This window comes from Varanus komodoensis, unplaced genomic scaffold (genome assembly GCF_004798865.1).
Source record: "Varanus komodoensis strain SLA01 unplaced genomic scaffold, ASM479886v1 scaffold32, whole genome shotgun sequence".
In the NCBI taxonomy this organism is placed as follows: domain Eukaryota; kingdom Metazoa; phylum Chordata; class Lepidosauria; order Squamata; family Varanidae; genus Varanus; species Varanus komodoensis.
The window spans coordinates 3,309,040-3,369,987 of record NW_025335798.1 but is presented as its reverse complement, the minus strand read 5'-3'; the positions used below and the strand labels follow the sequence as shown (position 1 = coordinate 3,369,987).

The following is a 60,948-nucleotide window of genomic DNA, read 5'->3' as shown; positions in this document are numbered from 1 at the left end:
TAACTTTAGTATGCAGATATGTGGATTCTTTAAAAGTTGACAGGACGAAGCCTCTGCACCACGTGGTTTGAAGCTTTTGCAAGTTGCAGACTGGTGCACAGGACACTGCAGGAAAGCTGTTTGAACTTGAAAGACATGGGCATAGTTTAGATAAGTAAAGTTTTGGAGGGAAGCTTGTAGGCCAAAGATGCTGATGATCCATTAAGCACAGCTCTGAGGCCCTACAGCCTTGAGCAGCTTCAGCCTAATAAGCACTCCTTGCTTTCAAGTGGCTTTATCAAATGCTCCAATCATTTAAGAGCTGGAACAAATGGATTTCTTCAAAGCCTGTACAACGGACATGCTTCCCAGTTCTTCCCAGGTAGGAGGGAGGGCCAGCTTCTTCCTCCAATCCCATTTCTTACCAGTGCATCAATCATTTTAAAATCCCTATCAACAGAAGCAGGTCATTTTGAAATCCCTATCAACAGAAAGTGGGCCAAAGAAATTCGTGTTTTCTGATTCACCAATCTTTTCCACACACTAACACATTAAGGAGCTGCTCTGCTTAAAATACACCAAGCAGAAGGATGATGCTAGGAAATTTCATTCTGTGTGTACAGAGCTCAATCCAGAGATCTCTGGGCACAGCAGTCATTGTTCAGAAAGTTTCCTGATATTACAGGCTGACCAGAACTGTCCTGAAGGAAAGGCAGGTAGAATTGTCCCCTTGGGCAAAACCCACCATCAGCCCCAGCAACCTCCCAGGTTATATGATTCACTCCTCCTCCACTGTTGCCCTACTATGCAGACCACTGGATCTGATCTCATCAAAATCACAAACAAGCCTGGAGACCCTTTTCATACAGTCAGATATTTTACATCACATATACAGATATCATTACAAACACAAGCAAATGCATTCACTCAACTTGGAGCGGGCTGCATTTCCCCCGTGGGCTTGAAACAGGGTGAACAGGACCTCCATGTGGTGCCAGGTCTAAGCCTTCAATCCATCACAGAAGCCAAAGTAAAGTAGCCTCAGGTCTTAAGTCCATTTCCCCCCACTTTGCTTTAGCCATGCGGTGACACCTGAGTCTCACCTTCCCCTGGGTGTTTGGAGGAGGAATTCTCAAGCTGAACATCATGCAGGTGGACAGTCAGGGTACAAGGGTCCTTGCCCACCCCTTTGCTGAGGTCCCCCTCTGTTCCCCCCTGCTCAGGGTGGTGCCTCTGCAAATGCTTGATCACTTGGAACTTCTGCTTGGCCTTGTAGCTGCAGTAGCGGCAGAAGAAGGGGTGCTCGTTGGTGTGGGTCAGATAGTGATGCCGCAAGCCGGCTGCCCACCGGAAGCCTCGGAAGCACACATTGCAAACATAAGGCTTCTCTTCGCTGTGCTTCTTCAGATGCGTCTTGAGGAGGAAGCGGGTCTTAAAGGCCTTTCCACACTGCTCGCAGATGAAAGAGCGGGCCTCACGATGCCGCGTCTCCTTGTGGATGCGCAAGGCGTCGGCACGGTTGGTGCAGTAGTCGCACTCATCACACTGGTATGGTTTGAGCCCTGGGTGAAGTGTGATACAACAGAAATGGCCATGAGTGGCATATCACCAGATAATCAAAGCCATGCTGCCCTTCCACATGAGTTGTGTGCTTCTCCGAGTGGCCGCAACATTGCTGCTTCGCGTACTGTGGGATGTTCACACGCCTCAGGGAAAGGAATTCTCTCCACACACCACGCCCCTGCCCTGAGCTTCGGCTTCACATATTAACCACGAATCTCAGCCCCAACAAGCCAATGAAACACATCCAGGAACCCAACCCCACCTTTAGGAACGTTCTCTGACAGAAAGAAAAGTAACTGGCCCTTAATTCTCATCAGTATAGATTTCAGTGCATTACTACTAACCAGAAGTGTGGAAAGGGGGACACCTTTCCCGTTGCCACGACAGAAGTGTTGTTCAGGTGCTGTTCACCAGCCCAAGCGCAGCTCCCAAGCATATGCAAAAAACCGGTACAGGCTAAAAATACTGGCCTGCTTAGAAAGTCAAGTGTCAGATGCACACTTCAACATGGTTTTCTACCAGCATTGCCAGAAGTGCCGTGTGGCTCTTCACATCATCTGCCTCTGCACGCAGCCTTTGAAAGGTCCCGAGGGACCCTCTTCTTGACCTCACATCAATAAGAGGCATAGCCCGGCAAGGTTACCCCGCACGAGAGGCCAAGGCCGCATCCCCTAGCCCAGGTACCATGCGCTCCTCATGATGGTGAAGCACCATACCTGTATGCTTCGTCATGTGGTACTTCAGCTGGTTCACCCACTTGCACTTGTAGCCGCATTCTGGGCAAAGGTACTTCCTTTCCTCCTTGTGGATACGCATGTGATACTGGGCAGAAAGACAAAAGGACAGGCTGGGTCACACATGAGATGGTCCCCTCACAAATGGCTTTCGCAATTGCACAGTTTATGAGCAATGTGATTCAAGCTTAGGGATTGAGCAGGCTGGCCTACTAAACAAGAGCCCACTCATCCAATTGATCCGCAATCACTTTCTAGAAACCAACAGGAAAGATGGTCCTTTTGCATGAGATCCAAGAAATGAATACAAGGCAAGCAGGGCATTTGGAAGTCACAGTAGCAAAGCCAAGACTTATACACAGCACCTGGGGTACCCCTTAGCTTTGCTGGGTCAGGACTTGTCTATTGCATCTGAAATGTTTGTTCCTGGGCATAGACCAACACAGCAATTACTCCAGAGGTCACCTTTTAAAATGTACTCAGGAAATGCACTCAGGAAAGGGGGAAATTTGCTGGTGTATAAAGGAAAGGTGTAAGATTTTAAGAGCAGCATTTCATGCTGAAAAAGATATGCATCTGGGTCTTCATAATTGTTTGCCACTGTAAGGGACTACACTAGATTATGTTTTGAAACCCTCTGCTTCCTCAAAAGTCAGTTCAACCCTAAAGAAGTCAGAAGCAGGTCAGATATTTTGGAGGTTAAAGTCAAAGCCCCTGCAAAAAGAAAAACAAATCTTTAACCAAGTATTAAACCACAAAGGCTGTCCAAATATGTATTGAGCAATGAGTGGTGGTGGGGAGCGGCTGAGGGAGGGGACAGGCCATAGTATCCTTCATCCAGAGCTTTCAGATCACAGAAACATGATCTGACAATAAGTGAAGTGTCATGGATACAATAATGGAGGAACAGATTCCAGATCACAGAACTTTTAGATCACACAAGGTGGGTGCTGCCTCATAAACCATGTTCAAATCAAGGCAGGACACCACATGGCAAAAGGCCATTTTAATCAGACAGCTGGACTTAAGAGGAAATCATTCCTTAACCCAAGTGAGACACCAGGGAGAAGTTCTCCTTGCCACAGAATCTCAGTGTTACCTTCTGGCCTAAAAGGCATTTGCCCCTTTAGACCTGGCAACTGACAGCAGAGCTGAAGCTCTCCAGAAGTTGTGGACTTCAGCTCCCATCAGCCACCACAACCACGGCCCATCCCCAGGAATGTTGGGAGGCATCATTTAGACCATTTGGAGGGCACCAGGCTGGGGAATGCTGTATAGCCTTTCAGGCAGAAAAGGCAAATATCCTGGAACATCTGAAATGTCCCCTAGAGATGTTCTCCCACCAACCCAGCAACAAAGCGGCAAAACACTCACCTTGAGGCGGGAAGGGTCAGCACAGGCGTACTGGCACTGGTGGCATTTGTAAGGCTTCTCGCCCGTGTGGATACGGCTGTGCCACGTGATCTTCTGCTTGTTCTTGGTGGTGTACTTGCAGTCGGAGCACTTGTAGATGCGGGTGCCGCCATGGCCCTTCATGTGGTGGTCAAACACCAGCTGGTGATGGCAGCCAAAGTCACAGAAGGAGCACCTGAGAGGGCGTTCATCTGCCACGGAGGGCTCGTGGGCCTCCACGTAGTGGCTCACCAGCTGCTGCCGCTCCTTGGCTGCGAAGCTGCAGATGTGGCAGCGATGGCTGAAGTGCAGCTTCTTATGCTCCTCCAGTTCCTCCCGAGTCGCCAGCGTCTCCTTGCAGGCAGCGCACTCCAGGTGAGGATGCTGCTTCTGGGCATGGCATCTGAGGGTGGCCTCGCTGTGGCAGACGAAGGCACAGCGGGGGCAGCAGTAGGAGACCTTCTCCTCATGCTGCCGCAGCGCGTGCTGCTTGAGGGCCGTTTCGGAGCTGAAGCGGGCCTCACAGTGGGAGCAGGTGAAGTTCAGCTCCCCTTGGTGGCAACTGTTGACATGGCGGGTGATGTCATTCTGGATGTAGCCACTGTAGTCGCAAAGTGGGCAGAAGTGGGTGGGCTTCTTCTCGTGGGCCCGCAAGCGGTGAATGCGCAACTTGGAGTTGGTGCCAAAGGTTTGGCCACAGGTGGGGCAGGCAATGCGCCCCACGCCCGTGTGCAAGGACTGGTGGGCATCCAGCCGGTAGCGCCGGGTAGTGCTAAACTCACAATAAGGGCACTTGTGGGGCTTCACACCCTCGTGCTTGATGCGGATGTGCTGGTGCAGGCAACGCACCTGCTTGCAGGTGAAGTCGCACTGGTGGCAGGCCAGCTGGGGCCGGGCACCGTAGTACTTGCGGTGCAGCTTGCGGTGGAGCCGGAGGGCCACGGCAGCCTTGGATGTGAAGGAGCAGAGCGTGCAGCGAAACTCACCCAGCTTCAAGCAGCCCCGCTTCTTGTGCGTCTTCAGGGCACGTTCCTGGTGGCAGGTGAAAGGGCAGGTGGGGCAGGAGAAGTGCCGCCTCTTGCGTGGGGGGAGGGACACTTCGCTTGCGGGCTCATCGGATGGGCCCACGTCCTCGAGACTGACGCGCCCCTCCCTCTCCTCTGGAGCTGGGCTGAGGCTGGACCCTTCAAGCAGCCTAATGGGAGGGCCTTCCGCATGCCCCTCCAGCTGGTGGATCTTGAGGGCCCTCTTAGAGCGGAAGGGCCTTGAGCACCTGGGGCACCAGAGCTGTTCCAGGCCTCGGCAGCCGTCTTCCACGTGGGACTGGATGGTGGACACACGTGAGCAGACAAAGGAGCAGGATTTACAGTGGAACTTGTCCTGTTCCCGATAGTATCGCTCCGAGTGGTGGGCGGCAGGACCTGCAGCTACTTCCGGCAACTGTTCTCCCATCACAGTTGTGGCGGCATCCTGAGATGGCTTATTGTTTAGATGGATGGCCAAGCATGGTGTCAGTTCTGCCCCCCAAGAAGTCTCTTGCATCGTGCCTGCCTCTGCCTCGTTTAAGGCTCCGTTCTTCTCCACCTCCACCATTTCCAGGCTCGTGTGTCTGGGTGGCACAGCAGCCACCTGGTCTACACAGGCTGCTTTTGCACCATTCTTCTTCATGAGAACGGGACACTTCTTCAGGAGATGGGTATTCAGGCCTCTCTGCTGCTTGAAGACGGCCCCACACTCCTGGCACACTAAGGGGCACTTCTTAGTCTGGCAGCCCACTTTGCAGTGCATCACCATTGACTTCTCCTTCCTTGTGATGTAGGAGCACTTCTCACACTTGAAGACCCGGCTCTCAGACTGAACTACTAACATCTGCACCCTCCCTTCCAGAACGAGGGTTTCTGCTTGCTCCTTGTCCTGCCTCCTGAGAGCTTTAAGCACCGATTCAGATTGGGACCCCTCCTCAGAGGGGAGCAGTGCATCTTCTGGGGCAAAGGAAGCCTCATGGCTAGGATCAGGCTGGAAGGAACTGGGCTTTACCACATCTGGCCAAGCTTCCTGTACATTTGGCTCTCTGCAACCCTCTCCTTGCTCCAGGCTGGGTGGCACCTGCAAAATCTCCAAGTCCTCCCCATCAGCCTTCCTATCCCCTCCATCCTGCAGGGCATCTTTTTCGCTGCCTGCACCAGTACCAGAATCAGTGTCTTTTCCCAGCTCCAGCTCCCCATCCCCAGCAACCTCAGCCTCCTCCTCAAAGTCAGGGATATCCTCAAGGGCAGGCTCACTCTCTTCAACAATGGAATCTCTGGAGCTGGACCCTTCACAGGCTGCCTCCACCTCCCCATCTTCTGGCAGAGCTGTGGACATGTCCTTGGCCAGCTGCTCCAGAGCTGGCTCTGGGTCACACAGAGGCTCTAAGAGGAGGGTGCAAGTCTGAACCGGCTTGCTGGCACCACCGGGTTCCCCCAAGCTCTCTGAAGTTGTTTTCATAGTGAGCTCTTCTGAAGGGGCCCTGTCTGCCTTGCTGGGATCATGCCCTCCCACAACTTCCCCACCCACCCTGGCAATGTGGCCTTCATCCCCAAAAAGAGGCACGATGACGGCCTCCTGGCGGCAGCCATCCTCCTGGGCCTCGGAAGGAAGGGCCTTCACTTTGTCACGCCAGGACTCCCTCCCTGGGAGGGAAGAGCCCGGCTCGGCGTGCAGAGCCATGGCAAGGTTATAGCTGAGCAGCATCTCGGTAGAGCTGACCTCCAGCTCCCTGGTGGCATAGTTCTCCTGCCAGCCCTTGTCACCAGGGACGTAGCCATGGACCTTGCGCTTGTGGAAGAAGAGGCTGGTATTGCTAAAGGTGCGGTATGGGCACAGGGCACAGCGGAACTCCCTCTGCTTGGTGTGCTTGCAGTTCTCATGGTTGACCAGGGCTTGCTTGTATTTGGTTTGGTAGCTGCAGTACTGACACTGGAAAATGGGTGTCTGGTAGTCCTGGGAATGCTTGGCCTGCATGTGCTTCTGCAGCTCATACTTGCGCTTGCAGGCAAAGCCGCACACCTCACAGATCAGGGACTTGCCCTGGTGGCGCAGCTTGTGGCTACTCAGTTGGTCAGCCCGATGGCAGCGGTAGGGACACTGGTTGCACTGGTACCTGGCACAAGGACGAAAATGGGTCAGAACAAGGCTGGAGAAGAGCATCAGCACAGGACTGCTTTCCACACCTCTTTGGGCAAACAGAGCATCTCTTTGTAATCACCACCACCCAATAGCCCTGAAAAGTCCATTATCAAATCTCATTTTGCAAAGTGGGGGAAAGAAGGTTGAACGAAAACACTTATGCAAGACTGCCAACAGAAGACACAGCTGAGGTGGACCTGAATCGGGGTCTCTCCAGGTCTATACCTTGTAGCTTCCACATCAGTTTGTAGGCTCTAGCAGAGCCCAGTTCTATACCCAGGGATGGGCATCCATGTCTAAGCTGGAAAGTGAGGGCTTAGAGAGACAGTCTTTTTTGCTGCTGAATAATAGGACTGGCCTCTCCATTAGCTCTACTCTTGCACTGTTGCAAAACAGGAAGACTATTCACTCATCTTTAAAAAAACAAACACACACTTGATTTGCATTCCAGTACAGCAGATGGGAAGTGCACAATTTTAAAGAAAACAGATCTTAAAGAAAAATGAAGGATTTTGAAGTGATAGGGAATTGATACAGGAAAATATAGCCTGGCACTGTTTCTAGAGTGCCACATTAATATCTTCACCAAACCAAAAGGAGTGGTTGGGAGAGGGAGTCAGAGGGACAGCAACTTAGACCATTTCCATGTTCCCGGAAATCTGGCACCAGATGAGACCTAAAACTAGATCAACAAAATCTGAACAACATATTGCTCCCTTCACCATTTTTGGCATTCTTTCACTTTTAACTTTTAACTCCTAGTGATTCAGTCCACCAAATGGCAAATGCATCTTTCTAAATTGGGTCCTTCATCAGTCCTGGACCTCTGGGAGATAATCCATGTTGCCCCAGTACTTAAAATTTGCTTAGGTTATTCCTTACTAATCCTGCTTTCATCTAGTCTGAACAGATGCCTCAGCTATTAGCTTCTGATACTAATTCACACAGATTGCCTATTTCAGCTGCCACATGGCAAACCAAAATAGATCACAGGGTTAATATCATTCACAGGGCTAGGTTCTCATCTTGCAGTACTCAAGAGTTAATGAGCTGCAGTGATTGTGGTAGATCTGGTTATACAGACTGACATGGAAATCTGTGCCTTGGTAACTTATGAAACCTGGGTTGAACCATAATATTACCATATGCTTAATATCATTAAGTACCACAGATGTGTCAACTGATCAATGCCCATCCCCAAATAATTATGCATTAATTATTACATTTATATACTGCCTTTCTTTTCCTCCAGCAAGGAGGGAGTTTAAGGTACTTTTTTTTTTTAAAGGAGCTTTCTCCTGCTTTTCATTTTGCCCGGCTAACATTATCCAATTTACCCCTGTGAGGCAAGTTAAGCTGAGAGTCAGTGCCTGGCCCAAAGTCACCCAGTGAGCTCAATGGCCAAGTGGGGACTAGAACCCAGGTTTCTCAAGTCCAAGTCCAGCACTCTTACCATTATACTATACTCTTAGCATTTGAAGGCTTTGGGTCAGTCAAGTCTATCCAGATGCCAGCAGCTTTACACAATCATGTTTATGAATCAATAAATGCAGTTCATCATCCATTCATGAAATGCAGGTGTGGGTTACACTTAGTTGCCCCCATGGGCTACATTTCTGCTGCCACAGCAGCAATAAACACAGCAGGACAAATATTGGATTGTTGTCAAGTCAAATGTGTCCCTTTTAAGCTTCGGTTGAGGTTTGCTGGCAAAGTACCACTTATTTATTGATTTATTTATTTTGCTGCCGCACCACCAAATTTTGTCAGTGCAGGATCCACACGAGAAGTCAGGAGGCTGTGTGCAAGTCACATGTTTATCCAGCCTTCATGTAATATATCAACTTAACTAGTTCTTTTGCCCAGCCCTTGAAACTGCCATTAGATGGGACACCTAGTGTGCATCAGCAGCCATGGCCATTTCCACGGACCAGACAACCCCAGCTTGGATGGAACAACCAGGTTGTCCCACTCTGTTCCAGCACAATTCAGGTGAGGAAATCAACTAGGAAGGACGATGGTGGTCTCTCTGTACCTGAGATCTCCTGTGTGCTTCCGCATATGAACGTTCAGGTAATGCTTCCACTTTGTCACATAGCCACACTCCGTGCACATGTAGTTCTTATCGTCAGAGTGGGTCAGCATATGTTTAGAAAGGTAGCTCACATCTCGGCATGTGAAGTCGCACAGCTGGCATTTGTGAGGCTTCTCTCCTAAAGTCACAGAGCAAGCCAGAAGCTGTGGATCGGCGGCCCCAACCATCACTCCCCGAGGTCAGCAGATGACATTTAAAATGAGGCCCTACTCGGTCCCACCCCCAAACAAAACAAGTGGCAACGTTTCCACACACAGCATCCTGCTGTACTGCACAATGCTCCGCCACGAAGTATGGATGACAGCCGGGCTTCCACCATTATGCTCGCCTGCCCTCTCTCAAGTGTGGCAGACGCTCAGCCAGTCTTCCTCCCAGCTCTGAAGCACAGGGACGGTGAGCAATGCCCCCTGCGCTCCTGCAGAGGAGCCTTGCCTTCTTGTTTTAAAGCTGGAAGGGAGGCTGGACATTGTTTGTTCATGACACGGCCAAGGCATCAGGGTGCCTTCACCAGGCAGGGCTTACCTGGAACGTCCCGCCCCTCCTGCTTTGGCCCAAGCCAGCATGCTCCCTCCTCCCTGAGCAGCACTGCCAGAGGCAGGGGCAGTCATTTCTGCATCATTGCCCAAAGGGTGTTTGGGGCACCTGCGTTAGACCCCTGAGGAGATGGGCCTGGGCAGCAAGCCTGTCTGCAAGCTAAAGGATGCCAACCTTTATAAGTGAAATTCTGCTGTCAGCATACGCTTTGAAAATCTGACCCATTCGGCTATGTTTTAGGGAGGTTCCTCCACTCTTTTCCTGTGCAAAATCTAAATGGAAGAGGCTAGCGCCAGTATCAAAAAATGCTCATACCACCTTGTTGGGTGGGGGCAGAACAGACATCCTGGCCTCTGGGCATCCAAACTACCTCTAGTTTTTACTTTTCCCTCTCAGCAAAGCCCCGAATAGCTCTGAATGAATGAGAAAAGTCCCATTTCCACCCCCTCCTCTAAAAGTATGCAAAGAAGAATACAAAGCTGTATACAAATGAAATGGCTGACTGATCAACCCTGTAATGGGAAAGGGCTGAAGGATCTCTCCAAGCTCCACCCCATTCACAGGGTATAAAAAAGAAGGAAATGGACTGGACTGGACTGGCAGCTTCAGTTGTCTGCTCAAAACTACAGATTTACCTTTCAGAATAATGGGAGAAAATAAATCCAAGGCACAAGATACACTTGCAAGCGTTTCTCTAGAGATCACCAGGAGGAGGCAAACACTGACCTGTGTGGAGCAGCATGTGGCGGATAAGGACTCTTTTGTGCGCAGTGGCAAAGTTGCATTCAGTGCACTTGTGAATCTTCTCACTGGCGTGCATCTTGCCAACATGGTCATGAAATTCTACTGAGTTGAACGTGGTGAACGGGCAGAAGCTGCACTGAAGCTGTTCACTTCCTGGGTGGCCTTGCTTCTTATGCTTACGGAAGATGTGCTTGTTGGAGCAGACAAAGTCACACTGCTGGCAGTGGAAGGCATAGTGCGTTTTGCGATGTGCCTCCATCACCTCAGTGCTAGGGAAGAGCAGGGAGCAGGCATAGTATTTGCACTCTACGGCTTTAATGCCATGTGCCTCTCTGACATGCCGCAGGAACTCCTTGCGGTCCTCAGTGCAGAAGCCACAGCCCTCCTGGAAACAGCTCAGCTGCTTGGGCTCCTCTTTGTGACTCTTCAGATGATCCTTGAGGGCATGACTGAGCTTAAACTTCTCCTTGCACACAGGACAGGAGTAAATATCTGAATAGAAGTTGGAGATGTCCTCATGCATGCTGGCCATGTGCCTGTTGAGCGCGTTCTTTTCAACAGAACTGTAGTGGCAGAGCGGACAGCGATGGGTCTTCTCCCCAGTTTCGCGCATCATGTGGATCTTCAGCTTGCTCTTGCTGGTGAAGAATTTCTGACAGTTTGGGCACTGCAGCCTGGGGTCTGGGAAGTGTAGGTGAAGGTGTTCCACCAGGTGAGTCCGCTTCTTGAAGCAACGCTTGCACTCTGGACACATGTGGGTCTTGAACAGGTATTTGGAGTCCTCAGCCACATCTACAATGAGAAAAAGAAACCTGCAGTTCAGTGTGGAGGAATGAACACAGGAGAGCCTTGGAAATGCTTCACGAATCTGCCTGTCTCCCATCTCCAGGAACAAAGAAAGGAGAGCAGAGGAAGGCATCACTAGCTAGATTCTGAGCAGCGGCAGGAGCTATTGTGTGAACTCGTGTCTAAGGCAGACTGGTTCAGGCATCTTTCCTTCAGCTTCAGGGCACTCTGCCAAATGCCCAGATGCTCTGGCTACATGGCATAGCTTCCTTCAAAGAAAAGTCAGAAACTGTACACTCCCCAGTGAATTCAAATCTTTACCTTTGAGTGCCTGGGCCTTTGTTGGTTTGGCAGAGACTTCCTTGCCATTGCTCTCCTCCTCTTCCTCCTCCTCTTCCTCCTCCAATAATTCATCCTCTTCATTGGCAGGGTTGTCATCTTTGACCAATGTGCCTGGGTCTTCTGTAAGCACAGCGCTGCTACCAGTGTGTATTTCCAGGCCAGGCCCTATTTCTGTCACCTTCCAGCCACTCTGAACTTTGTGAGAGCTCTCTGCTTTGCTCAGCACTTCCGTCCCTCCTTGGAACAAAAATGAAACATACACTAGAGTCTTGGCTTGTTCTGAGCCAGTGCTAACATGCAAATAACTCTGTTTTGTGACTAAGGGTGTTTCCAGGCAAGGCTTTTATCATGCAGCCAACAAGCCTTATTTACAGGGAATGCAGATGATGATGATTTCCATTTGTAACACTCCCATGTTTCCCCACTGCTTCTTCCATCTTTCTCTTTTACCACAGAAAATCTGTTGCAAAGGAAAAGATAGAATAGTTCCACAATGTTTTTATTTATTTATTTTTCAATTTATATCCTGCCTTTTTCCTACAAAGGGCTCAAGGCAGCTTACATCTGCTTCTCCATCTTATCCCCACAACAACAACCCTGTGAGGTAGGTTGGGCTGAGAGTCTGGGACTGGCCCAAAGTCACCCAGTTGGCTCCATGGCTGAGTGGGGACTAGAACCCAGATCGTCTGAGTCCCAGTCCCATGCTCTTAACCACTACACCAGGAGTGATCTGACTCAAAGCATCCCATGAGTGACTCCTCAGTCAGTCACAGAACTAACACCAAAAGGGGGGTTAAAATGGAACAAAGTGGACATTAGACCCCTGTTTTTCTACGGGAGGAAAGGTACAGAAATCCACTGGGGGGGGGGGGGATGAAACTGCCTCCCACCAGGCTTTCTGTGGGTCAGAAGCCACCATTTTCTCCCACCCATTTCGCCTCTCTTCATGCTGGGAGAGTTCTGTGGAAAGACTTCTCCCAACATCAACTGAGTTCCTAGCTTTGCACAATGTGTGCCATTCTAATGGACATGCACTGCCCCCATAGAGGTGGCAACTGGTGCATAGAAAGATGTGACAGGCACTGGTTAAAACTGACAATCCTCACCACACTGCCCACATCCCTGCAGTTATCTGTGAACTCCAAAAATGAGAATTCCTTTGGAGCAGGCCGAGCTGCACCCAATGCAGAAACCCAAGGAGGCTGCATGGGCTGGGTGCACAACCTGCACAGGCAGGATTTGGCCAGCAGGAAAGAGGTTCCACAGGGGTTGCTGGGATACAGCTGTGCTGTTCCATACAGCACTGCTCTGGCCTTGCTCACAATTGCCCCAGCTGGTTCAGATCACATTCCCCAGCACTGGCTTCCATTCATAACGTCCTGCCACTTTTCTGAGTTACATTTTTGCCTTCGTGCCACAAGAGGCTACATTCTGTCAAGCCTACTGGCCAATACAGCATTGTCTTAAACGCAGCTGACAGAAAACACGTATTTTAAAATATTTCTGGGCTCCCTTTAAAGGAACAAGAAAGTGACCTCCATATTAACCCCCCCCCCCCAATAAATCCAAGAATTCCAGGATCCAAAACTATGGGACATTAGGTGACTTGTGCCACTTCACAGCATTCTTTACCACTCAGCACAATCTCTCTCTCAGCCCTAAAGCATCATGTCTTGAGTACCTGTTTTCAGAAGGGGGTGCTCAGTGCTTCCAGCAACTGCTCCTGCCTGCAGTGCTGCCTGCTGCTGCGCAGCCTCCTGCGCATGGCTGCGCCTGTGCTGCCCAAACTGCTTGGTGTTGGCACTGACGAAGTCGCAATGGCCACAGTGGAAGGGAAAGTGGCTCCTGTGGTGAAGCTCCATGTCCTCTCGGCTTCGGAACAAGACTGGGCAGCCACGATAGGTACAGCCTACCGGAGACACCTGGTGGACACGACGCAAATGGCCCCGGAGCTGCTTGCAATCCCCTGAGCTGAAATGACAGCCCTCCTCAGGGCAGACCTGGGCGCCCTGGGGTCTGTGGTGGTCCTTAAAGTGCTCCTTCAGCTCAGTGGGCAGTGCGAACTCTACCTGGCAAATGGGGCACAGGAGCAGCTCAGTGCCCAATTCGGGGACCTGCCTGCTTCCATCCGGCAAGTTCTGCACTGGTGCCTCCTGGACAATTGGTTGCTCTCCTGAGACAGCCAAGTCCTGGCTAGTAAGGCCGAGTGATAACTCTTGGAGCTGAGGGAGGCTTGCAAGCTGTCCTCTGGAAAGTTCCACACAATGATGCTCAGAAAGCAGGCTGGAGTCAGAGAAGCTCTGCCCACATCGTTCACAGAAATACAGTTCCACAACTTTGACCAAGACCTCTGCAAGCAAGAATGAGAGCATTTTGTTTCTCTTAAATCTACTTATTAATCCAAAACATCCACCACACACAAGTGCCTCATTTCTCCAGATCACAGGTTCAAATCTAGTGCATGGTATAAATTACTAGAGAGAAATTACAGACAGCAACATCTCAATGCAGCAGTGACCACAGACAGTCCCCAATAAGAACTGTACCAGTAAATGATACTTGAGGCCTTATCATCTCCATAATGAGTTGGAGAAACAAATTCCCTGTGCAACAGATGATCCAACTCACCCAGAGATGGTCACAGAAATACTGGAAGGAAAGCAGTGGCAGGACCTGCAGTTAATTGTTAAAAGTGCCCTTTGCTATGTAGTCCCACTGTACACTATTGTTCTATATTTCACTTCTCAAATTCCTTCACCTGCCCATTGCCATCGATCACCACCATCTAGCCCCATGTCTGAAACTTCTTTGCCCCCTTCTCATATGCCACCACCAAAACAACCTCTCAAGGCCACTCCATTCTCAACCTACCATCTTTGGCTGCGATCTGCAAATTCTAGGCGCTGCGTCAGCTCCAGTGCACTAGATCACACTGAGTATTGGCTACTGCTGAATCAGATCCTTTGCGCCAATTGCTTTGCAGCCCTAGAGGAAACTTCATGATTTGTGTGGGTCTGGTAGAGGCAATGGGGTCCAAATTATCACGACCCAAAGAACCTCTGACTCTCACTGTGGCAAAGAGTTGCTCCTGCAGACAGTCACAGGAAGATGCAACAAGCAGATCCACACGGAGCTTTATGTCTATTCAAAGCTATACTATTTCTGATTGGGTACAATGAAAGAAAAACCAAATCAGATGCACACACTTGGCCAGTTTCCTGCTGCAGCCACCTAAATACCTTCAGCAGGCTTTGCCACAGGCGTAGCTCTTGGCCTCTTGCTGGACAACTGAAAGCAATGGGGCCACTGCACAGTCAGCATGCGGTTTCCATGCCCGCCTCTCAAAAAGCTGAAACTGGCCAAGATTCCTGTTCCCAACTAACTGATGAAAAGGTCTCAGGTGCAGAAACTCCAGGCTGCTCTTTGGGAAATTCCTCTGTGTCCTGCCCAAAAACCCCAAGGCTGCCCTTTACTGCTCCTGATTTAGAATATGATTGCTACAGGACACAATCCACTCACATTTTACAAGAGTGAATAGCTCTATGGGTAGTCTTTTGTGCCAGAGTGCGATGACATGTCAGAACACAACCTACCTGCAGTGTTGCCAGGATTGCCAAGGGACATGCTGCTAGCCATGGTTCCTACAAATATTTCAACGCCGGCTGTTTCTGTTCCTACCACAGATGCCTCTGTTAAGAGCAAGCTCTGCCCCACTGCTAGGTTATTGCTGGGGACGCTGTGGTTGTCCTCATGCCCCGCAACTGCTGCACTCGGCAGCAACAGCTCCTGGCAAAGAGCATTCATCTTGTCTTCTCCTGCAGGCTCTGTTGCTACTGCTCCTCTGCTCATTGCCTCTTGCGCCTCAGCATGGCTTTACACCATGACACAAAGCAGGTACAGCTCCTGTTAAAAGAATGCATCAAGAAAAATGTACCGTTGTCTTCTGAAAGAAAGCAAGCAACGATTAAACCTATTATTCTTCAGAAGGAATGAGTGTGGTGAAATGGAAATAGCCTGATATTCACTGTTCAGTTTTAATAAGCAGCAGGAACCACAGCTCCACTGATTGTGAGGTGTGCTCAGCAAAAAGTACAACAAGAGAATGTCCAGTACCGGATGGAAACTTCAAAACCTTCACTATTTTATTCTCTGTAAGCACAGAAGAAAGAGGAATGCTTTGTGATCATAACACTGGTGTTTTTTTTAATAATTAAGGCATAATTTATAGGTTGTGCCATGGATGATCATAAGCCCCCAAATTCCGAGGCTTAAAAGTATCTTACACAGGGCAGAAGAAGCAATAGAGGCAACCAGAGGAAAGGGCCTCCTACCCTTGGTGGACATTTTTCCTGTCTAGCTGAGGCACATCAGAGGGAAGAAAGGGACCCAGAATGGCCTCAGGCTAGTCTCTTTCCTGGCCTCTCTAGTCTCTTTCTTTCCCTACCTACCAAAATGCCCCCTTCTCTAAGATTGAGTTGCTGAACTCAGAGTAGCCAGTGCCATTCTTTCCATGCCAACTGAGAGGGAGATGTGTTAAAGCAGAATAAATAGGCTCTTTGGAAGGGTTAGAGTGGAAAAAGCACGGAATAACAAGAATGTAAGATTTTACAGAAGAGGTTTTGATCACATTTACCAAGCTGGTGAAAAACTGAAAGGATCAAAACCTCCCCCTTAAAAATAGGTTCAAATTAGGAATGGAATATACTGGCATATTGATAGAGACTCTTGATGGATACAGACAGCCATACACAACACATAATGTGAAGTATGGTAACATTTACTTAATTGCATTGCAGGATGATACAGGAAAATGAGCTAACCTAAGCTGAGAAAGCTCACCTCAGAATAGCCTGGACATCAGTTTGGGTTAAATGTTAAAGAAAGATCTACACATGATGACATGTTATCTAGTAAAAGTACAGGCTTACTATATAGAATATTCTCAGCAATATTGGAATAGCCAACTGACTGTTAGATACATTAACGGTTGGATTACAAATAGGAATAATTAAACCCCAATAAGACCCAGAAAGTACATTTGGATAAAAAAACCATGAAGTTATTCTCTTGAATAACATCAGAAAAGAAAAATGAATGCAAGTTGGCACTTAAGTTATAGGAGCTCAAAGGAGATGCATGGGTTAAAATATGCAGTTCCTGGAGAATGAGAGTTGAAGACATTGTGTTAGGCTGAGTTTATCAGATTCCAGTTTGTTATTATTATTCATTAGTATTAGTAGTTTGTTAGATCAATTCTTACTGGGTTTTAATAAACTATCATTACATTCTTTGGTGCTTTCTTGGGATATTCACATACCATTGCTAGACACATTTATACAGAAATTCTACTTAATTCAGTGTGCCTTATCCACAGGTTAAGTGTGCATAAGATCACTTTGGGTACAATCCAATCAAGAAGCCCATAAGCCCAAATTTGGAGGTTTATAGGCATCTAATGCAGAGCAGGACAAGCAGCAGAAACAATTCTCACCTCCACACTCCTCACCATCTCCATTTTTGCTAGACAGACAATTTTGGCCTTCTAACTAGAAAGCTTCACGGGAGGAACAAAGGAGGCAGTCAGGATGCCTTGTACCTTAGCTGCTCCAGTCTCCTGCCACCTCCACCTCACAAGCCTATCCATTTAAGGTTTTTCAATCTGAGAGAGAAGCAAGTATGATTTGAATGATCCTGTGCCCTCCCCAATAATATCTATAGGCCACGGGGTCATTCCTTTAAAAGGTTTTACCAATCACTGGCTTATTTGACTGGCTACAAATAACAGTCTATTAATCTTCTATCAACTCAGAAGCATTTCTATTGCTGCAGAAGGCTTCTGCGCCTAAGAGCTAACTGGCAGAGTTCTGATGTAGCAACATAACACATGCTGACACCATACACCATGCAGGCTTCTCTCTGCACTTGAGATTACACAGAGCATCTCAAACTTGCCCAACCCCCACTGTGGTAGAGAGCACACTGATACCCTCTTCTAATTCCTCCTATATATATGCATCACAATCCTACTGAAACCTAGTCCTTGCATTAGCTGAGCTCACACTTTCCAGAATTGCTAATGGTATCTTATACAGTGGAACTTTTATTCCACTATATTCATTCTAGATAAGCCTGGCTCACAGAATATCAGTCATATTGAAAGTAAAACACTGAAGTGCATACACTTCATAGATCTGAATTAGCTGCTCATAAGAACACCTGCCCAGCTGCCTACAGACACACAGTAAAGCCCAACAGATCTTATCTAATAATTAATTTGCATCCAGATCAAATTAATATAAGTAACTACAGGCAAGGCATGCAACTATTGCATTAATGATGATGCATTATTATGTCCACTATTACTATAATAAGGAAAGGATCAGCCCATTTACAGTTAGGGTGTTTCCAGCAGAGGCTTTTATCACTGTATTGCCCTGAATATTTATGAGGTTCAGAAGTAATTGGAAAAGATTGGAAAAGATTCAGAGGAGGGTGACAAAGATGATCAATGGCCTGGAAACAAAGCATTGTTAGAACAGACTGAAAGAATTGGGCATTTTTAGTCTTCAGATGAGAAGAATGAAAGGAGATATGATAACATTCTTCAAGTACTTGAACATTGTCACACAAAGGAGGGCCAGGATAAGCCCAGTGTGCACAACACAAAATAACTGGCTTAGGTTACAGGAAGGTGGATTCTGACTGGACATCAGGAAAAAATTCCTATTAGAGCAATAGGACAATTGAACCAATTACCTAGGGAGGCCATGGGTTCTCCCACACTGGAGGCATTCAAGATACAGCTGGACAACTATATATCTGTTAGGGATGCTTTACTTGGAGTTTACCAGGGGTTGGACCTAATGCTCTTATTGGCCCCTTCCAACTCTACTACTCTATGATAAGTCACAGTTTTTCACATACAGCTTTCCTGTATTTTCCCAGACCTGCTTTTAGAAACATAGAAACAGAGCGAGTCAGAAGGGGCCTCTCGGGCCATCTAGTCTGACCTCCGGAACCAGCCGGCTCCGCTTTTGTCTTACAACAGAAAACCTGTTAAGAAGAAAAAGATGTAAATGCTGCACAATACCTTCAGATTCATAGCATTAGGAGCCCTCCATGTGGAACCACCCTTACAGTTTCTGCCAAGAGAATATTTCATTGTATATTCACCCCTTCTTAAAATTTCCCTTCCTGGACATAGGTTTCCACCATAGAGCCTCTCCTGCATGCTTTTAAATAACAGCTGGCATGTAATCCAAAATAGTTGAGGCTAGCTCTCTGCAGAATCCAGCCACCTAACAAGGTGGCAAGGTGGTTTTAAAAGGTCCAAGTTGAACTTACATTCCAAGCTTCCTCTTCTTTTCCTGGTGGGCTTCTTCTATGCTTTGAGGACCAGGCATGAGCCATCATCATTGGCTTCTGAAGTACAAAAGAAGAGAAAGAGACCCACCAAATTAAAACGGAGCACAAAGCCTGTCAGGAACCAACTCCCACGATGCCGGCCGGGCTCAGTGTGGCCCTGGAGCACTTCCTCGTGCAGCCATGGCCCAGATCCCTCCCCTCAAAGCGCGCACATACAAGACCCTTAAATCCATAAGAGGCCCCGAGTCTCTGAAGCAGCACAGCTCTCCTACCCTCTGCCTCTGTAGCCTTCCTCCTGGAAGCCCCAAGTCTTCCCAAGCCTCTTACCTTTTCCTCTCCAGCTACCAATATCTAAGGAAGAGGCCCACTGCCCATCCCCAAACAAAGGTCTTGCTTCCGCGCGTCTCCATCCTACCTTACATCTTCTCACGCTCTGCACATCCTCTCGATGATTCCCTTTCGGCCCAGACTGCCAAGGAACATCTCTCACTTTCTCGGCCGTTCTCTCCCTTCCTCTTTGTGCTGCTCAGTCCACTCTCTCCCCCAAGCAACTCTATGATAGATGCAGGCCGACGGCTTCGGCCGTCTGGGACGATAGAGGAAAGTTTCTAGAGCGCCTTCCCCTTATTTCCACCAGAAACTTTAAAGTAGAGCGTGGCTGAAGGACTGATCTCACAAGCCTGGAGAACCCAACGTTAAAAGTTGGGGGGCGGGCGGGAAAAAGGTTGTGTTGGTGTTACAGCCGAGAAGGGCTCTAGAGACACTTCCGACTCCTTCAGTTGCCATAGAGCGCAGGAAGTAGAGTTAAGAGGTCACGCTCACGTAATGAGCATAGGAAAATTCAGCCTCAGTGTCTGAGGGTAGGAATGATAATAGAGATACGAAAAATAGAACCGCGTGGATCACAGTATTTCTCTCTTCCGACTTAAAAGTTGAGATTGTTTTCTACGGTAATTCCAGCAACCTAGCCATATAGGGTTGTTATTATATTAGAATCCCGGAGGGACATGAGAGTGATGCCTCCCTGCTCCTATGCTGACGATTGGAAGCTTTCATTCCAGTTCAGGTCTAAGTTATGGGTAAGGGCAGATTTCCTATCTCTAGGGGAATGATAGAGTTGTAGAAACATGTTCCGGTCTGGTTCACAAGCATAGAGTGAAATAAAGTTAGAGCGCGGCTTCTTGGAGGTGAGGGTGAGATGTAAAGCTCGTAGAGCACGGAGCTTAGCAAAATTATTTGTCTGTGTCGATCTATTAGAAGGGAAGGGTATGCTGGCGATGATACGCTGTGAGACGTGTCTCCTAACTTCGCGTTTTCCAGATAGGTTAGCTGCCCGGTGGTAGTTAGGCGTCTTGGCTGGGAATGATAAGAATGGTAGTCTAACATATTTGAAGAATGGTAAGTTGTGGGAGAGTAGTGTTGGACGGGGGGCAACATTTGGTCCTCCCAAAATTGTTGGACTACAGCTCCCATCATTTTTCGCAATTGGCTGGGCTAGCTGGAGCTGATGGGAGGTGCCGCCCAACTATACCTGGAGATCCATGTTTTCCTTACTGAAGGAGGAAAGGAAGGCAAGACCAGATCGGCTTCCTTTTGGATTGGGAAACTAAGGTGGTTTCTTCCTTCCCCCATTAGTTTTAGGCGGGGAAAAAAACTTTAGAGATCTGTAAAAACCTAGTTGCTGACAAGTAATCCATATTTAGCATGTGTATGATTCTCTTCCTGCTGCCCCTCCCCTACTTCCAAATGCATTGAAGATATTTGGAGATCATCTTTCAGAAATATTGGACATTAATATCATGCTAATATATTTGATGGATGGCCAGTCTTAGAAGTTCCATAGTTATAGGATTTGCATGTATGTATACTTTGTAGCATGATAGTGTAGTAATTTTACAATGTGAAAGAAAAATCTGACCTCTCTCTCTCTTTAAAGTAGTAGATGGATAGAAGGTGAGAGCAACAGCTTATGAATATTCTATCAAATGTAAGTTCCAGTTTGTTCATTGGAGCTTGCTTGTAAATAATTTGCCATATATTTGTATATCAGGATTTTTGTTGTTGCTTATTTAAAGATATGGCAAGTCTTATATCTAACTCAAATTTGAAAGAATTCTTACAGCTGATAATATGAATTTACTGGATATTATAGGGAAGTGGCATAGTCTTAGTAGTAGCTGTTGTAATTAGATTTTGTCCACTGTATTCAAAGCAGTTTGGAGCATCTCTTATTTTCTTCATGCAAGCAAGCTAAAAGAGTCTCAGTCCTTCACATTATTACAGAAATGGAAAACCACCTAATGTGTAAGACTATATCTTGTATCTATATCAATAATTACTTGTGCTTTAGCTTTCTAGTGGGAAGGGCTATGCATTTATCCTATTTTGCTTAAATCAGTGAGTGGAGGAGTCACTAATGGGAAGTGGATTAATATATCACCTCTAGATGAAATTAAGCAGTCATGCAACTAAGACATTTGCTGAGTTTATTAGAGAGTGTTCATAGTTTGTTTGCTTTTTCTTTTGCTGCTCAGGGTTTGGTATGGTATTCAACACAAAAGCCGCTGGGAACAGTTGTTTAATGCTGGAGTTCTTGCCTTACACCACTCACAAACATGCCCTTTTCGGACTTTCTATTGACCCTCAAAGACAATCCATACTTTGGGGCAGGCTTTGGCTTAGTAGGTGTAGGTACAGCACTGGCTCTGGCCCGTAAGGGGGCCCAGGTTGGCATGGTAGCTTTCAGGCGGCATTGCATGATCACTTTGGAAGTGCCAAGCAAGGACAAGAGCTACCACTGGCTGCTGAGCTGGATTTCTCATCATGCAAAGCACACCCAGCACCTGAGTGTGGAGACGTCATACCTGCAGCATGAGAGTGGCCGTGTCAGCACCAAGTTTGACTTTATCCCCAGCCCTGGGAACCACTTCATTTGGTAAGAGAGGCCATGTGATGTCTTTAGAAGGCTATTGTGGTGCAGGAAGGAATAAGATATGCAGGGCACTTCTTATATTAGCTCACAAATGCTTCTGCTGGTCCAGTGAGGAAGATCAGCAGAATAAAAGGAATGGCTACTTATGTGTCACTGTGAAATGTTTTATTTTGTACAATGTACAATTTCTACATTGATAAATATGCAAAGATCAAGTATGAGCTCAATAATAAATCATATATGTAAGAAAAATCACAAATATGCTTATGAACATGGACCCAGAATAAGTTGCCTATTATACAAAAAGATATTGGTTATGCTGGCTGGGAATGAGGGGAGTCATATGTAGCCAGACATATCTGGAAGGCACTGGGGTGGGAAAAGCTGCCTTAACTAAATAAGCAAATTCTGTGCAGGGTCAGTTTAGATGGCCTTTGTCTATCCCCTAATCCTTATAATAATGTGGATTGGATTTCTGAACAGAAGGAAGTTCACACAACTAATTTTCCCTTTCCTCTCTTCCTGTAAAACTCCTTTTATCTCCTAACAAATCTGTTCATACAGTTGGATGGATATATGGGACTGTATGGGCTGTGGTGGTAAATATGAAAGAGGCTTGCTTCCATTACGACATGTGACTTGATTGTGCTCTACTGGCCACCACGAAGCCTGATTAAGTACTTGCCCCAGCCTTTGTGGACTCATGTCCATCCACTAGCATAGAGGAGGTTTTTTCAAGAAGTGTAACCTTGTCAAATAGCTTAATAAGATCCAGGTGGCTGGTATGTTGCTGAAAGAGTTCTAGTAGGTTGAGTGCTGTTTATTATTTTCTTGTGCTTTTACTTTTTGCTTTTCCTTTATTGGTTTTTATGATGGGTTTAATTACATTTTTAAGCTTGGTTTTATTACTTTCATTGCCTTGAGTGCCTTTTTTTGCTGGAAAAGTGGAATAAAAAATAAATAAAGTTGCATCTGAGGTTGTGCAAATGTCTTTCCTCCTCTAGTTTATGTTCAGGTGCTCCTTGTTTTGCTTCTCAGGTATCAAAGAAAGTGGATCCGCATAGAACGGAACCGGGAGAAACAAATGATTGACCTGCACACAGGGACCCCCTGGGAATCTGTCACCTTCACAGCCTTTGGCAACAAACGAGAAATTTTCTTCAACATCTTGCAGGAAGGTACAATAGCACCCCCTGGCTGTAAATCTTCTTAGAGTACAATCAGAAACCCAGGAGCTTTGGGTACCTGTGTCCAAGCGGTCACACTCTATTCTGTACCATTTCTCCTTTCTTTGTTGTTTCCTAATGAAGATTTTTTCCCCTTCTCCTCGTCTTCCTATTGCCTATCTGTGACTCATTATTGCAGGGCAAATTGTTTTTCACATCTTTGCGCTTTTCTCTCCAGCCAAAGAATTGGCTTTGAGGCAGCAAGAAGGAAAGACAGTCATGTACACAGCCATGGGCGCTGAATGGCGACCATTTGGTTTCCCACGACGCCAGCGCCCACTTACCTCCGTGGTGCTTGAGAAAGGAGTGTCCGAGAGGATTGTGCAGGATGTGAAAGAGTTCATCGGTAACCCCAAGTGGTATATTGAGCGAGGTATGTGCATTTTTTCGGGAGGTGATAGTCAGATGCCCTTCCAGCTCAAGGTTTCTGAATTGGGCCCACTTCTCCCAAAATACAGCATTCCGAAGTAAAAATTTCAGACTCTGAATCTGAATTAGAAAAAGAGCTGGGCCCAAGTGGGTGACTTTGGGCCAGTCACAGACACTCAGCCCAACCTACCCCACAGGGTTGTTGTTGTGGGGATAAGATGGAGGAGGAGAATAATGTAAGCTGCCTTGAGCCCTTTGTAGGAAAAAGGCAGGATATAAATCAAATAAATAAATAAATAAATAAGATTTAGCTGAAATGCCTAGGTACGTGAGCTGCAAGATAAGCCAGACAACTGGGGAGCACTGGGCTGCCTCTGATTTGTGAGGAGAGAATACTGTAGAGCAGGAAGGGTCAGAGGGGGAAGGGTGTGAATCTATCATTAACTTGATAGATTATTTTTATTAATTTTATATTATTCACCCTTTACTACAAAGCCAGTCCAGATGTTCCATCCGAAATCAACAAAGGACTGTAGATAGAATCCTTTTGCCTTATTAAAGGTGAAGGGAAAGGGGGACAGACCTGCTCACAGAACCAGCCTTCCTTTCTGGACTAAATCAGGGCATATGGTGGTAGCAAGCCTGTAGCCAGCTGATCCCATTCTTCCTCACAAAAGCATTGCTCTTTGCATTCCCTAATGCTGTAGTGTCTCATCTGAGGGCTTCCCTGCATCTTGTCAGTGCCCGGTTCCTCACCTGTGCTCCTGTAATCCCATCCATGCTTTGTTCTTATCTGTACTCTGGTCAAATCTCCTTGCTGTCAGTATGTAACCCCTCAAGTCCCAGTCACTGGGAATTATTCCATAATTAACCTCCCATAGTTTCTCATCGCAGAGGCTGTTCCAGTTAGCCTCTACACAGCTAATTACTGGTACACATCAGCATCCATCAAATGTGGCATTTATTTACTACTATATTGTACAGTATCTCTTTGCCAGGCTGATTAAAAACTGCATTCTTGTTCATCCAGGATGTCCCTAAACCTTAAAACCCATAGAAGAAGATGCCTAGGAAGAGGCTGCTATCCCATAACACTCTATTGTCTCGTCTGTTTCTGTCATAATACAGTGGTACCTTGGCTCACGAACTTAATCTGTTCCAGGACTCTGGTCGTGACCCAAATTGGTCATGAGCCAAGTTAAATTTCCCCATAAGGTTCAATATAAATAAGTTTAATCCATTTTATAACCATTTTTTAAATCAGAAAAATGTGTAGCAGAGTGACAAAGGAAAACAAAGATTGTGGCCATCTCCCCACCACCACCCCGAGCACAAGCGTGGCCATCTCTCCGCCCATCCCAGCACAACCGTGACCGCACCTGTCATCCCTGCACGTGCCCGTCATCCTGGTGTGCTGGGGGGAGGGGGGAGAGAGATGGGCTCAATCGCGGGTGCACTGCAGAGGGGGAGAGACGGCGTGCTGGGGGGAGGGGGAGACGGGCACGATCTCAGCCATCTCCCCCACCCCCAGCATAATCACGATCGTACTGCTTGGGGGGGAGATGACCGAGATCGCACCCATCTTTTCTGCAGGAGCGCGCCCATGATCACGCACGTCTTCCCTGCACGAACACAACTGCGATTGTGGCCATCTCCCCACTCGGGTGGCGGGGGCGGAGATGGCTGCAATCTTGGTCATCTCCCCATGCAGAGTTCACGACCCAAGTCAAAATGTTCATGAAATTTTTGTTTGCGACCCGATTTGGTCGTGAACTGAGGTGCTCGTGATCTGAGGTACCACTGTATCTGGAAAGAGCCATTATCAGAGACTGGGCTCAAGGGATCATTGGTCAGAACTATTGAGGCAGCCTTCTCTAGTCTGATGGCCTCCAGATGTTCTGGGCTATAACTTCCATCAGCCCTAGGCAGCATGGCTGATGGGAATTGTAGTCAAAAACATCTGGAGGGCATCAGGTCAAGGAAGCCCGCATTAAGTCCATTCCGATGCAGCAATGATAGCTCAGATAATGTAGGAAGGTGGGGCAAGCCGAGCATGCTGCCTTCTGATTGTTGCCTCTATCCAAAGGAATTCCCTATCGGAGAGGATACCTGCTGTATGGGCCTCCAGGCTGTGGCAAGAGCAGCTTCATGTGAGTATGCCTTCAACTTTCCCATCAGGAAACCAGCTCCCAACACATCCTCCCAGATCCGAACCTACTTGTGCAAGTGCTCAGGAAGACCCTGTGCCAGTGTATAAGGATGTGGGGGGCAGGAGTCATTTGATTTTAAAAAATCACAAAAGTTTCCACACTTTCTCAGACCACACTGATTTAGAATTTCTTGGATTGTCAGATCAGAGGTTAGAGACAGTACTCCTACCTCAGAGCTGGGAATCAGAAGTCTGCCCTCATTTCTCTGCCCCCTTGCAGCCAGCACAGAAATAACTGTACAAGCTGCTGCCCAAAGTTGGGAAAGTACCCTTGGAGAGGGGTAAAACAGGTGTTTTAGGGAGAGGAGAAAAGAGGCCAGGATGTTAGTTACCCCACAGTTGCTTCAGCCTACTTTGCTCCCCACCTGGGAGGCTCCGGCTAGTCGGGTGGAAAAACTTGTCTAGTGGAAAATGTAGAGCTGAAAGACAGGGAGGCAAAGATGGCCTCTGCTGCTCCCCCCACTCTCCTTTGGATGTCTGTAAGCCTCTGAGTTGCACCTTTAGTCCATTGACTTTTCTTGTTATTGAGGCTCTGAGTGACATTGATCTTGCTATCCCAAGGCCCCTGGCCTAGTCACAGACAAGGGCCAGACTCAGTATGATGGTGGCAGCGCCTCCTGTTTAAATACAGAACTACCCTCTTTGCCCTGTGCATCCAGGGTGTGAGTCCTGTTTTATCATTAAAAGCGGGGTACATGTGAGGGGCACTGAATGCTCCTCATGGTCCATCCGCCCAAGTTCTTTTCACCCAGCTGAAATTCCTTCCTGTATCTGTCCAGCTGAGAAGAAAAGGAAGAAGACACTCCAGGTATAGGTGAGCTGCAGATGAGGAAGGGTTCTGCACACCTCACTCTTGCATTCTTCCTGCTGTTGTCTTCTATCCCATCTCCTTCACTTCTTGCTTGGTCCTTTGTCCTCACCTGCTTTGCAGCCAAGCTGAAATTACAGCGCTCTCTGTTGCTCTCAGCAGTGTTCATGGGTGCACTGTGGGAGCAGAAGCTGAACACAGATGTACTTTGTGGGCCTACCTTTCTGAGCAGCTTGGGTAGTTCCCTGTTATCCGGGATAGGAGAAACGTCCTCTGCCATTAGCCTGTTTCTCTTAACACAAGCTCTCTGCCTCCTTTGCTGAAAATACGGTTCTCTGTCTGACACAGCACAGCTCTGGCTGGAGAATTGCAGTACAGCATCTGCCTCCTGAGCCTGAGTGACCGCAGCCTCTCAGATGATCGCCTCAACCACCTGCTGAGCGTAGCACCTCAACAGAGCATCATCCTGCTGGAAGATGTGGATGCTGCCTTTGTCAGTCGGGATCTTGCTGCTGAAAGTAAGTGACAGGCAAGCAACTCCTTCCCACTCTGCAGTTCCAGGCTTCTCTTTTCTGCCACTCTGATGGGAGCTTGGCCTTAAGGGTTCCTCATGGCCAGCAATCCATGCTGGTCGGTGCTCCAGAGCAACCTTTTTCCTAGCTCGGGTGAGCAACCTGCAGTTTAGCTTCACCTGACCTAATTCCCAAAACACTCTGCAAATGATCACTTCAGATCTTGGCAAAAGTGACCAGTCTCTTCACCAGCCCACAGAAAAGAAGATAAGGTTGTTGGTGAGAAGACTGAAATCCTGGGGGTACTCTTTCTGCTAGCATGTGTTGATGGGGCATAGGTAATATCTTCTGCTTTGCTTTGATTTTCCTGTGTCTGCCCCCTGGCATGATTTTCTGTGACCATAAATGATCCACAGTACTATCATTTTGACAGCATTATGTCTCGTTAGTCTTTTGCAGGCCATTGTACGTCAGGCAGGGAGCACAAAGCAGGTAGTAAAACTTGAGCCAGCTGTAGTTGAGTTGGGTTGGTACCTTTTCTCCCCTGGAAGCCTGTACACTTACCCAAGGTTTGAGCAGTCCTTGGCCATGTCTTTACTTACACTATATCCCTATCTCCAAACTGCCTCTGCCTTACTGTGTTTTCCTTTCAGACCCCAGTGCGTACCAAGGCATGGGACGCTTGACCTTCAGTGGCCTTCTCAATGCACTAGATGGCGTTGCTTCCGCTGAAGCCAGGATTGTGTTTATGACCACCAACTATGTGGACAGGTAGGAACAGTAGTGTACAAAATGTGGTAGGCAGAGGTTGTTAGCTGAAATGTTTTGGAAAAGTCAGTTGTTTTGGAAAAGACCCAACCAATTCCTCTTAGGCTGGAATGGCGTAGCATCCCATCCCCAACACAATCGCAGCAGCAGGAAGACATTGCATCCCACCTCCTGGCTTCAACTTTTCAGGTCTACAGCAACCACCAAGGAACCCCAATATACTCTCACCATCAATCAGAAGCATACACCTCTGACAAGTTTCAGGCTCTGCAAAGGGATGCAGCTCCCCCAGTGGCATGATGCAGAAGGCAGACTGGTCTGCTTGCAGGATTAGTATCAGATCTGTAGGCTTTTGCAAGAGGAGGACCAGTGCAATCATGAAGGCTATCTGGGAGCAACAGGGGGTTTTATAAAAGGCTTCTCAGTCCTGCCCAGTGTTGGCACAGCTGCATAATTCTCTGTGGTGACTGCTTAGAGTTCCCAATTAGGTTTCTGTCTCCAATTCTGTGGTGTCTTGACTCCTTCCTGTTCCTGACGCTGCCTTTGCCTTTGGTCCTGCCATGCCTTGTTGGTATCTAACCCTCATGCACACATACATCTACCACTAGAGATTTGCAGAACCCCAGGAAAGGTTGGGGCTCCTGTCATAGTGGGACTGCGCTCCTTCTAGTTTAGAGAGAATAGCACGGTACAATACTGCCCTGTGAACAGATGAGAACAACATTTCCCAATGGAAGATTTGCTCAGCTGCCTTACTCATCTTCCTCTCATTCCTTGCAGGTTGGATCCAGCCTTGATTCGCCCTGGCCGGGTAGATTTAAAGCAGTATGTGGGACACTGCTCACAGTGGCAGCTTAAACGCATGTTCCAGAGGTTCTACCCAGACAAGGCAGCAGCAGTAGCTGAGCGGTTTGCTGAAGAAGCCCTGTCTGTCTCTGATCAGATCAGTGCTGCACAAGTGCAAGGCCATTTCATGCTACACAAGGAGGATCCAGATGGGGCTATTGAGAATGTGCAGTCGCTTGTGTCTTGACACTGAAACAAGCACTGAGGAAACCTTTACACAGGGCAATACTGAGAGAGGTGGTTGTGTAAGGAAATGGTTGCATGGGCTATTTCCGTGGGGCATGGTAACTGTGAGGATCCTGCTTTCTGCATATCTACCTCAGTGAGGTTGTTTTTTGTAAAAATAAAAAATGAAGAGTAAACCAGAGTGGCAACTCTGATACACTTCTCGAAGAGAACCCCCACCCTGATGTTCAGATTGAGCTGCTTCTCCCCAACAGCCCTTTTTGTGAGAGAGTGCCACTCTCCTTCCTTAACTTGTCTACATCTAGAATCAGTATTTGACTTCCTAACTTACATAAGGAATCCTAAGTAAAAGCAATGCTTTTTTTTCTCCCTCTGACAGGCATCCTGTGTGTATAAAAGCTGTATGAAACAGGAAGGCATTTAACAGGTAGGGTTTTTAGCCTCAGACAGTGACACAATCATGAGCACAACAGGCTGAAGTTAATAAAACAGTGCAGAGTGAACATTTATATTCCGCATGCTGTCTCATTGCTGATGAAACTTTCCAAGTCAGAGACTGTGGTTTGGAATGTGAGTTAGCTCAGGGGAGATTTTCCAGGATCCTGACCTCTGTTTTTGTCTTGGCAGCAGACATGGTCTACAAGTCAGGCAATTCAAGAACCAAGAGCATATGCATTCCACTGAAGGTTCATCCTAGAAAGTTTTTGAAATAGCCTCCATAAAAACTAGCCAGGGGTGGTGGGTGATTAATGAACCCTGCTTTGTGGGGGCAGAGCACTTAACAAGTTTGCTGAGCCAGTACCTTCTAGGAAGAGATGTAAGAGGACCACTGATCCTTCTTTTATCCCAGCTCTAGATCCTGGCCCAACTTCAGTGCAGGCACATCCATTTCCATTAGGAGTGATGTGCTAGCAATACCAGTCATGGCAAGACACAGATGTGTTAATGAAGTAAAGTTACACTCTTAGATACTTAATTCCCCTTTTGTAGCATTCAAAGACCTTTTCTAGCCCATTAAGAGACTGGCAGAAATCTGGACTGGGCAGCCATTTCCTGGCAATGTTTTGCTTATTACAAGGCTGTAAGCTACCTAATTGTGTTATGCAACATTAGACAGACAAAACCCCAGGGAAAACCATAAGTTTCATTTTAATTGCACGAAGAATCTGGAAGCAGAAGTACAGTGGGTTAAAAGCCTCACATAGAGAAGATTTGCTGTCATAATGGGTGGGTTTTATGCCACATGTCTACATCCTCACATACATTCACATGACTACTCTGTTTATCTGCCATCAATGCTCCTGCTTTTTATTTAGACATTCATAAAAGCATTTGGCAGGAGATGAGTTGAACACAAGCCTGGCTTTTCACTCTGTATTGCGGAATGGAATAACGGCATTCTGAGTGTTCTCGCTGGCCACACTCCGTCTTTCTGTCTGAGGCTTGGATTTGATAATTCCATCGTAAGTGACCAGGTAGCCATCATTATACATGTATAACTTGTGATCATTGGGGTTGTAGCTCACACTCTGAAATGTTTCTGCAAGTTTTTCTATCATGATGTCTGTGGTGCCTTCCATGCCTGTATTGGTGTCATACGTATAAAATATCTTTTCTTTGTGTGCACTCACTCTCTTGAGGGCGTACAGCACCCCACAGATCATGAATGTGTTGGTCGCATTAGGCTTGAATAGTGAGGTTTGCCATTTCTGGATCATGTTCATAGTATTAGGATCTAGCTTCCCAATGATTATTTTTCCCTTGCTACTTTCTGTGGAATAAATGATCCACAGGCCTTTCTCATCCCCAGCAAAATCAAAGTCTTGCCAGTTGACTCCAGCATAGGAGAACCAGTTGTTGAAAGCAGCACCTTCCAATGTTACCCGTTGGAGCTCATGGGTTGCAATGTTCAGCTTACACAGGTTTCTAGAGTTGTGGCAGTTGTAGTAAAAGCTGCCATTGAACAAGATTGGGCCGCTTCCCTGGCCACAGTTGACATAGTTCCAGGTGAGCCCAATGTATTGAGAAAGGCTTTTTTCTATCTGATTCTTGTACAAAAGCAAGTCAGAATAGCTGTTGTAGAGACGGTAGGTCTCCATTAAACGCTCATCAGTGTTCAGTGGAGCGACCCAGTACATGTCTGGAGTTGGGTTTCCAAAAGCAAAATCCTTACCCCAAGCTCCATATCTGTAGCTGAAACCTCGCCAGTTAAGTTTGACTATGAATGGTTTGCTAACGTTCACCAAAAATTTGTTTTCACATTTACCTGTTAAGGAATAATAAAGGAAAATTACACTTCTGCTGCAATTGATGGCTTGTCTTGATTAGATTTTTTTTTCCTTTTGTAACGGTGCTAGGCATTCTGCTGGTTTAAAATTCCTACCAGATAAGTCAAGATGGACCCCATTTCTTTTATATCTACCAACTTATGCATGGCTCAGCCTGAACTCTTCTATTCCTGCTATGTTTTTTCTGTATAAGGCTTCCCAAAGCTTCCTCCATGCTATCATTGACATGCTTATTCATCATCTGTTTCCTTTCCAAAAGCCTACTTATAGAAGTATAACTTGAAATGACCCCATTGTTCAGGGCCAAAGGCAAGAGTAAGGCATGGCTGAGCACCTGCTCAGAGCCTGCACCTTAGCAGGTCACACCTCAGCTGCTTACAATGATAGTGAAAACACAGACTCACCGAGGGAGGGGGCCCATGCAGTGTGTCTTGCTCAAAAGCCCTCCAAAACCTGGAGCAGTTACCTTGATTACCAAAATCCACCTATGCTCATTGAAAAGCAAAAATTCTCAGAGGTGCCAAAGTATCATTTGTTTAATTCAAGCCCAATGGGTTTTGGAGACTGTGACTCCATCAGGGATAATCTCAAGAAGATAGCCGTTAAACCAAGTAAGTGACTTCACACATACATTGCAATTAATAAATCACTGTAAAATACTGATTTTTAAAGCAGCAGATTTCTAGCACTGATATTTGTGTGTGAAGTTATTTACTTCATTTAATTGCTACTTACTATAAGAGCCAGTTTCTGAAATAAACCAATTACACCTAGGCAGTCCAGAGAGTCCATTTCCCCCTGCCTTTTTTTTTTTTTTTTTTTATTTTTTTTTTTGCTCCTGTATTAATTGCCATCAACATGGACTGGGGATGAACTGGTTCAGTGAGAAAGAGGTATCAATAGATCAGGATTTAGGTGATCATAAAAGCTCCCCTGGTCAAATGCCCCCATATTTGTACACTTACAGGATTAACTACTACTGAGGAGAAGAAATTGGGTTAAATGAGTGAGGTGCTTGGCCATCAGTGCAATGGAACTTGCAGGCAAATCTATGTACAGAGCCTTGGTTCCAGCCCATATTAGCAAGTTCCCCAAAACTACTCTGCCCTATGAGGAGAGACTGAGGGAACTGGGCATGTTCAGCCTTGAGAAGACTGAGGGGGGACATGATATCCCTCTCGAAATCCATCAAAGGCTGTCACAAAGAGGAAGGTCAAGATCTCTTCTTGCTGATGCCAGAGTGTAGGACACGGAATAATCAATTCAAGTTGCAGCAACCCAGATTCAGGCTGGACATCAGGAAAAGCTTCCTCACGGTCAGAGCAATACAACAGTGGAACCAACTGCCTAGAGGGGTGGTGGGCTCTCCCACACTAGAGACATTCAAAAAGAAACTGGACAGCCATCTGAGCAGGATGGCGTAATGTGGTGTCCTGCAACAGCAGGGCTTTGGACTCAATGGCCTTCATGGCCCCTTCCAACTCTAATATTCTCTGATTCTACTCACCATACTCAGGACCCGTAAGGCCAGCTGAAGGTAGACCAAAGCTGGGGTTCACAGCAGCTTCTTCACAATCAGCTAGCTGTTTCCGAAGTATAGCCATTTCCCTACGGGTTGCGAGCACATTGTTCTTGTCAAAAGTTTCTAGCTGCCACACCATACTGGAGACATTGTTGACCTGAATGAAACACAAGTTGTTGACCTGAACAAAACATGTATGTTCAAACAACACCCCCTCCCTTGCTCTGACTTTGCCTTTACTTCTGGAAGCAAGCTTTCGATTCTCACAGCAATGTCTACAGAATCTACAGGATGAGACTAGGAATCTGGCTAGGAGAGGCTGGTCAATGGAGCCAGAGCCATTGCTTCAGGCTCCTTCATAGTTCCAGCAAAGGTGACAAGCGGCTCTTTTCTTAGGGTGGCTGCTTGGATTCCTGGAGAACAGCTCTCCTCCTAGGCAATGGGGTCCAGGATATCTTTGCTATCCCACCTGTGACGTTCAGTCAATATTTGTATTGCTATCCTGAAAATTTTGCACCTATCTGTAGAGAGGTGGCCGATTTTTCATTCACTACAGGCTGCTCAGATCGATTAATTTGATTCTGAGAAGGAAGTGGAGGAGGAGGGAGGAAGAAGGTGCTGACTGATTCAAGGCAACCCAGTGAGGTTTCTCAGGCAGAGCATGACTCCACCCTGACAACAGAGTCACATGCTCTACTGAAACTATCATATTAATATATAATTAAGGGAGAGTCGGGGGGGGGGGGTTCCACTTGAATTCAACTCTACAAGGGCAGTTGTTTATCACACCCCTCTAAGCAGAAGACATCTTTGATTTATACTGTTATGTAACCAAAGAAGTTTTAACATAGGACTATGCTTCTAAGGTTTTGTTCTGAGTTTGAAAGAAGAGGAAAAGAAAGAAGGTTCTTGCTCATGACACTACCTTGTTGAGTAAATCTTCAATGTCCAAATCAGTTCCATTTAGGAGATTACTCAGAGTATCAGCCCTTTTCTTCATATCTTGGATTGTTTGTGTCACTGCTAGAAATTCCTTTTCATCTTTGATGCCATCTGTTTCCATCAGAATTACAGAATGGGTCACGTTTTCCAACTTTTTATTATATCCGTCTATCTCATTATGGAGTTGGGCAAACTAGGGAAATGAAGGACACATTTGCAGTATGTACACTTTTGTACTCCTATGTACAAGAGAAGCACACACACAGGCATGGACATACATGGATGGAGGACCAGTGCAACAAGAACCTCCATCTGCAATCCCAAGTAGTACAGACGCGACACAAATTTGCTATCTCTGTGAAAGCTCGGCCACTGCATCTGGCCAAGCAGAAAGGGAATGTTAGTGGGAGGGGACCCACCATTTTCTTTTAATGTTACTATATTTAACTGTTCAAAACCAATGTCACCATCTGCACTCAGGGAAATGGCATGCTGGACATGACATGGTATGGTGCCCTAGCGCTTGTGCAAGTGCATTTGGCAAGCATGCACAGGGTGGTTGCAATCTGCTCTCCATGCAGAGAATTAGCTTCTAGAGACGGGGGAACTGCCCATCGCCCAAAGAATAGCAACTCTGATATGCCCAAGGACTCACAAAGTAATAACATCCAAAGAAGGCATCTCCATATTCTCCACAACAGGAAGATAAGGACTGCTCCATTTTAGGAACCATAAGGAAGGATACTGGAATGTACCACTTTATAGGATATTCATAGAATCATAGAACAGTAGAGTTGGAAGGGGTCAGAAGGACATCAGGTCCCTGCTCAGTGCAGGACTCCAAATTAAACCATCCCTTCCAGATGACTGTCAGGTGGCATCTCGGATGCCTCTAGTGAGACAGAGCCCATAGCCTTCCTAGGTAATTGGTTCCATTGTCATACTGCTCTAACACTCAGGAAGTTCTTCCTGATGTCCAGCTGGAACCCGTCACCCTGTAACTTGCGCCTGTTATTCCTTGTTCTGCATTCCGGGTTCATCAAGAAGAGATCTTGTCCTTCTTCTTTGTGACAGCCTTTGAGGTACTTGTATAGTACTATCATATCTCCCCATGCCCGGTTCTTTCAATCATTCCTCATAGGGCTTTGTCTCCAGTACCTGGAGCATCTTTGTTGCCCTCCTCTGAAACCTGCCCAGCTTGACTGCATCTTTCTTAAACTCTGGTGCCCAGCACTGAACACAGAGACCAAATGAGGTCAAATGAGATGAGGCCAAACCAGTGCTGAGTAAAGGGAAACTAGTACTTCATGTGATTTGGTAGTGATACTTCTATTAATGCAGCCTAAACTAGCATTTGCCCTTTTTGCAGCCACATAACATCATTGACTAGTATTCAGCTTTGAAGCTACAACAGTTCCAAGATCTTTCTCACTTTCAGTTTTGTTGAGCCAAGTATTCCCCATCTTATAATGATGTATTTGTTTTCCGCATGCCCCACCAGGTGTGGCGAGGCAGGTGTCTACTAAGGAGAAGGACATTTCACTGGTGGCACTCAGGCTGTGAAATGTCTTCCCCAGAGGCTTGCCTGGGCCTTTATCATGCTCCTGTTCTTATTTTTGAATATTTATTTAGCCCTGGGATAAACAGGACATGGGGCTCCACTAGCTTGAGAGATCTGCAAGTGCAGGTTGCCCACCACCCGCTCTGTGGCATCAGAGGTTGCTGAAATATGCAGAATAAGGCAGCATTCAGATGACGATCGTTTTAGCTTGGTTTCTCCTGATGCCTAGGAGTGGCCCCTTACCTTCTCTGTCTCTTTATCAATGAGAACGGTCAGGTTCTTGTAGATGTCTTCCAGATAATCGATCATATGTCCTGGGAAGGTAGTTTCAGGGAGTTCTACGCTGCAGATACACTCATCATTGTCCTCTCCGTGCCTTGGAACTGGCGCATCATGGAAGATTACATAATCTGCAGTGACCTAGGAAGATACCGAGACACACGTGGAGATCAGCACTGAGACATTTCTGTTAAGTGTTCTTTCTCACACATTCGGAACTGACATAAAACCTTTACGGCCAGGATGGTTTCCTGAGTTTCCACCCCAACCTCCTTTAAGCCTCTTTTCCTCATGTAACACTGGACTGAGTCTTCTAACTTCTCTTCTGATAAGATGCCTATTTTAGATCTGGGTGCTGTTAACTGATGAAAGATTACTCTGCATGAACAGGCTTTCCTAGTAGCCCCTCACTTGTGTTAGAGATCTCTAACAGTGGGTTGTCCTGCCTTTTTATTAAAAATTGCCTTATGAACTTCAACTCTACAGTGGTTTATCCTTTCTCCCTCCCCTTAAAAAACAGCAGGCTGTCTTTGAAGTTGAACATCTGCTCCAGGGAGGAGGGAGAAAGCCAGCATGGTGATTTCACCACTTCCCAGCCAATTTGTGCTGTTCTGAGCAGATTCCAGATGGAAACAAGCAGCACACATTTTTCCAAACTCATCCTGGGGAAGAAGACTGCATATCCAGTAGTTAATCTAGTGGTAGATCTTGGGACAAAGTTCAGGGCCTGGCAGCCTTCAAATGACCATCCAGACGGCAGAAAGTGATGAGGGCAATCTGGATTCATGATGGTGTTCTGGCTTAAGCCTGAGAGCTTTAGCTATAGGGCAGTATACAAATGCACTAAACGAGCTTAAAATGCAAAACTGTATATGCTCAGAGTATTATTATTTTTAAATCAGGGATGTCATGCAGTTGTGTTCTTGTTCTAAGGGGCACAGAAGCAGCATGCAATTTTGGCGGGCAGGGAGTGAGAAGGGAAATGTTCATTCTGTGCTTCACAATGGAAGTAATATACATGGTCATCATCATTTTTAACTATTATACTTATTATATGATTATATGAGATCGGCAGCAGGGGCTCTCCTCCGGGAGCCTTCCGTAAGAGATATCAGGAAGCAAAGTACCCGGAGGAGGGCCTGCTCTGCGGTGGCGCCCCATCTGTGGAATGCGCTCCCCAGAGAGGTCCATCTGGCGCCATCATTACTTGTTTTTCGGCGCCAGGCCAAGACCTTTTTATTCAAACAGTATTTTAATAATCTTTAATATTTATAGTTTTAATTATGCAGCCGGAGTGTTTCCAAGTTTTAATTGTAATTATATTTGTTTTATTTATTTGTGTTGTGAGCCGTCCTGAGGCTGTGTAGCAATGGGGACGGCATATAAACACTTTAAATAAATAAATAAATAAATAAATACTTATATATTATATCTTTTTCATCTTGGAAAAAGGCAGCTTCCATAGTCCTCCTCCGTGGTGTTTTTTCCTCACAGCAAGAACCCTGTTAGACAGGTTAGGCTGAGAGTCTGCAACTGGTCCAAAGTCACCCATGAACTTCATGGATGGGTGGGAACTAGAACCCAGACCTCCTGGGTCCCAGTCCAGCACTCTAAACACTGCGCCATGTTGACTCTCATTATACCCTAGTTCTAATATTTCCGAGCTGCATAACTGTGCATGTGTGAGCAGTAAGTGTGCTTCTGTAGTAGGCGCACCACTCCAGTTGTACGCATCTGGACAAAATGCTGTTTTGAGGGGCAGGAGGGTAGACAGAAAGGCATGAAAAAAGATGCTTCTAGAGGTTCGAGGCACGGAAAGCAAAGGCAGGCAGGCAGCAAAGACATAGCAAAAGCAATCCAGGTAGGATGTTTAGGGCAAGCAGGAAGAGATGGACTGGAGCAGAAGCAAACGCAAGGCAGCGTGTCTGATAGGTCCCCAACGGCAAGGCTGAGCAGCAAATAGGCTTCAGGCACCCTCCCATCCCAGGTCCCCCTGCTGCCACAACCACTGCTGTGGCTGCCAAATTTGTCACTGTAGAAATGGCTGGAAAGGCAGGAATCTCGCAGGAAATAAGGCATGTGGGAACACTTTACAGTCTTGCCATGCCCGCCCGCCTTCCTTCCTTCCTTCCTTCCTTCCTTCCTTCCTTCCTTCCTTCCTTCCTTGGATTTTTAACTTGCCCCATTAGCCACCCGGCTCCCTTTGTCCTACAAATCTTTTTGTGACAACATACTCTTTATGCTACTGGGTGTAGAGATAAAATATTCTTGCTTTTTTTTTAAATGGGTTTTCTGAATCAAGGTCAGAAGGCAAAATCATCCCATTTTTCACAGAACCGCACTTTCAGTTAAAGTTCCTTTTACCTGAGTCAGCAGATCAACATTCCCTCTCCAAGTGAAATACTCACCAAAGAAGTCATAGTGAGACATAGCTGCAACCAAGACATGGTAATTGTTTGTGGAATGTATGGTAAGCCAGGTCAGGGAGTTCTCTGAACCCTCTTTATAACAGAGAAAGTACTGGAGGAAGGAGCAGAATGATCTAGAGTGGAATTTCTTAAGGAATAGGGTTGGACTGGATGTTTCGAACTTTCAAGATTAAGTTTGTTTGCATGATCCTATGCCCTTCTGAGGAGGTGTTAATGTGTGATCAGATAAAATACAGTGGCACGTGTGTAGGCCATCAGAAGTCTTCTTGTGCTTTGTGCCTCCTCCTCTGCCTCCTCCTCGCCTGGCTAAGACCCCATTTTGGATTGATTACTCAAGTGGCAGGTAGAACAAACAGGATTATTTTTGAATATCGAATTTAGGCTGATCCTGTCATTGCTTCTAGGCTCTGAAGCACAAATCCCTGAACAATGAATGAATGAACCTCACACCAGTGATTCTCCCAAATACTCTGTAAAGTAGAGCTCAGCAGCATGAATTCTCCAGCATGGAGTTCTGTAAGGATTAGGTTTGCCACCCTGCTATATTTCAAATCTTCAGGGAGGGCTGTGAATGTGTTAGATTGGTGACTGGGTTAACACAGTTCAGACAAGACTGAGATTCTTTTCTTGGGCGCCTCTTCTGACCAGCTGAGGGGTTTCACCTCATGGGGCTGAGGCTGCAATGCCCTTGCAGGAGCAGATTGTACCTTGGTGGGAAAGGGGAAAGCAAAGAGAGAGAAAGAGGAGACAAAAGGAAAGAGAGGAAAGGGGAAAGCAAGAGAGTGAAATGGATGGAGGGAGGTTTATTTATTTTATTTATTTATTTAAAACATTTCTATGCCGCCCCCATCGCAACAAAGCCTCAGGGCGGCTCACAACAAAAACAAAAACAAACAAAATCATAGAAAAATTTATACACTAAAAATATTAAAACCCGGTGCATCTCGGCTAAATTTTTTTTTAAATCCTCCATAATAAATTAACACTTAAAATAAGTTTTAAATAAAAAGGTTGAGTGAGTGTGTGCGGGAGGGGCCTGGGCAGCTCTGACACTGCCTAATTTTGGCCCCAGCCCTGCTCACCTAGGGCATGTGGGCACTCCCAGAGGTCACCAGAGGGGAATGAAGCTAGTGGAGCAGGTTTCCCCATTCCCTAAATCAGGGATAATGTTCTGCATTTGTTATTTTATCATCCACTTTCTTGTCCTTTGATGAAAGAATTCACCGCACATTATACAGGTAGGGTATTTTGAGAATGTCTCTCTGCTTGTTCTGCTCCCTGTGTCAAGAAGTACCCATGGCAGCGTATATTGCTCCCCATGAAAACATGGACAGTATGTACTACACCAGCATGGCTCTTCTTACTGGAACTGTTCACCAACTTCAAAAGCACTAAGAAGCTTTTCATCATGGCTTGGAGGCTACCCTGTGCTCATATTCATTTGATGAAAGGTATGTTTTGTAAGATACAAAACATCCCCCAGGATTTTCTGTCTTTCATGCCTGATTTTCTGACTCAGCACAAGTCCAAATTACCACCCATAGTTTTTACTGGTTCTTTTATGAAGAGAAGAGAAGAGTTAAGAGAGCATCCCACATTTAAGGTGCTTGAGAAGTACATTCAAAACATGTTTTAAAAATACAGATATGATGTAGGAGCACAATTGCCAGCAATCGTGCCACATTCCATTCACTTTCTCATCTTGCTGCTTGCCTAGAGAGAGGTGACCCATTGCTGGGAAGGAACCTGCAGCTACAGAACCAGCAGAGAGAACACATTTCTCTAATGCTGATGGGCTTTGCAAGTAGAAACGTGTTCCCACCAGCACCCCATAAACATGGGGCCATCACAGAAGAAGCCCATTCCCTGACTGCTGCTCCCATCCCCAAGCTTCTCTCCATCCCATTTATGAAGAAATTCATGAGTAACAAGAGTGCTTTCACTCTGGCTCTTTTCGTGATCTGCAAAGCTGGACCAGCATTTCACCAAGTGTGAAAATCCACTGGTAGGCAATTAAAATACAGTAGTATGGAGAACTATGATTCCCACCTCTGAAGCCAGCTGATGCCTGATCGTACATTTTGGATTTACATCATCGGCCATCTCTTTATATGTGCTTCTTATGGTGTAGTTCTTGGCAACATTCCCTTTTGCCCCACCACCAAGCCGCCCAACAAAGAGTGCTTGTGCGCTCGCTCCCTGTCGCAGCAGCAGCATCCGTTTTGCCCACTGTGCCACTGAGAGTCCCCTCGTAGCTCCTAGTCGCTCACGTTCCCCTCACGAGGCTTTCTCTCTGCTCCCTTCCCCGGCCAACGGAGTGCTCACTCGGATTCGTCACTTACAGCAGCCCACCTCTTCCCCTTGGGGCTTTTCAAGCTAGCCCAGAGTGGAGGGGTGTGAGGGGGAAGCTTAGGAGAGCCATTGCATGGGCTGGGCATGTAGGCACTCCCAAAGCATAATGCACATAGCCAGGGGGGACCTCTCTGCCCAGGTCTGAGCTTACTGCTAGGCATGGCAGGGCCTTTGTGCCTTGAGACACGTATAGGGTGTATGCCACCGTGGCCAAAGCAGCTTGCCGTTTATCATAGTGGTGAGCCCCAGAGAGCCGGAAAGCAGTCCTTGGACTGCAAGCCATCTTCTACTGTACCGGTGTACCACACAGCATGAAAGCTTGTCACAGGCTCCTGATAAAAGAGCCTCATGATGAATTTTCAGAGTCTCCCAACCATCCCAGTGAAGTGTCTGAAGCATTTTGTGTGAGGCTTGTGTCCATCTAACACATAATATACAAGGGCTAAGTGACATCCACAAAAGTGCTGATGAAATCCATGTGCAAATTGTGCGAAGCTACTGTTTTTCCCAGGTAATCACATTTAAAGTTTCTTTAAGGGTGGCAGTGACTACATGAACAGCTGCTTGGTATACACCCTAGTTGGTTTCCCTGTCCCACTGACATACTTGAGATTAAGGAAGCAGGCACCATTAGCAATTAGGAAACTGGAGGGAACATGTTCTTTGCCTGCAGCAAGTCCCCATTGTTTTGTACTCAGCGGAGAGTGCTGCATTAAGGGTGGTTCCCCCATCCAGAGCAGCTCCAAGGGGGAAGCTGCTCCTGTCTCTCCAGGCAAGCGAGGGGCCGCCCCAAGGGGCACCCGTGTGGCCACCATCCTTCTCTTTCAGCCTCCTTCCAGTCCAGCTTGTGGGGGAGCGATGAGGCACCAGGGGGTGTAAGCTTTGACCTTCCAGGCTTTGCTGCCTGTCTCCTCACCCCTTCTCTTTCTGTATCATTCAGTTAGTTACTTAGTTATTTCTGTACTGCCCCACAGCCAAAGCTCCTTGCAGGGAGCTAGATTGCAAGCTGCAAGAGGGACGGGCTGCCAGCGCTTCCTTCAGCTCAAAGTGATGGCGCAGCTCCCCACGTGCCTCCTGAATCCGAGGAGCACGAGCAGGTGAGTGTGGGCCTCTTGCCAAGCGATACACACAACCCTCATGAGGAACTGTAGCAGGCGATCTCTGCCCTCTACAGAAAGGCCTCCAGCATGGGAGTGACCGACCTCTCTCACACCCTGAGCTGAAAGGCGCACAAATCTGCTTGCACCAGAATGCTGCCACTCAGGGAGACCGTCGTGATAAAAGGAAAGAGTCCAACCGCTCTGTGCCTCAGCAGGCACTCCTGCTCCTTTAAAGAGCCGGGATGTTGCCCTGATGGTAACGGTTCAGGTATTCCAGGCACGGCCCAAATAGACGCCCATGGTGTCTTCCCTTCCCTTCTTGCCTCAGTGGCCTCAGTGGCCAGATTTTCAGATTCTGCTCTGTCTTGATTATACCACCGAATGCAACCAGTTCTGTAATATGCCCACTGTCATCTTGCTTTAGTCTGGAGGACTGCTGTGCCGGCATGAGAGGCATGTGTGTGGGCCATGTGGGACTTCGCTGTGCTGCACTTGCTTGAACCGAGTTTGACAAATATGATTCACATATTCCCACTTCTGGCTAATAAAGCTGAAGCAGACATCGAAAGTCAGCATCAGGTTCTGCTACAAGCATAACGTCAGGACGTCTATGTATACATCCACAAGCATGAATTCAGAATTGCCAGCAAACATGATTTGTCTCCCATCTTGCCTTCTTCCACAGAACATGTACATGACATTACGGCATCTTTTTGACATGGGCAGAAAAACAAGCCTCTAAAGTTTTGTGTCACAACATAGGGAAGATGAAGCAGACATCCATGAAACTGATAATGAGTTTTTTAAAAGCTGCAGCCATAGTGGAAATACTTAGTTTTTCAGGGACAGTTTTTGAACAAATCTAATTTCAATCACAGGATGAGTACAAAAGATAAAGAGCAGAAGCAGGTTGAGTTGCAAAAGGAAAACTATTGGTTTAAATAGTAGTTAAAAGCCTTTTACTTGCACGATGTTCAGACATCGTGCCCAATTTCCAAATGAGACTGAGGAACCCCCACCACTGAAAGATTTTATTTTTCTGAGAGTGCACTTGTGGAACAGATGGGAAGATGGGGGTTATTTCAGTGGGGAGACCCCACTGAAATGGCCGTATTGCTCTGTATTGGCTAAACTTTTGCAGAAATAGCTAATAAAACTGATGCAAGGGCTTTGGATGCATATTGAATAAATCTGCATGTGCAATATATTGCATTTATTTTTATAGGCTGGGGGAAACAGCCATGCTTTTAGATAAATCTACCTATAAGCACTTTATTTACAAACATTTCTCAATGTAGGTTTTTCTGATTTATTCACTAGACCTGCTTTCCCTCACAAAATATTTCCGTATCACTCACTAGCAATAGTATGGCTGCCTGCCCGCACAGCTTCTTGTCTTCCTATGCTAAGAGTAATAGGGCTTTCTTCCTGATTAGAACTGTCTCCTCCTGTGCTTCCTGAGCCTTGTTGCTGGTTACTAGTGGGACTTGGCTTTTCCTTGCTTCCTTCCCTGTTCACCACACTCTGGAGTCCCTCAGTGCCAGGATCCTTCTGCTGCTCAGAAAGAATAGCCTGCCTTGCCATGCCCTTTGGCTCTTTTGAGAACATGAGATTGTAATACACCAGGTAGGCATCATTGAACATGTAGAGCTTTTGGTCATTGGGATTGTAACTCATACTCTGCACTGTAGGAAGAGGTTTCTCCATATAAATTTGGATATTGCGTTCCTGAGATGTGTTAGTGTCATATACGTAATAGATCTCCTCATGAGTTGAATTCTTCCGCCTGGTGGCATACAACATGCCACAGATCATGAAGCTATTGCTCAGTTTTTCCTTTGGCTGGGAGGTAATCCATGGTGTTCCTGTTTTCAAGGTTTCTGGGTCCACCTTCCTAATGACCATATTCCCATTGGCCAAGGTAGAGCCATGAACCATCCATAGGCCCTTCTCATCCCCAGCCATGTCCATATCCTGGTACTTGACCCCTTTATAGGAGAACCAATTATTGAAAGAAGCAGGATCCTGATCTTCTAACTCCATCTGTGTAACACGCATGCTAAATGGATCTGCCTTGCACAGAGACCTGCTGTCAAAGCAGTTATAGAAAAAGGAACCATTGAAGAAAATCACTCCACCCCCTTGTCCACAGTTTTCACATGTTGGTTTGGAATTAATGTTGAGGGTATACTCTCGGATGGGAGAATAAAGCAACAATTTCTTGTATGATGAGTATAGACGGTAGGTCTCCAATGTCCGCTCATCTTTGTTGGCTGGAAAAACCCAATAATGGTCTGGAAATTTAGTTCCCATGGCAAAATCTTTCCCCCACGATCCAGCTTTAAACTCAGAACCTTTCCAGTTGAGCTTCACCAGCACTGGAGCACTGACCTTAATTAGCATACCACGATCACATGTACCTGTAGGAAAATAAAGGGAACATTTTTCAGTTTTACTATGTCTAAAGAACTGTTTTCTGCTTCTCCACAAACTCAAGGGGGATGAAGAGGAAGAATTACAGCTCTCATCCTGCAATGGCAGTTTGAAACGTTCCTGGGCTTTCTGAGCTAAGGCTAGTCCTTCCTGGGCCCATCCTGCGAAGCCTGACAGCCCCTTTAGAGAGCTGCAGAGTTGCCCCATTTCTCTTCTGTCAGAGTGGGATTCCTTCCCACCTGGATATGTCAGGGCAGGTTGGCGGGCACCCTGAAGCCCTCCTTTCTGGCCCTGCCAGCCCTGCTTCGAGGCCTGTGCACGGCTCCACAAAGCCACTCAGCGGAAGCCGTCCGTGCTGTCCCCACAGCAAGCAGGTCCTCATAGCTGCGCTGCGGAGCTCTGCTCTGCGCATGGTGGCGCATGTGCTGCATGTGCTGCACGTGAGCACTGTTGCTGCACCCTCCAGGGCGATCCAGGACAGACATGCTTTGCTGGCACGCCTTTTGCACTGGGCCCTGCTAGGCCGCACGAGGGGTTCGGCCCCCCGGGGGAAAGGGTGGGCCTTGAGGAGGAACCAGCCTGCCCATGCCCCACAACTCCAAGTTGCTTTCCTCATTTCCCAAACCGCTGGGAAGGGAAGGGAAGGGAAGGGAAGGGAAGGGAAGGGAAGGCCTGGCACGGCACGGCACGGCACGGCACGGCACGGCACGGCACGGCTCTTGCATGCCAGAACGGTGGAGACCAGGCAAGGCAGGCAGGAATGACTGCTCACTTGTCTGCTGAGGAGCTGCAACCTCCCGATAGCCAGAGATGGCAAAGCCCACAGGGCACCTTGTGCGTCTGCCCAGGCACAAGCCAGCCCCCAGCCGCACCCCCCAGCCTCCCCAAGAAACACCCCCTGCAGGTCATAGCCCGATCGCCTGCCATTTGCTTTGCTTCTTCCCGCTTCTGCTCTCAGAGAGGTGTGCAGAAGGTGTAGCAGCTTTGGGGTATCTTCCCTGTCTGCACTGCTCTCAAAAACCCAGGCTGGAGGAGGGGGATACTGATCCTATCTGAAAGAAGTATATGAAGGTTTGGATGGCTCCTGGAAACAACATTCATGACTATGGGAAGTGTTTGTCCATCTCTGTGCGCATATGTTAAATTTGTTTCATGAGGGGAATAATTTAAAAGATATCAGTGATGGGGGGAGATACCAGTATAATATGCATTTCATTATTTTGTTGAGACAGTTTTATATTTCTTTCCTTTACAAAAAGTTCAGAATAATGTATTTATAGTCCAGGTATTAAAAAACACTTTAAAATCTCACTCACATAAATATATTTTGTATGCTAAGGAGAAAGCAAAACCAAATACCTCCCTTAAATGTAAAGCATTCACATACTTCCTAAACCAAACTAACATTAGTCATGGCTTCCTGGGAAAGGCCTCTTTCCAGAGAAGGACAAGTATAGACATCATGGGGGAAACTGCTCCATGTAAATAAACTATTCTCCATGATTTACATTGGAATTTCTCTCATAATTGGAAAGCTGTAAGGGTAGAACTCTGAGCAAGGCCTTCCTCCAGCAGAGATTAAAAGGGCAGCCATCATCTTATGTAGGTTGGTCACAAGCTATAATTAAAGCTGAAAACCAGCACTTTGTGGTGGGCCTTGAAGGTGATAAGCCACTAATCAGTTTTTATAAATGTGCTAGCATATGATCCCGCTGATTCAGCTTGATCAAAATGCACTGACTTCTGGACAGTCCTCAAGGCCAGCCTATTGCAGAACACTGAAGTCTGACAAGCTAGGAAGAGATTTCCAAAAGCATGGATGGTGGTTTCCAAATCCCATATCCCCAAATAAGCTGTTTGCGGTTGGTGGAAGATGAAACTTGTTTCATTCCTTTATCTGCACATCCATTACTAAGCTATGCAAGCATCTGGAACCTCATTTCTAGCCAAAAATAACATGTTTGACAACACTCACCAATGGGTGATGGCCCTGCCACAGGGCCAGCACTGCTGTCATCAAGGTTAAGCATTTCCTCACAGTCCTCCAGCTTTTTCCGAAGGGTAGTGACCTCACGTTGTGCTGTTATTATGTTGTTCCGGTCATATTTTTCCATTTTTGTGACCAGGGTGTCAATAGTATTGATCTAAAGCATTAAAAAGTATGGATGCAGATGTTAGTTCCTGGACACAATGGGCTCTATCCAATCGTGTTATCCATCAACAGGGTAGCAATACTGGCAGAATCATTTCTTCCTTCCCATTACAACTCTCCTGTATACTCTCTAAATCTGTTCCAAAGGACTAGAGGACTCTCTGCAGCAGATCTGAAGATGGGGTATTTGCAGGAGGGTGCAGGGGGAGGAAAGCAAAAGGAAGTCCCATTGTGTGAGTGAAAGTTTGTTTGTGTAACCTCAGATGAAGCCCAATACACTCTCAGATAGAGGGAAGCAAGACGGACTCTTCCCAGATATGGAATGAGGACTAGAAAATGAATAAATAAATATCCCTCATATTTTGTTTTACTGTTTTTTCTTCTTTATTGTTATGTGTTTAAATTGATTGTTTTCATTGTAGTAGTGTGCTTTTATTCTATTGTAATCCTCTTAGAGAGCCCTTGGGCCAATTATAGCGGAATATATGTTTAATAATAAAGAAATCATCTGATTCCAAGAAAAAACAAATTCACTAACAGCAAGATGAAGATGCTGTTGGCTCCATTGCTCTAAAGCAGAATTTAGCAACTTGAGGCCTTCCAGATGTTTCACTCTATAACTCCCATCAATTCTAGCCAGCATAGTCAATGGAGAAGAGAGCTGTGGGAGCTGTGGGCCAAAGCATCTGGAGAAACACAAGCTGCCCAGACCTGCTCTAAAGGAAGCAGAGGAAGCATGCAGTCATCAGTCAAGAAAGCTAATGTCAAAGCCAAAGACCAATAGCACCAGTACATTTATCTCTACTGGGCCAAGTGCCATGAAATCAGCTGCCTTATGGCAGGTCAGACTGCTTCGTCTCTCTCGCGCAGCCTTGACTAATTTGCCTGGCAACAGCAGCAGCTCTGCAGAATCTTAGGCAGTCTTCCACATCATCTGCTACTTCTCCCTTTTAAATGGAGATGCCAGGTCTGAAATTTGGACATTCAGCATGCAAAGCATGTATGCTGTCCTGAGCTACACTGCTTCCAATGCCACAGGATTTGATCTGCCGCTGAGAGACATCGTATAGGAAACGGCACTATTTCAAATGATGCTTTACGAACAGGAGCCAAATACTGAAAACTGAGTGCAAGGCTAAATTTATCCTCAGCAGACTACTCTAGAGCTCAAGTGTCCATTCCTCAGGCTGCCTGCCAGTGTGGATCAAGATCAAGTTCAAGCAAATGCATTACACTAAGAAAGCTGCAATGAACCTCCCACTGGTTTGTTTCTGTGTCACCAAATTCAACCAGGGAACATTTGTGCTAGTTTAGGATGCAGGCACCTGCATTTCCCCCTTCTCTCCAGCAAAGTAAACAGCAGATTGAGGGAGAGTTAAGTGGGAAATTGTATTCAATTAATTTTCTGTGCCCTTACTCCCATGGCTCCTCTTCAGATCTATGTAGACAGCCCTTCCTCATGCAGCTTTACTTAATTTTTTTAAACTGGGGGATCAGTCACAGATCCCTTAGTCTAAATCAGGGGCCCCCTGATAAATGGCATAAAATGTCTGCCATTGGGGCAGGGCTGGTCACAAAACACTCACTTCACAGAAGCCAGACTGCTAACACTAAAAGAAAAGTACCTTGTCAAGGAACCTAAAATAAAAGCATAGGAAACTCACTATTTTGAACTCAAAGAGAGCATGGGAAGGCAAGACTTCATTTTGTAATATGCCAGACTCTCAGTTTTTTAAAGTGTTTTTATTTTAAAAACTTCAGAAACAAATAAAAAAAATTAGGAGGGGCATGGTGCCTGGTGGGAGACAAGTTCGGTGTCTCTGTGGGCACAATGACACCAAGAGGCACCTTGCTGGAGACTGCAAAGAGCAGTTTTGCAATGAAGTGAATCCAAGTTCTTCTGTAGAACTGTTACTATAGAACTGTATAGACTGAGGTCAGTTTAATCTTATTAGCCTGTTTTCTCCTTGAAACTTCTGCCACTGCTTGATTTATGTACCTATTCTATGCAGTCTTTGTGAACAGAGCTCTGATGGAACTCTAATGATGGAGCTCTAATGAAAGAGACAGAGAGGCAGAGATCAACCAAAATGGAGAAGACTGCATAAGCTTACCCTGGCTTTCCCCAACCAGTAACTATCTTACCAAAATGCCTTTCTATTTTTAATGATGTATTATTTTTCAACATGTTGTGAACATGTTCAGGAGTTTTAAAAGGAAAAACAGTCTATGAATAGTCCATAATAAATAAAGTATTGTTAGCCATAATACTTTGGTTACCTCTGAAATCAAATTGTTGATCATGGCTCGGCTAGAAGGTGTGGTTGCATTCTTCTTCATATATTCAGCCATGGACACCACTGTGTGAATGTCATTGATAAGCTTTCTGAAGTCCAAATCAACATGGGTTCCAAAGGCCTTTGCATATCTTAAGCGTTTGTCCAGGTCAGTTAAGTTGGATGTACTAGAAGTCATCATTGCCTGCTTATTATAAATCTAGAAGCCAAGGAGACAAAAGCTAAGACCACTATAGGAGAAGGGTTCCTTCCTATTGCTGTTTTTGTCAACCAAAGCATAAGGTTGAATCTGTGAGGACAGCTAGGTCTATGCATAGTGCAGCTATTTAAATTTAGTATTAAGTTAATTCTGATAAATTGCATATCCATATGGAGAAGTGGAATACCAACAAGGGAGGTTGGTGACTCCTGGGTTAGTGGAGCTCTTGATCCATTGCAGCCTTTATTTTGAGCTTTATAGGTGCTATTTAGAATAGGTTCAACATCATGGATAACTCCTATAGAGGTCAGAGTAAAAACTGCAATGGATAAGGAGCCCTACTGACATAGGAGTCACCAGCCTTCCTTGTATTTTTGGTAGAAAGCCAGACTATAAGTATCTGAGCCAAGGATGGTATATTTCAGGCCTGTGGGCCAAATCTGGGACACCTAAAGTTCTAATCTGGCCTTTCGCACCTTCTTCCTTGCCCCCACCCCCCAGCTCCTTTTTCTGGCTACCAAAAGTTTGGTGATTCCCTAGCTTTTGTGAACATTTCTGTACAACTTCAGAAGCAAATAGGATTCTCCTGAGAAGAAAAATTATCTTTTGCATTCCCTCCCTTATGCTGTGGGACAAATAGGCACAATGTAGGGGGGATATGTTGTTAAACATCTTATTCTTAGAAGTAGCTGCAGGAGGCTGAAAATTAGCTAGAAAAGCTGCACTGATCCTTCAGTTTGCATTGCATCAGGCCTGGATTAGGTGGGCTCAGGCAGTAGAGTTAGAAGAGTGGTGAACTGAACCATTCCCCACCCCCGCAACAAGCTCTCCAGTAGTTAGCAGACTATAATGCCTGTCACCCTGACCATTGCCAGGGAGGCTGGGGCTGATAGGAATTCAGCAACATCATATCCTCACTCTTGAGTTAGATTTTTCATGCATCATCATCATCATCGCTCCTGCCCATGCTGATCACTCAGGTATGTTTATGGGGTGGGGGGCAACCTTATTAGGGCTGTACTGAACCCTGACTCAGCTGGGGGTAGGGCAGGAGCAGCACCATGTACTTAGAGCAAACTGCTACCTTTGTGTATCTAAAATAACACCATCCACACAGACAGAAATTACAGTCAGATTTGCAGGAAACTCAAGATTTGTGGAAGTACAAAACTGCCAGGGGAGAAAAAACCCATGGGGACCCAAAACACAGCACAGTTGAGAGATAAGCACATCCAGTGGCCGCAGAACATTGAGCTGCTTGGAAATGAAATGGAGGCACTAGAGAACACTGTTATTCACAGGTTTACTCTTTTGAAGGTTCAAGGACAGCATGCTGAGAGAGAGAGTATGAGAAGTTTGTAGGAGCCCTTTAATGTAGCCATCTATAGCAGAGATATGCTACAAGATTTGACAAAGGTTGTCCAATGTATACAAAGGTATTAAGTACCATTAGGGCTATATTGGGATCTAGGAATGAACATAATTTTCCCAATTTTTATTTAGAGCTGCAAAAAGTTAATTTCAGAACAAAGTGAAGTTCTGAATGCATCCATTAAGATAGTCTGGTTGGGGGAAAGGGATAGGACATGGAATAATCAATTCAACTTGCAACAACCCAGATTCAGGCTCAGTATCAGGAAAAATTTTCTCATTGCCAGCGTAATACAACAGTGGAACCAGTTGTCTAGAGGGGACATGGGCTCTCCGCCACTAGAGACATTCAAGGCAAAACTGGACAGCCATCTGAGTGGGATGATGTAAATTGGTGTCCTCCAACAGCAGGGAGTTGGACCTGATGGCCTTCATAGCCCCTTCCAACTATTCTATGATAATAGGAGCTTCCCATTATGAAAAACTAATAGCTGTACTAGATGGATGAGGAGCCAGGGAAGGGAAATTGACCATTGCAGGTGGATTGTAGGCGCTCTTCCCACATATGGACGCTTGCTAACTGTAGGAGTCAAAAGGACCACTGCATGCACCAGCCGAGGATCGGCAGCTTTCAGGGACTGGCTGTTCTAAACTCTCCTGTATCTCGGCAAAGGCTGATGCTGCCCCTTACCTTGTTCAGATTGTTTTGTAGATGGTTTGTCAGGTTGTAGAAGTCACTCTCCAGTTGCTCCACCTTGCGTGCAGGGAAGATAACATGGGCCAGCTCCATGCTGCAAATACACTGGCCACTTGCATCCTTCACTCCCAATACTTTCTGGATGTGGCCACTTTCAACGATGACCTGGTAAGACAGACAGAAAATAGCAAGGGGAGATGACAATGGAAGTCCTCTTGGTCAACCTTGCCTGCCTTATTTGATGACTAATATCAATAGTATCTGGGTAAATTTTACTGGCCTGAATCTGGAAATTTATCCATAGTGCTAGAACAAGTCTCATCATTTGGTGCAACTTGAGTCTTCTTGAATCAACACTTGCATCACACGCTTTTTATTTAGTGCATGGGTGGGGAATTTCAGGTCTTGGGGCCAAATCCATCCTGCCCCCAGGCTTTCCCAGATGGCCCTTCCCCCTTCCCTCAACCACTTGGTGGTTTCCAGTTTTTCTGCCACACCTTCTCCCCACTGCTGCTGCACATGCATATACTAGAAGGTCAAAATACCTCTCCAAAACCTAGGACCTAGGTACTCGCAGCAGCAACTGAAGCAACAACTTGCTGGTATTACTGCATTTTTGCCACTGTAAAGACATCTTGGTCTTGGCCCTGCCCAGCACTGCAGTGTGGGACCCAAGAGCTTCTCCATGCCTCACTGTGCTGGGAAGCAGACACTTGCATCAATCATGATTCTTGTCCTACCATCCGTGTACATGATGCATACAAAGCATGGCAGGACAGGTACCCACAGGGCTTTCCATCCAGAATAGACCCAAAGGAGATGAATGAGAAGTTAAACAAGGGAAGAATAATCTGTTACATAGCACATACCTACACGCTTAGTTGGCATAAGTCGGGGGCATGGGGGGCATGCAGGCTTGAGTGTGGCCCCCTAATTAGTGCCCTGACCCCCATGCCATTGCCCCCTGCATTCTAGTTAAAACTATAGACTAGCAAGGATTAGGCATAGTGTCAGCAGGGCTAACTTTGTGCACCACTGTTTGATGTGCCCAGAGCAGAAGCTACTTCTGCAAGTGGCCCATAAACAGTAGTGCGTCAGAGAGACAAAAAACAGGTGCAACTGAAAGGGGCATGCTGTCCTGAGATGCATGCTCCATAGCTTTCAGTTTCCTACATTTGCTGGTTGTTGAGTGTGAAAAAGACAACTGTCTAGTTAGAAGCATTGAGTGTATCTCCATGGACAGTCCCAGCGTTCCTCATACAAACTCCTTTTTCACCATGGTGAGAAGAGTCTTTATCAGGATCACTGTAGTGTGTGTGTGCATGCACGTGCAGCCTCCAAACCATCAAATAATAAAATAATACATATAAAATAAGAAATGAGAGCTGTTTTCATGGATAGATTCTGTGAAGCTGGGATCTAAAGACTGCAATCCTAATTGACCTTACTAGAGAGCAAGTCCCATTTGTGCCAGCTCGATACAATCCGGTTGCAAGGGTCACGCATGAATCTAATCCATTTTCTGTTAGGCAGTCATATTAGGGCTTCCTCAGTGAAAGGCTGCCTATTCTCTTGCCATTCTTGATTAATATCTGAGGAAGCCTCCTAGTTAGTTCTATGCTCCAGTCACTGTTAACCTTCCCATCCTTGTAACCTGTCCAAATCTGGCAATAGTTCTATCTTGTTTCAAACAGTCCGCTCTTGCCACAACTCATGTCGTGTTCTTACCTTTCAGCTTATGAGCAGCAAAGCAGTCCATAACGTAGCAGATACCTAAAGAAATGCCTAAGCCAGAATAAGCAGCCTCTCAGAGTGAAGGCCTTGTGGGGCAGGCCTAGGGAAGACTTCAGCACCCTAGAAGCTGAAGCTGACTTCAGCTGAAGCTGTGCATTGCTGTAAGCCGCCCCGAGGCTTTGGCAAATGGAGCGGCATAAAAATGTTTTAATAAATAAATAAATAAATAAATAAATAAGCTTTTGCTTTGAATTAGATACTCACAAAGAAAGCCTGAAAGATCAGTTGTAGCAGAATAGTCTTCTTCCTCACTGGAGTATGCAGAATGCACCCTGTGATCTTCATCCTCACTGGAGTATGTAGAATTTGCACTGTGCATAATTTGTACATACTTTATAGAAGAGAAGTTGTTGGGAGGAGGAACAGTGTGGTCCAGCTTGGAATTTCATCAGGGTGAATTGGACAAAATGTTATCTTTCATCTTGCTTGCATATGTAACTTTCATCTTCTTTTCATAGGTATATGCCCTCCTCCGTGAGTAATTAGGGTTGATCAGATAAAGCATGAAAGCTTAGGGCTGTATGTGGGCTATGGCTGGCCATTTCAGAAACTACATTCCTACTGGCATTTTCAAGCTGGGAGGAGCACAGGGAGGAGTAAATTCAAAGGACAATGGTTACCCTATTTTTGAACAGGCATACTTCTCCTAGGATGAAAAACATTGATCAACAAAGAAGCAGTTAGTTCTATTGCAGTGATCTTTGCATTGATGCTAATGATCTTATATTAGAGACAGGCAATTTGGTGCTCTCCAGATGTTTAGGACTGCAACTCCAAGAAACCCCAGTTAGCATGGGCAACCATCAAGGATTCTGGGGATTTTAGTCTGAAACATGTGGAAGGAACCAGGTTTCCTATCTCTATTTGATTAGATACTTTACCAGAGAGCAGGCAGAATGCATTGGGGCATTTTCCCCCTCACTGTAATCCAGGGTCAGTTCTTTCTCCTGGAAACCATCCCTTAATGCCTGTTCTCCTCTATACACTATCAGTCTGAGCTCAGAAAAATCTGACAAGCCCCATGCAGCAAACAAAACTGGAATGTACCATCATAGCTTCAGCATTGCTGGAAACAACCACACCATGAAAGAAAAGTAGCAACATGGTCAGAGGACTGAGGAAGATATGAATTGTCCCCCATATCTGAAGACTTAACAGGAAGAAGCTTTGTAACTGTATAAAATTGCAGCTGAACAAACTCATGGCAAACATGACCCAAAGGCTACAATTGTGGGGCGGAAGTCATGAAAGAAACTAGATGTACTGCAGACAAATGCTTGTTTTGCACTCCAAAATAAAAACAAAACAAAGGAAAAAAAGATAAACTAATTGACATGAATGGAAATAAACTGCAAAGGGGATTGGGAAGGGAATTCGGCTCCCCAGAAAAATGTGGCAATAAAGATAATGAGACTACTCATGAAGAATAGCTCTGGTACAGCTGAAAGCCACGACATTCAAAGGGAGTGACTGGATCAGATCAAAGACCTTTCTGGTCTAGTATTCTTTTCCCACAGTGGCCAACCAGTTCCCTGTGGAAAGACCGCAGAGTAGGACATGGCTGCAAAAGCACCCACCCATGTGTGATTGCCAGTGATTGGTATACAGGTACATATTGGTATATATCTAGTAGCCGTTGACAGGTTAGATACAGCTTGATAGGGCAAGGCAAAGAAAAGAAACAGAATAAAGAAGTAAAGAAAAAGAAAGAAAAGAAACAGATCAGGAGAATACATTACAAATCATTGAATTCCAAGGGGAATGCATACAAACAAGCAGGGGAGGGACTGTGATGACAAACAAAATTTTCCTGGAAAGGATGAAGGTGTGCTAGTAAGCACTAATCAGACTTCCACAGTATTTTGTTAGTTGCCTGAAGATACTTTAGATATACCATGAAATATATCCTGAGATTCATTCAGTTAATTAAAAGAGCTCAGTCGCATCTTTAAGGCTAATTATTTGGGGGGGGGGGGGACATAAGGCTTTGGAAACAGAATTGGGTTTTGCAAAGGCATGAATGGTGTAATGAAATATGGAATATGGTAATTAATGATAAACTGACGACAGAAATAAAAATTAAAAAGGGTTAATGAAAGCAAATGAATATAATGAAATTTGGGAAGATTTTGTAAAAGTAGTACTGATAGAAGGCAAAGGCTGTAAACCCAATCAAGATTATATGAATTTCTGGAGGGGATGTGGGTATAATTGAAGTATATTATATATTAGTAATTGTTATAGTATGTGCATGATGGTAGCATTGGTCTCCAGGGTGGTGGGTGCACTCTTTCATTTATTCTTTTTTAAATTGTGTTCTTTTATATTACTGTTGTTGTAATTGTATTTATGGTATTTTCCTGTCTAAAAAAAAGTAAAAAGGGGGGAGTAAAAAAAAAGCCTTCAACTGTTATCTACCTTATCAGATACTAGTGTGAAATAAATTTTCTGTTCATCTGAAGAACACTCAGTCTCTCAATAAAATCATTTTTGTAGTCTTAAAAATGCAGCCAAACTCTTTCATCACTTCCTTAATAAAGATTAAAAAGGTACCTTTATGTAATCATAAAAAACAAAAACAGGCATGCTGGTCCATGAGGGGAGGAAATCTAAAATTCACAGTTGAACTATCTTCTGTTAGGACCAAACACAATGCCACAAAAATGGGCAAGTTTTGCTCTTCTCCCACACTCTTCAGCAGGCTAGATGATGCAAAAAGGGTAGGGGAAGAAAACGTCCAGAAATGTGGCCAGATGTGATGGTCCATGAGTTTTCTAGACAAGGCTGTGCCTGTATTTTGTTGCAGAAATGAGATCCAAACTCAATAGGAGGAACATTCCCTTTGTAGGTTTTAACCTCTAGGTGGCACTATGGTATAGCAGAGTTACACAATCACAGGAAAGAGGTTTCTTTCCATTATCAGAAAAAAAAAGTCCTATTATTCATTTTCTTTTTTTAAAGTGCAGTTTAGAAAAATAGGCATAATAAAGTGTCACTATGTGGTCTAAAGAATCTATAAACTGAGTATGGAATGACAAGTGCACAATAAATGCATTTAGATGACTACTAAATTTGTTCATCTGTGAGAGGCAAATCATGTTGCAAGTTACAATATTCAAAGGAGTACCAGAAGCTAGGGAGTCTTGGCCCAATAGAAGGAGATGATCCAAATATGCCATTTTAGAAACAAAGGGCTGATCATATAAGAAAAAATTAACTTCACTGCAGCCAAATTCTATTGTTTTCTGCAGTTAAAACAAGTGGAGTGGATTTCCTGTAAGATATTTTAAAAAATAAAGAAATAAAATGGGATTAAAGCTAAAATCCTATACCGCTTATTTAAGTGTAATTTCCACTGCCACCAGTGGGAATTAATGTTGGGAAGACATGCATCGGATTGCACTGTAAGCCACTTTAGTATAGACTCTATAAAAGAAGGGAAGAAAATGTGTATAAGCCTGCTGCATGAGTTCTCTCCACATTTCCAGTGAGACACTGTAGCAGCCTCTCAAAAACATAGGAAATTCTGTTTTAATGAAAAGATACAAGTTCTTTGCACAGCAAGAGGGTGTCACTTCTCTTACTTGGATCATTCTATTGGTGCGTAATTTACGATTTCCTTGATCTCTGTTGGGTCAGGAGAAAAATTGGTACAGATTGTATACACATGCCATATGTAGCATGCAATACTCCCATAATATGGTGGGAGGGTAAAGCGCTGCAACTCATGAGTAGGAGTATGGAAGCTGACACCCTTCAGTTGTTTTGGACTACAACTCCCATAAACACAATGTCTGGCATTGTTGGCTGGGGCTGACAGAAGCTGAAGTTCAAAACATCTGGAGGATACCAGGTAGCTCAGAAAGCTGAGAAAGGATGTAAACATGATTCTAATATTTAAAGGCCAAGTAAGTTCATTTTATATTTATTTTTAAATATAGTATTATGCAGTAGTCATTAGAAAAGTTATCATAAGGTGCTTGTAACCACTTGGAAATGCGATAGCAACAAAGTCAGGCATAGGGGTTGGCCACTATTCCAACCCCTATACCTACCTGGCTTTCCAGAGAGCTATAGAGGGTTGCTACAAACAAGTTTGGGGGAAATCATTGCCCTTTTGCCCGATCTAGTGCGATAGCACTTAAGCAGCAATCATGGGTTATCTAAATCTACACATCGAGCATGTACCCAGGTACAGTTTTCTCAGAAGTCAATGTACTCTGAAGTAAGGATGCCTCTGTATGAAAGGGCTCTTGCAGTGATGTTTGTGGGATACAGAAAGCACTGCCAAATCTTTAAGGGCTCTCAGTCCTTTTGATGTGGGGTAATGGGCACAACGAGGCTACCCACACAAACCAGATTGGAATGTACTACAGGTACTACCAGCGAGTAATGTTCTCATGGAAGCTGTGGTCTCCATTTCTGTTTATTGCAAACTGGACAGCACCTACTCTTCTTACAGACATTACCTTTGCAGGAAAAGAGTGGGAAATTCACTACTTTCAGAGAAAAAGAATGGAAAAAGACTGAAGCAACAAAGATGATTTTGTCATAATTTTAACACTTGGAAAATCCAGTCAGGTATTCCTTGTATACATATGGGAAGGTGGTTCCAATATGCCATAGAAAATAGCATATATTTTCTAATTATGAACCATATTGAGTTCACACAGGAGGAAATGTATCTTGGGGATTTTGTAAAAGAAGGCCTTGCTGAATCTGGAAGCAGTAGCAGAAGGAAAATGAATAGGCTAAGAAAATAAGGCAATGGGCACCAAAGGAAAGAGAGTCACTGGCTAAAAGGAAGGTGGTGTCATAGAAGGGGAGGGTTTCAAGGCAGATGATGTGATCAGCACCACCAAAGGTGTGAAACAGTTCAGGAAAGCTTGAGGTCCAGCTTGGCAAAATCAGCCTATCATGGAAGCAAAATAATTGCAGCTATTATGACCTCCTCCCCCGTCCCCACCCCAAGTATATTGCTCTTTGAGCTGCAATTTGAATTCTCTTTATAACAGGGGATGAGATGACAAAGAAGGAATCTCTACCAGAACACTGCTGAGAACAGATTGACAGAGATCAAATCCTTCAGCTCTAATTTTAACAAGGCCACTCCTATCCCTTTGCTTCCTTCACTTCTGAGTTCTTCCCTGATTTTAAGCACAATTATCTTCCACCATTAATGAGGTTTTGAGATTACTTCTCACCTGCTCCATTCCACTAACTTCTTTCCACTCACTTCCAACTTCTTGAGCAGACTGTCCTCCAGCTGCAATCTATTCCAACTTACTTTTTACCTACTGTGCTGTATGCTATGCAACTGATTTGTACCATGCTTTCCGGTTATCTCCTTTGTCTAATTCTTAATAAGTCTTCTCAGTCATGATTCTTCTGTTTATCATATTATCCACTCTGATACATTTAATACGGTAATAAGGACATGGTCTCTTCTCCAATGTCTTTTCCCCTTCTTCATGTAAAGGAAATCATTTAAAAATTTAGTGTCAGTTCTTGCTAAAATGAAGCTTAAGATCTGTGATAATATTCGAGCATTGTTAGTGTTCTTCTAATGAAGAATTTGTGTGTGCATGTTTATGATATCAGTAATAACAGAAACTGAAACAGTATTATTCTTTTATTCTTATAAGGTACAAGAAGGGATCTGGTCACAAAGGGAAAGGTAAAACCAATACTAAGCTCAGTTGTGACAACTAGACTGTGGGTAACAAATTGGAAACAGCTATTAGGAACTACTGGAGAAGTATGGCTAAAAAAATGTGGTTGAAGGGCAGAGTGTGAATCCCTAAAAAAAACAAAAAAACCCTTTGTTATTCTGTTTTACTAATGTTGCATCTGCATTATAAACTGGAATTATTTCAGTTTATACAATTTATTTCTATGCAAAACCTGTTTTTAAAAATCCTGAAGTCTAATGGTTGTTATATGATACCTAGGGTCCAATTAGATATGACCCACATTTTGGAACATAAGTAACAGCAAACTTAGGAGCAGAATGAGGTGGACAATTTCAAGTAGAGAACGGGTAGTTAGAAAGGACATGCTCAACTGTTCCTTAGTATTAAAAATAATGAAATGAACAAATGGGGAGGTGGAAGAATCTACAACTGTTGGAGTTCCATTGTCAATAATATTCTACCTCAACAGTATTTTATTTATTTTTCGATTTATATCCTGCCTTTTTCCTACAAAGGGCTCAAGGCAGCTTACATCTCCTCCATCTTATCCCCACAACAACAACCCTGTGAGGTAGGTTGGGCTGAGAGTCTGTGACTGGCCCAAAGTCTCCCAGTTGCCTCCCCCCTCCCATTTTTCCTTCAGCAAGAATAGTCTTTTCAAAGTTAGATACTTGCATTTTCTCTGGTAGTTCTTTGATCTTGGTACAAATTTACTCATGTGGTTGATAGTCTCTGTAGACAGAAGCTAGTTACATCTTCTTGATCAGATATTTTTAATAACACTGATTATAAAGTCAAGTGTTTCCAACCAATTTTAGTAAGAAGATAACAGAGGATGATTGGAGCAATTGTTCATTTTCCATGAACAGTCTCCATTGGGATGGGGGAATCAGAGAGCTGCAGCTTTCTCCCAGCCCTCATCAGTGTCCATTAAGTTCATTAGGTGATAATCTGCAGATATAGAATTCAGTAGGCTAATGACCAGTTCTGTCCCACCCCTCCCCATCTGCTCAAGTTCCTGCTGTCTCTGCCTAGCCATATTCAGGAAGTGAATAAAAAGGAGGGGGTCATCTTCTTAGGCCCCTCTAATTTATAGACACAGGGTGCTCTTGGATATCTAGAAATCTATTACAACTAAGTGGTGAGTTCAAAAATGCTCACCACTTAGTAAGAAGACTGCAATTCTTGATCTTTTTAGCTCAAGATCTAGGTAGTTAACTTGCGTTTTAATAAGCTTCAAGTTACACTTCCACATAATATCCTCTACATGGACTACCAGAGATGACTCATCAAACACTTCAGCAGGTGCAGAATGCAGCAGCCTCTCTACTGCTAAGCAGTTTATCAAAAGCTCAGGAATACAGCATGACAGTGTTCAAGTTAGGACACCACTGAAATCAATTTACAATCCTTATGAGATCCTGAACTACTTAGTTTATAGCTTAGAGGCGATAAACGATTAGAGAGACTCATAAGCCAGTTTACTCAGATTGCTTTTAATACACATTTGTATCACATCACCACAAACTCCATCTAACCACAGTTCTGAGAGGTAGATCAATCTCATTATCAACCTTTGATGGACCTGGCTGTTCCAATGTGTGTGTGTGTGCAAGAGAGAGGGAATGAACACAACATGACACGTCAGTAATGACCTCTCTTCAGCCTCTACATGAACTGATGATATTTATACAACAAAAGGAAAAATATGAGATGGCAAAGCTCCCCGTGGGAAAAAATGAGTGATCTTTGCAGATGTACAAGATATTAACCTTTCATACAACTGAGTGGAGAACCATAAATATGATCAAATGTCAATTCACTGGTGGGGAGAAGTTTGCACCAATTTTCAGTGTGCACATGCACACATACAGGACCTTCCTGACTGGCCTTCTAAACAGAAGCACTCATGAAGGCAAAGTCTCATTTTGTTAAGAGAAATGGCAGGGATTAACTAGCCTAGAAATATACAGGTGCAAGAGTATTGCTCACTTCAGCAGAAAACAGCTCCTGAACCAGTGTGTGAAACAAAGGGGAAAAAATGAAATGTGATTCCATCAATTCCAAAACTGACCAGAATAAACTTGAACTGACTATGACAGGGGGTAAAGCATGGTCCTAGACTAAGGTCCAAATCCTGCAAGGAGCACTGACACTTATCACAGTCAGTGGATCACTGGTGGGTATCAGTCACATCTTTGATAAGAAGTAAAACCCCAGGGTGGTCAGCAGCTTCTGACAAGACAGAATCTTGGATCAGCTGGTCTGAAGCAAAGACTCATTTCAAGAACCAGCTACTTCAATATAGGGAGAGCAAGCATTTTTGTCAAGGGCCTTCTAGAATGGGCACATTTGGGAGTCACAATACAAGATCAACTGCCAGTCAGTCTCAACCCACTGCAAGGAGTTTGTAGCAGATCCACTTCCTAACATGCCCTTTGGCCACAGCATTTCAGGGTTTAACACAGGATTTTCTTTTTACAGCACAAAACCAAACCTGAAATGTAATTGTTGCTAAATCGGTGCTGACTCAAGTGCACAGTTTTCATAGCTATCAGTGCTATTGCCATGCCATGTCTAGCACCAATAACAATGTTAATAATAAGAAATATGGCAAGCCATACCCATAGTCTGGACAGTAAATAGAGAGACCAGTACTCCCCATGGTACTTTAATTACGTATTTTCAAAAGAGTTATGTTCAATAGAATATTTTCAACACTGCCCATTCAGTCAAGGGCTTTTCCCTGCAACAATACTGATTTGCTGGAAGACCCTACAATTTACTTATGACCAATAGTGTTTGCCTATAATTTTTTGCCCCCTGTTGCCCGAGTCCCTAAGTAGCATTCTGTTCCGCCAAAAAATGCATATTGCTTAAATGCTCGTACTACTTCACAAGATGTAGACCACCATGCTCTGGAAGAGAATTTCTAAGACAGCTCTACTTTTCCCTAAGATACTTCAGAAACCAATGGCTGATTAGAGAGCAAAACAAAATTGTTACTGTTCTTCTCTTGAAAAAGCCCTACACAACACATCTTCTGCCTGCTAGGAGCCTCCCTCAGTCTCTTGGCTATGTGGCAGTCTCCTTGAGTTTGGTCTGGACTGCCCCTGGCCTCTTGGCATTTTAGGATAAGATCCACGTTCTCTGGTCTTGGCCTTTTCCCATCGCCTGCTATCCTGCATGGCATGTTGACCTTGCCACTTGGCAGGTCCCCTGTGCTCAATACGGCTAACCTCCACATTGTCTTCCTCTCCATTTTGACTCTTCTGCATTGG

The 60,948-nt window shown here is 45.4% G+C and overlaps 5 protein-coding genes across 12 annotated transcripts in view; 1 reads left to right on the top strand and 4 right to left on the bottom strand.

Moving 5' to 3' along the window:
- Window positions 1-837: 837 nt before the first annotated feature.
- ZNF142 (zinc finger protein 142) lies at window positions 838-19,275 on the bottom strand. 3 transcript variants are annotated; one of them, XM_044438396.1, is made up of 11 exons: window positions 19,118-19,274; window positions 18,682-18,759; window positions 16,829-16,996; window positions 14,931-15,240; window positions 13,019-13,687; window positions 11,317-11,574; window positions 10,192-11,001; window positions 8,872-9,049; window positions 3,651-6,810; window positions 2,259-2,364; window positions 838-1,541 (listed from the first exon to the last, which is right to left on the bottom strand). In XM_044438396.1, exons 4-11 carry the CDS (start codon window positions 15,184-15,186, stop codon window positions 1,054-1,056), a joined length of 5,925 nt encoding a protein of 1,974 aa, XP_044294331.1. In that variant the 5' UTR covers window positions 15,187-15,240; window positions 16,829-16,996; window positions 18,682-18,759; window positions 19,118-19,274; the 3' UTR covers window positions 838-1,053. The 3 variants fall into 3 exon arrangements, with proteins under 3 accessions (XP_044294331.1, XP_044294332.1, XP_044294330.1); XM_044438397.1 differs by lacking the exon at window positions 16,829-16,996 and having other exon boundaries at window positions 11,317-11,571; window positions 19,118-19,275; XM_044438395.1 differs by lacking the exon at window positions 16,829-16,996.
- Window positions 19,276-19,763: 488 nt separating this feature from the next.
- On the top strand, window positions 19,764-30,865 carry LOC123027448 (mitochondrial chaperone BCS1). 6 transcript variants are annotated; one of them, XM_044438335.1, is made up of 9 exons: window positions 19,764-19,781; window positions 20,639-20,689; window positions 21,237-21,637; window positions 22,673-22,812; window positions 23,039-23,233; window positions 25,316-25,379; window positions 26,595-26,764; window positions 27,412-27,529; window positions 28,307-30,865. In XM_044438335.1, exons 3-9 carry the CDS (start codon window positions 21,318-21,320, stop codon window positions 28,557-28,559), a joined length of 1,260 nt encoding a protein of 419 aa, XP_044294270.1. In that variant the 5' UTR covers window positions 19,764-19,781; window positions 20,639-20,689; window positions 21,237-21,317; the 3' UTR covers window positions 28,560-30,865. The 6 variants fall into 6 exon arrangements, with proteins under 6 accessions (XP_044294270.1, XP_044294266.1, XP_044294269.1 ...); XM_044438334.1 differs by lacking the exon at window positions 19,764-19,781 and adding an exon at window positions 19,830-20,100 and having other exon boundaries at window positions 20,642-20,689; XM_044438332.1 differs by lacking the exon at window positions 19,764-19,781 and adding an exon at window positions 19,830-20,100.
- LOC123027538 (olfactomedin-like) lies at window positions 29,926-37,570 on the bottom strand. Its single transcript, XM_044438473.1, has 5 exons — window positions 37,559-37,570; window positions 35,115-35,291; window positions 33,294-33,503; window positions 32,354-32,525; window positions 29,926-30,824 (listed from the first exon to the last, which is right to left on the bottom strand). Exons 1-5 carry the CDS (start codon window positions 37,568-37,570, stop codon window positions 29,926-29,928), a joined length of 1,470 nt encoding a protein of 489 aa, XP_044294408.1.
- A 4,811-nt stretch (window positions 37,571-42,381) lies between these two features.
- LOC123027537 (olfactomedin-like) lies at window positions 42,382-57,187 on the bottom strand. The gene is made up of 5 exons (XM_044438472.1): window positions 57,179-57,187; window positions 50,175-50,345; window positions 47,897-48,112; window positions 45,440-45,608; window positions 42,382-43,451 (listed from the first exon to the last, which is right to left on the bottom strand). Exons 1-5 carry the CDS (start codon window positions 57,185-57,187, stop codon window positions 42,382-42,384), a joined length of 1,635 nt encoding a protein of 544 aa, XP_044294407.1.
- A 1,956-nt stretch (window positions 57,188-59,143) lies between these two features.
- The window catches only part of RNF25 (ring finger protein 25), an 11,080-nt gene continuing 9,275 nt past the window's right edge, over window positions 59,144-60,948 (bottom strand). The window contains exon 10 of the mRNA XM_044438412.1: window positions 59,144-60,948. This exon is cut by the window's right edge and continues 495 nt beyond it. Coding sequence (XP_044294347.1) covers window positions 60,718-60,948 — 231 coding nt within the window. The 3' untranslated portion in view covers window positions 59,144-60,717.

Excerpts from the sequence above, each read along its gene's own strand:
- ZNF142 (XM_044438396.1), bottom strand. The coding sequence starts at position 15,186 with ATGAGCAGAGGAGCAGTAGCAACAGAGCCTGCAGGAGAAGACAAGATG. Across the intron at positions 11,002-11,316 it reads AAAGGCCCAGGCACTCAAAG|ATGTGGCTGAGGACTCCAAA; the intron begins GTAAAGATTTGA and ends TTCTCATTGTAG. Across the intron at positions 1,542-2,258 it reads CCACATGACGAAGCATACAG|GGCTCAAACCATACCAGTGT; the intron begins GTATGGTGCTTC and ends CACTTCACCCAG.
- LOC123027448 (XM_044438335.1), top strand. The coding sequence starts at position 21,318 with ATGCCCTTTTCGGACTTTCTATTGACCCTCAAAGACAATCCATACTTT. Across the intron at positions 21,638-22,672 it reads CCTGGGAACCACTTCATTTG|GTATCAAAGAAAGTGGATCC; the intron begins GTAAGAGAGGCC and ends TTTGCTTCTCAG. Across the intron at positions 25,380-26,594 it reads TGTGGCAAGAGCAGCTTCAT|CACAGCTCTGGCTGGAGAAT; the intron begins GTGAGTATGCCT and ends TGTCTGACACAG.
- LOC123027538 (XM_044438473.1), bottom strand. Across the intron at positions 33,504-35,114 it reads TTGATAAAGAGACAGAGAAG|TTTGCCCAACTCCATAATGA; the intron begins GTAAGGGGCCAC and ends TCATTTCCCTAG. Across the intron at positions 32,526-33,293 it reads TTGAAGATTTACTCAACAAG|GTCAACAATGTCTCCAGTAT; the intron begins GTAGTGTCATGA and ends TGTTTCATTCAG.
- LOC123027537 (XM_044438472.1), bottom strand. Across the intron at positions 48,113-50,174 it reads TACAAAACAATCTGAACAAG|ATTTATAATAAGCAGGCAAT; the intron begins GTAAGGGGCAGC and ends CTTGGCTTCTAG. Across the intron at positions 45,609-47,896 it reads TCAACAATTTGATTTCAGAG|ATCAATACTATTGACACCCT; the intron begins GTAACCAAAGTA and ends TTAATGCTTTAG.